This window comes from Lissotriton vulgaris, chromosome 5, assembly GCF_964263255.1.
Source record: "Lissotriton vulgaris chromosome 5, aLisVul1.2, whole genome shotgun sequence".
Taxonomy (NCBI): Eukaryota; Metazoa; Chordata; class Amphibia; order Caudata; family Salamandridae; genus Lissotriton; species Lissotriton vulgaris.
In genome coordinates, this window is record NC_141693.1 from 992,593,154 (window position 1) to 992,665,242 (window position 72,089).

Sequence of the window (72,089 nt, forward strand, 5' to 3'; positions counted from 1 at the left end):
GACGGGCGCAGACGGGCTTGCCTTAGGCGCGCCTTCTGCGCACCCGTGGCGCGCCCGCTGCGCTCGTCCGCTGCGCGTCCGGGGAGGCATCCGGTTTTTATGCCGGTGTTGGTGAGCAGCTAGACTGCTAACCTCGACGCTAACTGGAAGTTTAGTTTCACACTTCCTGGTGGGCGATCTATCCCTCCACACAACCTGAATGCTCAGTGGTGGACCGGAGAACACGCCAAGTACTGCACAAAAGTAAGTTATTCAGTCAAAATACATTTGTGACATCAAGCAGAGTAAATGTGACTATTAAAAAAATGCTAGGAGCACTTTTAACATTTGTTACCGTCGGTGATTTAAAAACAGTTAAAACGAGTACTAAACAGTTTTGATAGCGATAATGAGCTGGGCATTGGTAGTCAATGCTCCGTTCAGCGTGGTGGTGCCCCAGAAATAGTGTCTAAATATGGTTATGATTCTTATGCCTATATAAGGATATGATAAGTTATACCTATATAAGGGCATGAATCAGGGAAAATTACACTAGAGCCCTAGATACGTTACAACAAGACTGGTCACAGACGCCTCTCTCCAGGGTTGGAGGGCTCACATGGGCCCTTTGCAAGTACAAGGTCTTTGGTCCGACTCCGAGAGGGGTTACCACATCAATCTGCTAGAGTTAAGAGCTGTACACCTGGCTCTCAAGTCCCTGTTGCCGTCGTTCAAGTCTCGATACCTCCTGATTCAGACAGACAATACAACAACAATGTTTTATTTAAACAAACAGGGAGGTACCCAGTCAAGGACTCTCTCCATGGAGGCCCAAGCCATTTGGAACTGGCTTCTGGCAAGGGACTTGTCAATAGTAGCTGTTCATCTACTGGGCTCCCTCAATTCTCAGGCTGACTTTCTCAGTAGAGACTTCATCGAGGCCCACGATTGGTTTCTCAATGACGAGGTCGCAGACAACATCTTTCAGGCATGGGGAACTCTAGACATCGACCTGTTTGCAGACGCAGGAAACGCAAATGCCCTGTCTTCGCATCCAGGTTTCCCCAGAAAGGATCTCAAGGGAATGCTATTTTGATAGAATGGTGTCAGAACTTACTATACACTTTTCCACCGATCCCATTAATACCAGCAGTGATCACCAAGATGTACAGGGTCAACTCCAGGATGATTCTAATAGCCCCGGAGTAGCCTCGCCAGTGGTGGTTTCTGGACCTTCTTCAGTTATCGGAAGTGCCACAAAGGAGATTGCCATGTCGCCTGGATCTTCTGTCCAAGCAGGTGGGGAAAGTATTCCATCCCAACTTGTCCTCCCTTCGGTTGGCAGCATGGCTCCTGAAGTCATCCAATATGGCCACTTACAATTGAATGCAGACTGTATGGATATTCTGAGGCTAAACGTCCTTCCACAAGGAAGTCATATGCTTTTAAGTGGAAGCGATTCTTCTTATGGTGTGTGGACAATGGACATGATCCCATCCAAGCTCAAGAGCAGGTGATTTTACCTTATTTGCTGCATTTAGTGAAGTCTGGCCTTCAGTTTAACTCTATTAAAGTTCATCTGGCAGCTATCACCGCCTACAGAAAGTCACCTAACCAGACTTCTTTCTTTAGAATTTCGGTGGTGAGAGACTTTCTGGAAGGTTTAAGAAAGGTGTACCCTCCAATCAGAACTCCTTCTCCTCCATGGGAGCTTAACATTGTGTTGACTAAGTTGATGGGAGCTCCTTTTGAGCCTATTCATAAAGCTTCCTTACAACATTTAACTAAGAAAGTTGTGTTCCTGGTAGCATTTACCTCCGCTCGTAGGGTGAACAAAATCCAGGCTCTTTGTTGTAAGGAACCTTTCACTGTGTTCCATGCTAACAGGGTGGTTCTCAGAACGCATCCTGGTTTTCTGCCTAAAGTAATATCGGACTTTCACATTAATCAAACTATAACTTTACCGACTTTCTTTCCCAATCCTGCGAATCCTCCAGAAAGATCTCTCCATTCTTTAGATCTTAAGAGGGTCCTCAAGTTTTATTTGCACAGAACAAAGACATTGAGGAAGTCAGGCCGTTTGTTTGTTAACTATGGTCCTATTAATACGGGGTCTGCAGCTTCCAAAAGGTCCACTCCTAGATGGATTGTTTCTTGTATTCTACTGGCCTACCAGTTAGCCAACAGGTCTTTGTCGGGGAGGCCAAAGGCTCATTCTACTAGGGGTAAAGCTTCTACCACAGCTCTCCTAAGAAATGTTCCCATGGCGGAAATTTGTAAAGCAGCTACATGGCGTTCAGTGCATACCTTTACTCACCATTACTGTCTTGATTCAGGCACACAGGCTAATGCTCAGGTTGGGCAAGCCTCATTGAGAAACTTGTTTGCTAATACTAGCTGATATGTCCGTGTCAAAGTGATTTTATGTTTTCTTCTCGGCCGTTTGGAAGTGGGTATGAGCTTGCTACTCTATTCAGTGCTTATGACTATTGATGAGTATCCCCTGGAAGAGAAGGATAAGTTACTTACCGGTAATCCTAGTTCTCTTCCAGGGGTATACTCATCAAATTCATAAGCACCATCTTGCCTCCCCGGTCGAGCAGTAGCAGTTGTTGGATAAGTTACTGTTGCATTTGCTATGCAGGTTCCTACAGGTTTTTATACCGTACAAAAGAACGGACCTAACTGTCACCTATGGGGCATGATGGGAGATGGGTTCTCCTAGAGGCCTTAAAGGCAAAGTGTTTAGATTCTCTTAAGCCTTAAAGGCGAGGTGCCAGTTCCCTTTTCTGTACAGGGATGTTATTTGTTTATACAGCCTTATAGGCTAATAGCCTTTCATTACCTATTTTCTTTGATGAAAATAAAAGGTGTTTTCTGCAGAATGTAACTAATGTTCATGTCTTTTTCTTACTGTATATTTTATGAGTTATTTTCATACTACAGAAAGACATGTAATTGTGGCTTGCTTAGCCTATTGGTTATGTTTAGGGCTGCATATTATTTATTATACATGTATATGTGTATAATTTTTTAGTACTTTGTACTCTATATATTTTACACATATATATATATGTATTAGGCTATATGTTCCGGGTTCCCGCTTATGGGCGGAGATAATTCAGTGCTTATGACTTTGATGATTATACCCCTGGAAGAGAACTAGGATTACTGGTAAGTAACTTATCCTTCTTTTCAAAATTACATTGTCATTGTTCCATCTGTCCCACCTTGACCCAGTACTTTTCATACTTTTATCCATTCCCATGACCTACTTTCTTTCCTTTGTCCCATCTTTTTCCTTTCCTTTCTCTCTTCCTCAGAACCTCCAGCCATGCCGCCTTTCCTCTTTCCATTCTTGTTTCCTTACACCCTCATTCATTCCCCATCCTTCCTTCGTCCCTTGGTGCATTTCTTCCTTCTTCCTCCATCCGTTCCTTCCTTTCTTTTTTTCCTGCTCCTTCCTTCATCCCTTCCTTAATGCCTTCCTTTATTATCCTCAGCCCTTCCATCAGCTTTTCTTCCTCTTTTCCTTTCTTCTTTCGATTCATCCATTGCACATCGTTCAATTCCTTTCTCCCTCTATCCCTTCCTTTCTTCTTTTCACATTCTTTTCTTATTTCCTTCTTCTTTCATCCATTACTTACTTATTTCCTCATTGCAGTACTCCCTTTTCTGCCTGCATTTGTTGCTGCTTTCTGTAATATATTCCTTCTTTTATCCCTTCCTTTCTCTTTAGTTTGTAAAACTGCATCAAGTCCTCAAATGACCTTTCCTAAAGATGAATTTTGAGATTTATACACATTCTCTAATTTGAGTTCACTTTTAGGTTATTGTCACTGGCTTTTGATATTTTATATCATACTATGTTATATTGATTTGTATAGCTCACTAATGACCCAAGAGGGTATCCAGGCACTTGGGCAAATTTGTAGATGAGAGGCCCAGGTTGCTTATTTGTCTTGTGTGGAACTTAAGGAGTGAGGAAGTGGATCAGATGTGTTGAGGCTTGAGGATGTGGGTGGAGCGATAAAGGAAGTTGGTGCGGCCACAGAATGAAGTGGGCAAGGCCGGGGAAGTGGGTGTGTCCTCCCAAAAAATTAGAGCACCTGCAATTAATATTTTACAAATTAAGCCCTTGTCAGGTCGGGGGCAGGCAGCGGCTCAGTGACCGCGTCCAATGGTGTCGGTGATACCAGGACTGTGGTGCGAAGTGGTACGGTGCTCATCGCTGTGCTGGTAGGTCACAATGCAGGCAGCGGAGTAATTGAAGCACTGTCATGTGCAGACAAACTGGAGTCGATGATGTCAGTAGGCAAAGGCTGCTGTGTGGGACTGGACGATGTATTGTGTAACTTACTAGTGGTGCCCCCAAACTAGTGTGCAGGCAGCGGGGTCGATGCCAGCATGGAGGGGTGTTGCTGGGGATACCAGGGTGGTGGGGTGAGGTATGGCGGTGCAGAGTTCAATGCCTACAAGTCACAGTGCAAGCAGCAGCTCGGTGGTGGCATCAGACGGTGGTGGCGGTGAGACCAGAGATGCGGTGCGAAGTGTGCCAGTGCCCTCTCCCATGCTTTCAGGTCACAGAGCTGACAGCGTTGTCGTTGACGGTGTCAGGTTGCTTTTTCCCTCTGTGGTAACTGGAGCACACCGTCCCAGAGGCAGGTACCCAGAAGAAGGTGAAGTCTTTGCTGTTCCTGAGACTTCTTGAACAGGGGTCAAGCTCTTCTTCAAGCCCTTGCAGATAATCAGAAATAGAAGTTGTAGTTAATTCCAGTCCTTTCACTGCCCAAGACAGAAGCAGCCACTGCAGGCCAATACAGCAAAAGCACACAGCAAAGTGGTAGGCTCTCCTCACTGCTTTTCCAGCTATTCTTATTAGATGGTTCCTTAATCCTAAAGAGTTCCAAAGTTCTGGGGTCAGGACCCCAGTATGTATACCACATTTTCCTTTGAAGTTGGTACGAACAAAATTCCTCTGGCATACCTCAACCAGTTCTGCCTGCCTCCGGTCAGGTTCACTGCAAGAGGAGGAGACAGCTTTTTGGAAAGCTGTCACAGTCCCTTTAGGTTCTAGCAATAACTACTCCCATTACTCTAAATGCAGCCAGGTCTATTCAGCCTGGCTATGAGTTAATCAGGAAAAGCACGACACATCTCAACCCTGCTCCCCTTGGTGTCTGTCCAGTATGAATGCACATCCTCAGCTCCTGTCACTCTCAACCCAGATGGCGAATTCACAAATGCCAGAGGTACACAGGATGGTTAAAGCAGAAAAAGCATTTTCAAACATGCAATATGAAATTCATCTTCACTATTAGATGCATTTTTAAATTCTGAGTTCAAAAAACCTAAACTCCAGCTTTCTATCTTGTCCCAATGGAAAGTTGTGCTACTAAGGTGTCGCAAGGCAGCTCCCATATTAACCTATGAGACAGATAGCCTTGCAATAGTGAAAAACAAAATGCACAGTATGTCACTATCAGGACATGTGACACACTCCTGCCTTTCGCTCTGCCCTTTGCCCACAGGGGTACCTTGGGCCTACCTTAGTGGTGTCTTACATGTAAGGAAAGGGAAGGTTAGGGCTTGGCAAGTGGGTGTACTTGCCAGGTCATCATGGCAATAAAAACTGTATGCAGACACTGCAGTGGCAAGTCTGAGAACCCTTTGAAAGGCTACTTGTGTGGGTGGCACAATCAGTGCCACAGGCCCACTAGTAGCATTTGATTTACAGGGCCTGGGCACACCTGTGCTCATTACTAGCAACTTATTTGTAAATCTAGTATGCCAACCATGGAGAATCAATCATAACACCATTTACAGTAGGGGAACTAGCACTTTAGCACTGCATAGTAGTGAGAAAGTGTGCAAAGACACTAAACCAACAAAAACGAAGTCCAGCATACCATTAAAAACAGGAGGTTCGAAAGCAAAAAGACAGGGAAAACATACCAAAAGATGTGGGGCCTGATTCACAGAACTAACTTAAGACAAAATCCTAAACTTACTACCTTTGGTATTAACAGAAGGCATTTAGTAGTAGTAAAGTTAGGATTTTGTCTTAATCTTGACTTAAGACAAACTTAAGACAGACTTAAGTTAGGATGTTGTCTTAAATTTGTCTTAAGTCTGTCTTAAGTTTGTCATATTTACAATTTACACAGGGAGTACTTGCACCTTGAAACTGATCAGCAGTGGCTAAGTGCTCAAAGCATCGAAGCCAGCAAAAACGAATTCCAGCACACAGTTAAAAATGCAAAGGTAGATGGAAAAAGTCAAGGGAAACCCTGCCAAGTATGCAGATGCAGATGCAAATATTGTCACAATGGCTATTGTTTCCTACTCAGTTTCATTATTTTGTCTATGTTAACTGTGAGGTATGTTGAGAAAACCTTGAGGGTTCTACATAAATGGCCCTCATAGAATTCAGACTTTTGTGTACTTTTCAGAAAAGTATAGCTTTCCACGATTACCCATGGGTTTCGCACCTGTTTTCACCACAAACCACACCACAAGGAAGTTGAAGTCCCAGGGCTTAAGAAAAATGTACTACCTCTTGCAAAAATGCAAAAACAGTGATTAAAAATGTTTTTGATATGACTCTGCTTGTTCTCGAAAGGTGGGAAGATGGTGAACCTAGCACAGCAAACCTTTTGTTGAAGGTTACTTTTTTTACCCAAAAATCAAAATGTGGCTTATATTTTGGCTTTTTCTCAGCTCTTCCCTTCCCTAAGGGAATCTAAGAACCTTGGGTACCTCTGGAATCTGCAGGATGTTGGATTTCAAAGAGGCAAATTTGGTATGGATACCTTTTGTGAAAAAAATGAATGAAGGTTTAAGAGCAAACTACTCGAAACTTCCCTTAAAGGGCTAGCGCCAATGGGGCGAAAGCTCTAGCAGTCAAGTAGTTATAGGCTGACGAAAACGATTCGTAAGATTACAAGAGGGCATCAGATTTGATCATCAAGGGAGTGGTTGAGCCCAAGTAGAAGCAGAAAGGCAGTTAATCATGTAACCCTCTTCGAATTGATCTTGATTAACCTCTGCATGGCAAAATGGAAAATGAGAGAATCCTAAAATTCTTGTAACTTAACAGAGAAGCGTTGGTCACTTCATAAGACTATTGAGATATTGGAAGATTATGAAAGTACTTCAGCCCTAAATTTTCTCAGTGCAAATTGATGCATTTCTTGTATCTACTGAATCGTGGGTGTCACAGTGTGTTAAGGTCTGGACGCTATGATGAGTTCTTTTCCAAATTACCTTAGGAAAGGGCAACTCCTTTCCAGTATTCATGGTGCTACCCAACATAGAATAATGTACACAAACGGCGACTGGTGTCTCCTTCAGAGGGTCAGAGCAAGGATATAATCTCCACAAAAAAAACTTCCTTTGGAACTCTATATAGATCTGGATAGAGGATGTAGATTGTGTTAATGATTATCAGCAAGACCCCAAACTTCCCCTGATATCAAGAGGGAGAAAAGAGTCAAGTAGAATAATAATTCCAATCCAAAATGATGTACAAATAACTTGATGTAAGAGAGGAAAAATAACTACAAATGAACAAAGGCTGTACTACCCAACAGAAAAAGGAAAATTCATAAGGGATGATCCAAATCTGCTGTGAAAAATCAGGTACAAAATGTCAAGGAAAGGAAGGGGCTTTGAGTGTGATCATACAAAAAAAAATGTCTCAACCAGAAATTATTTTGCAGGGCAATTTAAACACAGATAATTCATCAAAAGGAAAGTTGGAAAAAAGGGAGACCCAAAAGAATTTGTAGGAAACAAAAAGGTCCTTATTTGCAGGTAGTTATGATGGCACTACAATGCATTGTTTGTATAAGTAACCATAAGTGAGTTTTTGCACTGAACGTGCTCGTGACTGTGAACGGCACAGTGACACAATAAGGTGAGAGAACAACGTGAGCTGCGCAAAAATAACAGAATTTGGGGTCAATAACAAAAAAGAAGATATATAGTATTCCATTTTAAATTATTTAAATTGACCACATTGGAGCCGAAGGTAACCCTGGGTGGTCAACGGCGTTTTGACCTGTCTGAGTTCAGGTCATCATCATGACCAGGTTACTTGAATTTGTAATAGTGCTGAATGGTGGGTGAAGGTGTCCCAAGCGGAGGGGAGAAGGCTGTTCAAGTGATATCGACAGGAGAATAAAGCAGGTAGGGCAACGTAGTGTATGACTATCTGCTTGAAGTACATACGATAATGCAGGCCGGTGCAGAAATTAATTAAGCACGGAGGAGCATGTGACGGAACAGCGGCTGATGGAGAACAAACAAGGTGTTAATGGCAGAAACGATCCTCTTAAAAGAAATCAATAAATGGAGGCAGTTGTGTGCGGGTGAAGAGGCACCACAGCAGCAAAATGCCACGGTCAATGGCGGTCTGATTGAGGAAGGAAAACAAAGCTGAGCCGCCGTGAGTAGGTGGCGGTCGGAGATAGGGGCGGTCACTCAGTAGAGGGTGGCGGGCGATATTAACCCTTTCGATGCTCATGACGAGCTCAGCTCGTCATGATGCACAGTTGAGCTGTGCTGATGACGAGCTGAGCTCGTCATGACACCAGCAAAATGGCAATTTCCAGCACAGGGGGGGGGAAACGCCTAGCAGCCAAGGTGTTAAACGACCTGACATGGTGCCCAAAATCCAATGGTGCATTATTGTGTCACTGCGCCATTCACTGTCACAAGCACGTTCAGTGCACAAACCAACTTATGGTTACTTATACATACAATATATTGTAGTGCTGTTATAACTACCTGCAAATAAGAACCTTTTGTCTTCCTATGAATTCTTTTGGGTGTCCCTTTTTTCCAACTCTCCTTTTAATTAATTCTCTGTGTTTAAATTGCCCTGCGAAATAATTACCCTTTGAGGCATTGTTTTTTGTATGCATACTCTACCCCGGTCTCGACTGGGTTAACAGGTATACTCCTGTTCTTCTGTGTCTATGAGTATGATCAGGCAGCGAAATCCATTGCAACATATACACCCACTTCAAGTGCTGCCTTTCGTATGCCATAAACAAGAACTGAACACAGAGGGAGGCACGTTGCCACATTTCAAATTAGGGAGTTCATGTAATTCCCTGTGGAGAAACCACCAACTTGCATTGGACACTATATGTTAGCATTTGTGAAGTGGCGGCCGGTAGGTTTTGGAGGGATGGGGCTGACAGGACACACACACATGCACACACATAACACTCAGCGCCATGCATTAACACGTGTGCACACACAAACACATCCATTCACAACACTCTTTACCAAACATTCATACATACATGCACCAAACATTAATTTAAAAGGAACACACACTTACCTGCAGCAGCCAGTTGGGACTGCTGCCTCCCATAATTGCCTGATGAGCTAAGGTCAGCCAATGAGGAAAGGCAAGAGTCCTTTTGTCGTCACAGAGTGAGATGGGTCCGTGAGACTGCTGACCCCACCCACCCCACTCGGTGATGAAGTGCCACTGATTGATACTCAACCCTGGGCACTTCAGGGCACTTCAGGGCTTAAAACTGAAGTCCCCCAGTGTGAGGTATTCAGTGACGCTACCCCTCATCACTGAGAGGAGGGCCTCAGGGACCTTTGCTGAGCTGAGGATGCACGCCCACAGGAGCTGTGACTTTCTCAGCTCAGCAAAGTTCAGGTCAGGCAGCCAGGCTGCCTGTCCTGTAAATGAACAGTGTCTATCAGGCTGACCTTTGTTCAGTCTGACAGACACTGGGGCATATTACTAACAACTAGCGATATTTATCGCTAAATGAGCTTAGCGATATTTTTTTTATCGCTGCGCATCGCCGAATTTTATCGCAGAGATAACGTGCTATTAGCAACGTTTATCTCAAATGCGATCAAATATACGGCGATACCGACTCAATGCGTGAATATCGCTGGAAATTCAGCGATATTCAGGCATTAACCCCAATTGGGTCTTAACCTGAATATCCAACTCCCATTGGATATACAGGTTAAGAAGTGGTCTGAGCAGGCGTTAGTTTTTAGCGATATTCGCGCTTAGAGCAAATTTTTTAATCGCTGTGCCTGCGTTGATTATAGGAGATAGCAATGTTAGCGACTGCTTTCACTCGCTAACAGGTTGGGTACGCCCACTTTGCATGTCATTAGTGATAAATATCGCTGACATGCAAAGCGGAGCCCAAACCGCTCGCTATCGCCTACAAACTGTCGCTAACTGCTGTTAGCGACAGCTTGCTAATAGGATAATGAAATTATCGCCGCTTTAGCAGGAAAAAGACCCTCTAAAGCGGCAATAAGGCCCTTGATAAATGCCCCACTGTTCGTGAGGGGCAAAAGGTGGAGGGGTGTGGCCCCTCAGCCACAGTGGATGCATTTGTGGCATCTATGATCCCACAAAGAAGACGAAGAACCCAAGGTTGACACTCATGCGGCATGCAGTACTTCAGAGCCTTGCCACTAGTGCCTGCTCTCTGCACCATCTGCTACCCTTGGGGAACCCGCTCCAGGCTCACCTAGGCATGGAGGCATCATAACAATTCATATGTAAAGAATTTCCTTCTCTGAACGTGTGCAGGAAAAAGCAATGCTCTAAACAGGAGTAAATCCAAAACTACATTTGTGAAAGTTGTACGAACTTCATTAAATTCTAGTTTTTGTTTACCTCCGAGCATGAACATGTCAAGCTGATGAATTTCAGCTACTTTTCAGTCTTAATTTGTAAGTATAACTGAACTTCAAATGTGTTTTGGGAGGTGTTTTAAAAATACGTTAAGATCTTCTAACAGAGTCTAACAATAACTTCAATTTACATGTGTATTTTCAGTGGTATACAACTGTTACAACGCATCTTTTACCACGCAATACCATTACCACGCATATTTTACAACGCAAAGACTTTTACCACGAATACTTTTAGAACGCATACTATTACAACGCAAGTACCTTTACAACGCATGTACATTTACAACGCATTTTATGTATTAAGTTATATTTGACTAGTAGTATGTCTATGCTTAATTATTAATACTAGGGTATTTTTTAAGTACTAATATTGTAATATTTTTAAAGAATATTAAGTATTTTAAAAATTAAAATTGGTAATGTAATAATATTTTAAAGGTATTTTATTTAGAAAAATTAATACTACAGTATTATTAGAAATATTATTATCATTAGTATAAATATTAATACTATAGTATTTTTATTAGTATTATTTTTTACATTTACATTAAAAAATAATTAAGTTGTTTTAAAAAATATTTATTTGTTAATCAAAATTATAAATATATTTAATTGTTTAATTTTTGGATAACTTGTATAATTAAAGAAAAATATTTATTTTAGTTTTTAATTTAAAAAAAATTATTTTAATTTATAATAAACTTTATTATTTAAAAAAACAATGTGTATTAAAATATTAACGTGTTTTTTACAACAGTTATTTAAAAAAATATTTTTACGATTTTAAATTAATATTCATATTAATGTTAATAAAATTATAAATATATTACCAAAAATATTTGTTGTTTTTTTAAATTTAATTCATGGTTCGTTTTAAAATTTTCATTTTCATATTTATGTATGTGAATGGATCATATAATTTAAAAAAATATATACTTCATTTTAAAAAAAATGTATGTTAAAGATTAAATTAATGAAAGTTTTGGCTCCCACGTTTTAACCTTGAATCCAATGGCAAATATTGTCCTTCTTTTATTTTCATGTTAATTGCTATGAGTCTTACGGAACAGAAAAATATTTTTTGAAAGAAGAAGATAGAAGATTTAAAGATGGGGAAAGGAAAGAGAAAACAGGTGAGACAAATATATAATTTTTCATAATATATAATAAGAAAATAAAGTAATGCATGATAAATTGAATACAATAAATGAACGATAAAAAAGTTTCATAATATTTTAATTTTTTATTAAACATATAGAAAATTTCTTTGTATTTTTACGATTTTAATACATATTTTTGCAAATTTTTATAATAAGGGAAACATTTTGAAAAGAAATAAATTCAATGTAATAAATATTAATAAATAAAGTAGTCCCTTTTTATCGTTGCAGCATTCAATTACGTAACGACATAAACGTCAGCGTAAGCGGCCATTTTGAAGAGTATCCAAGGTGGAAGCAGCTGGAAGCTGATCTGCGTCCAGGTAGGAAACTTTTTAAACTTCATTTTAAGTAGTTAAATTAAAAAGGTAAACATTTATTGTAAGGGAAGGATAAGGAGAGGTTGCTATATACGTAAATGATGTTATGTACGTAAAAAAGCATGTCGCTAATCGTATAGCTAAAGTATGCCTATGTCGGGTCTGGGGGGAAAAAGTAAGAAATGTTTATCCTGTTTTGAAAAAGTTGTCTTTATTTAAAAAAATAAGCAAAGATGTTCATGTATTACCATTTTTTTATCGGTATTGAAGAAATGTAAAAAATGCATTTTAGAATGTATCGATTGTTTTTGTTTATATTACGAAATAGAATAAAGAGGTTAGATAATTGTTGAAAAAAGCTTCTTAGAAAATAAACAGTTGTATTATAAAGGTTTTGGGTAAGGATACTTTTTTATTGGGATTGCTGTGTTGTATTTTAATGTTCAGAGAGATCACGTGCTTTCAAAGGGTCTTGTCGGTTTCTTCGACTTGAAGTTTACCAAAAAATGTACATGTTTTTTGTTTGGAATATTTTAGAGAGTTAGCATATTTGCCTATTGATGACCATTGTTTAAAAGTATAACGAGATTTCAGAGTGAAATGTAAATAATTTCTCATAATGTATAGAGTTGGATTATAAAGATGGTTTCATTTATAGTACTGTTATAATGTTGTATATTGAAAAATTATATCTTGAAGATACAAGTTCATTTATGTTTACACATGGAGTGCTTTTGTTAAAATTATAAATTTTACAAGTTAAAAATCAAGATGGTATGTGAATTTTTAGGAATTATTTTAACCAAATATATATGCTTCTTAGCATTTTAGTAAGATTTTTTTTTAAAGTTATGTCGTGGAGTGAACAAATATGCATAATGCATTGAGTTATAATAAAAATATTGCTTCTAAACAGAAATGGATTTTTGTACACTTTTTGGAGACAATTGGATGTTTTAGAAAGAAAAAAAGGATCACTATATTTTTGAATATATTTTTGTGGTTTTAAAATTATGTTGTGGCTTTCTAGAATATGCTAATGGAGATGGGTGATTTTAAAAAAAAATCCAATCTGAAAAATGATGGATTACTTTTTGGGGTTTTCAAATTCTATTATTTTTTGATACACATATTTTCATTTATGAACATTTTTTGGAAGGTAATGCTTACTCATTTGAAGAAGCTTTTGGAAACAATTGGATGTTTTAGAACAAAATTGCATGAAAATGCAAATGGAATGAGATTTATTGGTAAAAGTTAAGTGAAGAAAAAAAGGATCTCTCTTTTTTGGATAACATTTTGTGGATTCAAAATTATGTTGTGGATTTCTAGAATATGCTAAAGGAGATGGGTGAATTTGAACAAATCCAATCTGAAAAATGATGGATTAATTTTTTGCTTTTCAAATTAAATTATTTTTTGAAAAACATATTTTCTGTTCTGAGAAATTTTTTAGGAAAGTCATGCTTACTCATTTGAAGAAGCTTTTTTTGACAATTTTCATGAAAAAAAGAAGATTTTAGTATTTTCAACAAATGCATTTTTAATAATAAAACAATCACAAATATTTCAAGAAGAGTGGATTATTTTTTTTTCAAAAGGTAAAGAAGAAATAACTTGCAATATTTTGTTTTTGGGATTCATTTGCAACTATGGATTTTGTAAAGTTGCAAAAAGAAAAAAAGAAAAAAGAAGACAACTAAAGGTAAGGAGACCCCACTTAATAATTTTTTATTTAATAATTTTGGAAAAAGTTATAGCCAATTAAATTTAGGAAGGATATAAAGTTAGAGCAAAGCAGGAAAGTAATGTGTGACAGATATTTAAAAACTAAGAATGTTAGCTAGATTTTCCAGGTAGTCTAGAGCCACACACAACGTAAACTGTTGTAATAGTGCCAATAGTCTCTCGGACATTTCCTTTGTTTTTAGAGTTATTCGTGAGTTTAGGCTACCTGAAAGAGTTTGGGAAATTCTAATTTCCTGAAAACTTTGCTCCTTCTTCAAAGTTTCCAAAAAAGAGTAGAAATTAGGGTGGGGTTTACCAATTAGATGGTTGAAGGAGTTCTGCCATCCCTCAATGGCATTATTTGTTTTAGCCTCTCCCTGTAAGCAACTCGAATAACAGTTCCACCACTCCACATGGAAACATGGCTTCCTCCTGCGACCCGATCTGCTTAGGTGTCCAATCCATGTGTCTTCCATATAATTTAGAATGGGTGCCAATTTTTCCTCATTTGCAATGTAATAATCAGATTCTGTAATGGCAGTGTAGTACTCGTCTACACTTTCGGGAGGGACAAAACAAAGAGCAGTAAGTTTTTTTAATTCTACCTGTAGTTTGCTGTCTGAGGAGTATTCTGTAACTAGGGGTGTTTTTTGTAACTTACGCCAGAATGCCTGGGAAAAATGGAAAAAACACCCCTGAATTTGGGTATCCGTGTACGTTTTGGTGATCACATTGATCATGCTCAATTCAAAATCTATAATATTTCTCCTAGGGCTTTGGTTTGTTTTTGATTTTATTACTGATAAAGTTCAGTGTAGGTTGCAGAAGTCTTATCAGGCAGCAAACTATATACTAGGGGGGTCACACTATTGTTAATTTTAGCATGTATAGTATAAATTTGGGTGAATGGATGGGGCGTACTTTTAAACGTCCCATCCATCATCCAAATTTCACTAGATTCAAGTTTTAGAAGGTTTCGGGGTGTACTAAAAATTAATATACGTTTGTGAGGGTTTTCATTATCATGCAGAAGGAAAGGTTCATCAGCAAAAGAAATAGTGAGTTCGTGAGGAATAATTATGTCAGAAAAAGTATGAGGTGTATTTGTTTGTGTATTACTTGCCTGCTTTTGACGTTGAATAATTCTTCTCAAATTATGGATGTTAGGCATATTACTAGCTACATGACTAGGGACATACTGAGCAACCTCTCGTAAAATGGATCCTGTAGAATCATTGGAGGTGCTTGCAAGTACTTTCATTTCGTTTACGGTTTCTCTGACATCAACCTCCATTGCAGAGGCAGAGTGGTTATGGTCAGTTGTTTTTACAATGATATCATCAACCGTAACCGCTCTGCCGCTGCAACGGGTTGAAAAGTATTGCACGTACCTCCAATGATTTCTAGAGAAACTTATCCTTTCCTTACAATAAATGTAACCTGCATGATTTAAAAGTTTGTTTCCTTTCCTGGACTTGATGTATTTAGCAGTTTGTTGAGTAGACATTATCTGCAAGGAAAAAAAGTATTACATTTAGTCTGTGCATATGTGTACTTTAAGTTTATAAACATTAAATTACACTTTCCCTATTGCCACAATTTCCTGGAGTTACTATAGTATTAGATACCCCCACACTATCTAGCACTTTTCCTACTGCAGCACCTTCCAGGAGTTAGAATAGTAAATGATACCCCTATACTATCCAGCACTTTACCTACTACAGCAGTTACCTAGAGTTACTATAGTATTTCATACCCCCACACTATCTAGCACTTTTCCTACTGCAGCACCTTGCAGGAGTTAGAATAGTATTTGATACCCTCACAATATCCAGCACTTTCCCTACTGCAGCACTTATCTGGAGTTAGAGTAGTAATTGATACCCCCACACTATCCAGCACTTTCCGTACTGCAGCACTTACCTGGAGTTAGAATAGTAATTGATACCCCCACACTATCCAGCACTTTCCCTACTGCAGCACTTACCTGGAGTTAGAATAGTAATTGATACCCCCACACTATCCAGCACTTTCCCTACTGCAGCACTTACCTGGAGTTAAAATAGTAATTGATACCCCCACACTATCTAGCATTTTCCCTACTGCAGCTCTTACCTGGAGTTAGAATAGTAATTGATACTGCAGCAATTTATCAAGGACATTTGAAAATGTGTTTTTCGTGCAATGTTCTTTATTTACCTTTAAGATTGATGTTGTAATTTGTGGTCTTGTTTTTATTGCTGGTGTTTCCTTGGTCTTCTTCAAAGATTGTTTTGAGTTTCTAAAAGAAGGAAATAAGATATGTGAATGTTTAATTTGTTTTCTTTTGAATGTAGTTGGATTGTGATTAGAAAATTATTCATTATATTTCTTTATCACTTTCCTTACTGCAACACTTTCCAGCAGTTACAATAGTAATTGTTACCCCCACACTATACTGCACTTTCCCTACTGCAGCACTTACCTGGAGTTAGATTAGTTTTTGATACCACCACACTATCCAGCACTTTCCCTACTGCAGTACCTTACTGGAGTTAGATTAGTAATTGATACCCCCACACTATCCAGCACTTTCCCTACTGCAGCACTTACCTGGAGTTAGAATAGTAATTGATACCCCCACACTATCTAGCACTTTCCCTACTGCAGCACTTACCTGGAGATAGAACAGTAATTGATACCCCCACAGTATCCAGCACTTTCTCTACTGCAGCACTTACCTAGAGTAAGAATAGTAATTGCTACCCCCACACTATCCTTCACTGTCCCTACTGCACCACTTATCTGGAGTTAGAATAGTAATTGATACCCCCACACTATCCTGCACTGTCCCTACTGCACCACTTATCTGGAGTTAGAATAGTAATTGATACCCCCACACTATACCCCCACACTATCCAGCACTTATCCTACTGCAACACCTGGAGTTAGAATAGTAATTGATACACCCACACTATCCAGCACTTTCCCTACTGCAGCACTTACCTGGAGTTAGAATAGTAATTGATACCCCCACACTATCCAGCACTTTCCCTACTGCAGCTATTTATTAAGCACATTTTAAAATGTGTTTTTCGTGCAATGTTCTTTATTTACCTTTACGATTGATGTTTTTATTTGTGGTCGTGTTTTTATTGCTGGTGTTTGCTTGGTCTTCTTTAAAGATTGCTTTGAGTTTCTAAAAGAAGGAAATAAGAAATGTGAATGTTCAATTTGTTTTCTTTTGAATGTAGTTGGATTGTGATAAGAAAATTATTCATTATATTTCTTTTTCACTTTACGTACTGCAACACTTTCCAGCAGTTACAATAGTAATTGATACCCCCACATTTTCCAACACTTTCCCTAGTGCAGCACTTACCTGGAGTTAGATTAGTATTTGATACCTCCACACTATCCAGCACTTTCCCTACTGCAGTACCTTATTGGAGTTAGCTTAGTATTTCATACCCACACTATCCAGCACTTTCCCTACTGGAGCACTTACCTGGAGTTAGAATAGTAATTGATACCCCCACACTATCCAGCACTTTCCCTACTGCAGCACTTACCTGGAGTTATAATAGTAATTGATACCCCCACACTATCCAGCACTTTCCCTACTGCAGCACTTACCTGGAGTTAGAATAGTAATTGATACCCCCACACTATCCAGCACTTTCCCTACTGCAGCACTTACCTGGAGTTAGAATAGTAATTGATACCCCCACACTATCTAGCACTTTCCCTACTGCAGCAATTTATCAAGCACATTTGAGAATGTGTATTTCGTGCACTGTTCTTTATTTACCTTTAAGATTGATGTTTTCATTTGTGGTCTTGTTTTTATTGCTGGTGTTTGCTTGGTCTTCTTCAAAGATTGCTTTGAGATTCTAAAAGAAGGAAATAAGAAATGTGAATGTTCAATTTGTTTTCTTTTGAATGTAGTTGGATTGTGATAAGAAAATTATTCATTATATTTCTTTTTCACTTTACGTACTGCAACACTTTCCAGCAGTTACAATAGTAATTGATACCCCCACATTTTCCAACACTTTCCCTAGTGCAGCACTTACCTGGAGTTAGATTAGTATTTGATACCTCCACACTATCCAGCACTTTCCCTACTGCAGTACCTTATTGGAGTTAGCTTAGTATTTCATACCCACACTATCCAGCACTTTCCCTATTGGAGCACTTACCTGGAGTTAGAATAGTAATTGATACCCCCACACTATCCAGCACTTTCCCTACTGCAGCACTTACCTGGAGTTATAATAGTAATTGATACCCCCACACTATCCAGCACTTTCCCTACTGCAGCACTTACCTGGAGTTAGAATAGTAATAGATACCCCCACACTATCCAGCACTTTCCCTACTGCAGCACTTACCTGGAGTTAGAATAGTAATTGATATCCCCACACTATCTAGCACTTTCCCTACTGCAGCAATTTATCAAGCACATTTGAAAATGTGTATTTCGTGCACTGTTCTTTATTTACCTTTAAGATTGATGTTTTCATTTGTGGTCTTGTTTTTATTGCTGGTGTTTGCTTGGTCTTCTTCAAAGATTGCTTTGAGATTCTAAAAGAAAGAAATAAGAAATTTGAATGTTTAATTTGTTTACTTTTGAATGTAGTTGATTGTGATTAGAAAATTATTTATTATATTTCTTTATCACTTTACTTACTGCAACACTTTCCAGCAGTTACAATAGTAATTGATACTTCCACACTATCCAGCACTTTCCCTAGTGCAGCACTTTCCTGGAGTTAGATTAGTATTTGATACCTCCACACTATCCTGCACTTACCCTACTGCACTACTTACCTGGAGTTAGATTAGTATTTGATACTATCCAGCACTTTCCCTACTGCAGCACTTACCTGGAGTTAGAATAGTAATTGATACCCCCACACTATCCAGCACTTTCCCTACTGCAGCACTTACCTGGAGTTAGAATAGTAATTGATACCCCCACACTATCCAGCACTTTCCCTACTGCAGCACTTACCTGGAGTTAGAATAGTAATTGATACCCCCTCACTATCCTGCACTGTCCCTACCGCACCACTTATCTGGAGTTAGAATAGTAATTGATACCCCCCACACTATCCTGCACTTTCCCTACTGCAGCACTTACCTGGAGTTAGAATAGTAATTGACACCCCCACACTATCCAGCACTTTCCCTACTGCAGCATTTACCTGGAGTTAGAATAGTAATTGATACCCCCACACTATCCAGCACTTTCCCTACTGCAGCACTTACCTGGAGTTAGAATAGTAATTGATATCCCCACATTATTCAGTTCTTTCCCTACTGCAGCAATTTATCAAGGACATTTGAAAATGTGTTTTTCGTGCAATGTCCTTTATTTACCTTTAAGATTGAAGTTTTAATTTATGATCTTGTTTTTATTGCTGGTGTTTCCTTGGTCTTCAAAGATTGCTTTGAGTTTCTAAGAGAAGGAAATGAGAAATGTGATTTGATGGTGTGTTGGTTGGTAGGATGTTGGGTTGTTGATGATCTGGAGATTACTGAGATTTTTTTTTAAATGGAAACAGGAAATAGCAATGTTATTTTAATGTGAAATGTTTGTGCTGTAGATAATAATGTTAGCAAATCTGTTTTTATTAGCCTTTACATATGTTACAATTTCTATTTTGCTGTATACACAGTTGTTTTCAATTTAAATTGATAACTTTACATTATTCCACAGTTTCTCGTTTGCATCACTTATTTTGAGTACCAATATCTGGATTATGGATTGAAAATAATACTCTTTTACCATCCTACAATTTCCTTTCTGCTGCACTTAACTGGTGTAGATTATAAATTGATATTTCTACACTATCTTTCAGTATTTTTCCGGAGTAACAATAGAAAATAATACCCTTTTAACATCCTACACTTAATACATTGCTGCCACATTAGGAAATTTGTTTTGAAATTGTGATCACTACATTATTGTGCACTTTTCTCACAGCAGTTTTGTTAATAATAACATATTTACCTTTTTAATTAGTAGACGTTTCAATTTTCGAAGTAGAAAAAATTAAATAATTTTCTCAAAAATGATTTTCCCTGTAAAAAATAGAGTAAATATATGTGTATTAATAAATTTATTTACGTTTCGTGTGTTTTGAATTGTCGAATAAAATATTCAAAATTACCTTCAAATTATTATTGAAGAGCAGTGTTGGCTGTGTAACAAAATACAATTTTTTGATACTGGTCTTTAGCGGCATTGTTTTTAGTAGTTCGACTAATAAAAAAAACAACATTTTGACATGTTAGAAAAATAATTTATGTTTATTTATTAGATTTCATTTTAAAATATTAAACGAATTGTATTATATGTATTTCTCAGTTTTTAAAATGTTGGGTTTTGTATATATGTATATATGTATAAATAATTGTAGTAATATGTGTGTGGTTTAATATTGTCTTTAAATAGTAAACTTCAACATATTAGGTGCAGTGATATAAATGTTTAAGATTATTATATTGAAAAGAATTTCAGTAACTCACTTGTATTCCAAAAAATAATTCTCCTGAGAATCGATACGGATTTTGTTTAGGTGAAGAGGTCAGAGGGTCAGGTTTGGCGTCTGGTCACTCTGGTAGTTGAGAATCAACTGTTTTAAAAATGGTGTCTGACTCGTATTTATAAGTTTTGGTTAGTGTCACTGTTTTTTTTGTAAACATAGCGTTGGTCTGATTGTATTATATACCTTTTATTTCTGTGTAAAGATATAATTTAAAACTTTGTTAAAAGATATGTTATTTGCATTTTTCGTGCCGTTTTGGCATCCATTTTGATAGTAGTGTTGTGATATTATTTCATGGAAATAGTAGTAGGACTAACGTTTGAACTACATATTGAAAATGGCGACTGTGTGTGACTATGTGTATGTATGAATTTGTTGGTTATAAATAATTAATTTCAGTCATTCCTATATATGTTTAGTATATTTGTTTGTAAAATTGTTGCATGTGTAAAAATTACTACAATTTAGAATTCATGTGTATTATTTTTTAATACATGAGTATTCATTTTAATACTCGAGTATTAATTTTAATAAATGGAAGCATTTATATTTATTACGTTTTAGTTTATCTTATCATTTTTAATACACTTCCCCACCCAAAACCCGTAGTTTCCTCGCATCCCGTTCCAGGTTTTAGAGTACAAAAAAAAATATATATATATTATATTTGCGTTGTAATGGTATGTGTAGTAAATGTATTACTATTAATAGGACTTTATTGCGTTGTAATAGTATTCGTTGTGAAATCATGCATTGTAATAGTATTTGCGTTGTAAAAAATGCGTTGTAAAAGTATGCGTTGTAAAAGTATGCGTGGTAACTTCATATATCCATTCTCAGTGAATTTGTATTTTTCGATGATATACTCCATCCAAATTAGAATCTACACAGCTGGCTACCCCGTATGCACAAAGCCGTGCAAACGTGGTTGCTGCATGACCTAGCCTTCGACAACCCCTTTGCTTAACCAACTCCAGGCAGCCAACCATCAGTAAGCACAGCCTTCGACCATGTGTATCAAGGGTTTGCAGGAGGGCTTCACCCAACCTGACTGTCCTATGCACAGTTTCTGATTGTTGAGTTTGCAAATTGTCCTCAATAAAAAAAAAATTCCTTCTGGTATGATGTGACAAAAACTCCCATACTAAGTAGTCCTTAGATGATTTTTCTACCTTAAAAACACCTCCACTGCTAAGGACTTCTTCCTTTTCCATGATGTGCAGATGTTAACCCAAGAAACTCCTTATCACCTGCGACAGTCACAGGCTGTTTTGAAATGCTGTACTGGTTCTCTCTAGGATCTTCATGGGCATCTTGCTCTTCGCCAAAAGGTGGATGTGGCCCTTGTTGCTACAAAACAAGAATATATTTTTTGTTTTTGTGAAGTGATATACAGCTTTAAATCAATAAAAACCTCTGCATGCGTCCAATCTTTCCAGAAGATCTGCAGTCTCGGTCTAAGGTCCGCAAATTGTAAAAGTCCACCCCCATTGCTGAGCATACCAGGTCCACAGACCTGAGTTTGAACCAGCAGACATGTTGTATTTTTAATTTCTTTAATTTTTAATTCACACTAGCACAGCACTAGCTAAAATATAATCTGACCTTGCTCAACCCCTAGCGTGCTGCGCACATATTCGCCCTGTGCAGGCGATTTAAATAGTGGGCGAAATTTGGATGGCCCCCGGCCGCCCTCCACACACGCCCACCATGGTGCATGATGGCCGGGGGCCGTCCGAAGCACGCAAGGGGTTAATCTTCAAGAAGCAGTAGAACATGCCGATCCGTGACACACCGAAATGACAAGTGTAGTCTGTAGACTATGTTCCAACTTTGTGAACTCAGAGTGGATTCAACATCAGTCCACGAGTTCCTGAGCCCACAAATTTTGCTCACCATTCGCAAGCTTTGAGAGAACCAAACATCAGTCCACAATTAGTTGGTCCATGGACTTGGGACAGAGGTTGAGAACTCTGATAACGGGCCAATATCAGTACACCACCTTTGTAGCTTTGTAGCTCAAGTATTTAGTTTGCAAACGTAAAGCCATGTTTTGAGCATCAAATCCTGATGCCTGCCTTGATTTTACAAACACCATTCTGCACCACTGCATTGTAGACCACTCCACTGTGCAATATTCCATTGTATGTCGTGTCACTGTATGATACTCCAGTCTATGTCACTCCCCTCACTACATTGTACGCCAATCTATTTTACACTATTCCCCTGTATGAAACTCAACTGTACTTCTCTCCACTCTGACACACTCCAGTGTATGCCACTGCACTCTAAACCATTAAACTGTGTGCTAATCCGCTCTACCCTATTCCACTGTATACAACTCCTCTGTGTGGCACTCCACTCTATGCTATTCAACACTATGCAACTCAATTGTATGCCACTCCACTAGACGCTACTGTAGTATATGGTATTCCACAGTATACCACACCATTCTACTGCACTCTGTGCTCCTGTAGTCTACCCTACACCACTCTACTCTATGCCACTTTATTTTATGTCACTGCAGTCTATGCCACTCCACTCTATGCTACTCTCCTCTACCTTTTTCCACTGTACACAGTTCAACTCTCCACACTACACTTTACGTCAGTCCATTCCATTGTACGCCACTCCACTGTATGCTATTCCACTCAAAGCTAATGCACTCCACTCACTGCTTTTGTTCAGTATGCCACTCCACTTTACATCACTTCACTCTACGCCACTCCACTCTACTGCACTCCATTATGCAACACTCCACTTTATGCCACTCCACTCCACTGTGCCCTGTTCTAATTTATGCCACTCCACTGTACCACATTCCACTCTACTGTACTTTACTCTACAACAGTACACTTTACAACACTCTCCTCCATGCTACTGTACCACATTCAACTTAATGAATCTCCACTTGACTACAGAAAACTAAAAGATTTATTTTTAATGTTTTTTTCAAAATAAAAAATGTTTTCATTCAATTAAAAAAATAAAGGTTAAGCATCATATATATTTCGGAAAAAGTATTTATTCATTCTGTACATACCTAACTTAAACTAAAAAAACATTAGGAATTACAAAGTTGTAACTTAAAATTATAATTTATGCACTACCTTCAAACTACTATGTTGCTCACCTCCTTATCCAGTGTAGTCACCTCACCCGCCACACTATATTAACTGTAACTCAAAACTTCTCTATGCACTGTGTTCTCATAAATGATGTAATTTGAGATGTCATAAGTGTTGTTATGAATGCTATGATTTCACCAGTCGCGATTGGTATTTCCCTTGCAGGGGGGGGAGGGGCACAGGGTCGGTGGAGGTGGACGTTTAATTTAAAAAAAAGAAAAGTTCGCTTACCTATGCCGTCCCGTCCCGCGTTGTAGGTCTGCATTGTCCTCTCTACCAGCCACAGCCGGTAGTGGGAGTACCTGCCGGGCGGTGATGTGGGGAGGGGCAGGGTGGGGGGTAGTAATGTATGGATTACGGACCTTAACAACTAAGTAAACATATAAATAAATAAAACCAATTTTATTGCGTGCACTGCATCACAAAATTTTCTGACTGGTTTGGTCTGCCCTGGGGTCGCCCAATCAGTCAGCGCCCACAACAGTGGGGGTTATGGTTAGGAATTATACACTTTCTTTATATTGAGAGGGTAGTTAAGATCTGTGTATGTCAACTGCTTCCTTTTGTTTGTCTGGCTACCTCTTTGTTGAGTTTGTACCAGGGCACAAGGGGAAGAATCCTTCATTTAGGCCTCTAAGCAAAAAAGTTTTAAGGCAGTTATCCAGAAACTATGGGCATGAACAGCTACCTCTGGTGTCCCTTGTTTGGTTAACGAGGTTTATCACTGGCTAGTGGGCTAAATGTAGAGTGCACAACCCTGGCCCAGAGTTTCTGAGGCTGATCTTTGATTGGTTTCAATCAATCAATCATTTCTAAAGCACAGCACAATCACCCCTAGGGGTATCTGGGTGCTGAGGTTTCTGTGTACGCATTGAAAAGCCAGATCTTGAGTTGATTTCTGAAGACTTCCAAGGAGAGTGCTGTTTGGAGGTCATTCTAGGCTTTGGTGGTGATGCAAAAGAATTCACAGCCCCTGCTGTGGGTGTGATGGATGCAGGGGACATGTACATGTAGGGCAAGTGAAGTGGAGCACAGGTGTCTCGAGGGAAGATGGAAGTTCAGCCGGTGGTTGACGTAGGAAGGTCCTTGTTTGTGGAGGGCTTTGTAGGTGTGTGTGTGAGCATCTTGTACTGCCATCTTTTCTGGACAGGGATCCAGTGGAGTTTTCTGAGGTGAGGAGAAATGGGGTTACTCTTGGGTGGTTCCAGGATGTGTCTGCCTGCTGTGCTCTGTATTGGCTGTAGTCTTCTGAGGAGTTGGGTGGAGATAACCAGTGTAGAGCACGTTGCCATAGCCAAGGTGGCTGGGGATGAGGGCTTGTGTGACAATCTTTCTAATATTTACTGGGATCCATCTGAAAACAATTTTGCAGAGGTCGTGGAAGAAGGAAGAGGCAACTGTGTTGATTTGTTATTTCATGGTCAGTTGGTTGTCCAGGATTATACCGAGGTTGCGAGCATGGCCGGTCTGTGCGGGTCCGAGTTCATCCGGCCACCAGCTGTGGTCCCAGGCGGAGGTGTTCATTCCGAAGATCAGTACCTCATGGGTAAGAAGCGAGTAGACTCTTGTGTTCCTCTGAAGCCAAGAAAATGGTGCTCCCCAGATTCCGAAGGACAAACTCAGGAGGAAGAAGTTTCATTACAGGAACAACCAAGTTCTGGAATAACCTTCTCCATTATATCAGAACCTTGCCCTGTCTGACCTCCTTTAGGAAGAGCTGAAAACGTAGCTTTTTAAGAACTATGGTTCTTGTCTCGGTTGTGTTCGAGTGATATTAGCGCCAAGACTCCTCCGGGTATACGAGCGCTCTATACATCTTTTTAACATCATAACATTATGTCAGAAAGGTACACGGTTCTGAACACATTTATAAGTTGGTCCAGTTGGGTTGTACACCCCTCAGATCTGTATCTCGTTGAAGCTCGTTAACCATATAAAATATGTTGAGTTGCAGCTCAGTGAGTGTTGGTGTCATTCTGTAGTATCCTTGGCCCAACTAAGCAGTTTTGTCTATCCTCATACACTGAGGACTGTCTCAGGAAGAGGTGCAAAGGCGTAATGTGTAGAATTAGCACATCACACCTTGTGCTTGAATCTTGATGTGTTCTGAACTCCCTGATAAAACAGGGCAGTAATGGTTGGTATATTTACTACATGTCAAAATACCAACATAACATTATTCGATTCGTTGTTCGTGCTTTGTTTCATATTTTTCTAGAGCAGTTCATGTAGGTAAAACTGGAAGTGTGTACTTCGCTTGGCTTAAAATAGATACATATGCCTTCATACACTTAATTGGTAGATTTGGAATCCGGTATCCTAACTCCTATAAAAGAAAACACCAAACGCCAGTTGTTTTAATGAGTTGCTTTGGTTTACAAAATCGTGTTGGTCAAGGCATATTTTAATGACTCTTTTCCAGTGATACAAGGGGCCATACCAATTACTGGTTTTATCCCTCTGTAGTCTAAACTTGTACGTTTACTGTGGGATAGAGGAGAATTCCCCTGAAGGGAAAAGTTTCTACAGAAACTGTGTCTGTTGTTCCTGTTAGTGGCCTTAATGGGAAACAGTTCTGGGCAAGGGTATAAAGTTATGGCATTTTGCTGAAACATAATACATTTGTCAGCATATATGCGACATGTATAAGTTTGGAATATGAGCACAAGCGGTTTGTACGCTACATTGGTTAGATATGTATGGTTAGATATGTATGAAGTACTATGTATGAAGTACTATGAAGACATAACATTTTAAAATATAATATATAGGCATATGGATAATATTTCTATTGCAACTGAAAGGCACATGTTGAATACACTACCTGTATTGTGCAACTCCTCGAACAGAGATATCTAGTGTTCTCTATTCTAAGAGAAAGAACATTTGCCATGTTAGTGAAATGACAGGAATGTGCGTGTGCCTATGGAATATTTAAAAGACAAATTTAATTTTCCTTTGAAACCTCAATCTGTTTCAGGCAGGAGCGTTCTCGGCTGAGGTTTTATACGTTAATTCTCTGGGTTACATTATGTGGCTGGTATGTGTCATATTATTTCATCTAGTTGCAGTTTTCCCCTCTTTTTTTATATATCGTTTTTCGCTCCATTAGGTTGTAATAGTTTAAATAATACAAATAGAATAAAAAATATGATTCGTGTAATGTGATGTAAAATCGAATGTACGTGTTTCATAGTTTGCAGTTCAAGTTTATTTTACTTGATCTTTTAATGGACTTCCGTTTTCGTGTGTCCACATTAGGGTTTTAAAACCAGCGAACGGAGTGTAGTAGAAGTCCAATGGGCGAATAAACAAAAGTAAACGGAATATATTTAGCAAGGCTGGCTAATGTCAGTCACATTTGTTTTAGTAGCAGAGTATAGTCAACAGCATCGTAATCTCCTGCCGTTGTTAAATGTAAAAACAAGATTGTGTAACACAAACAGATGCTCGCAATGGGTTGCTCGTGTTAAAAAATGAGGTGAATAAATAAAGAATAGTATCTTACTGTTCTTCGGTTTCTCAAAACTGTGCTACTAATTACCAAAGCTTCTTCTTCGGCGAACAAACCACCACGTCATGCTATTGTAGAATTCCATTTTGCTCTCGATAAATTGAAATAAAATGCATTATTCTCGACGATTCTTTAATCCCGCATAAACACTGATGTATGTTAAGGTGAATTTTGAGAGGGAAGGTTGCATCGGCAAGAATCAGTGTCCATTCCTTTCGCTGCAGTGATTTTAGCGTACATTTGTTCTTGCAGGTAAAATAATTTGAATGAAAAATTTCGTAACTCTGTTTGTTTTAGTCCAAGAAAATATGTCTTAAATCGTTTCGGCTGTTTTTAAACAGGTTTATACGGAATATGAATGCTAATTTTCTTTTGCTGCAGTAGATAGCCTACTGCACTTACGAGACTGCGCTTCATTTACGATGTACGATTATCTGAAAGATTATTTTGATCTCATAGACTGTTGCACGAAATTGTTTTGCACAAGAGAGATAATTCGTTTTATTTAACTTCGAAAAATGTAAAGTATTTGTTGTTCCTAAAAAGAGTGTTCATTTGATTTTACGAAATATGTTGGTATACTTCCTTTTATTTTAGCAACGAGAATAATATAACATTTTCCAATATAACCGGTTTTTGAAGATCAGTCAGTACTGGAACGAGTTCCTTCAACTGATACACGAGAAGAGGTAGCAAAAAAAGACAACCATATCTGTTTTAAATTATGTTTGGTTACTTATTCCTGTAAAAAAATCAAACCATTGGTGATTTCCTTTTAATCGGGTTCAATCGACCGCAATAATGTTCGAAACTTAAATAAGAAAAAGGGACACTAAGTACACATCATAAAAATAAAAGAGGCGTCATCATTACATGTTACCTGGAACGAGGTGTGTGCATTGGAAACCCAGTTAGAGGACTTTTTCATTATTTTTTTTTCGGTCGTTTACAGTGCAGTTAATGAATATGGGTGCTTGCAAGGAATAAAAGGCTAAGGCTTTGCCCACAGTCAGTGAACTTGGATTCATTAGGGCTACCACACCCGGTGCTCCATTTACACCGTATAAAATAAACACATGACGTCTGCCAACTTTTTGTGCCTATATTCGTGTGTATGTATGTGTGTATATGTGTGTATGTATATATAGTTTTATTACACATTACCTTTCCTTTAGAGGTTTATGCAAATCAGCAGACATTCAACCACAGATCAGTATCCTTGAATGCTACCGGCAGGGCTCATTTAATTCATGCACATTGTATCCGCAGTCTTATTCAGACAAATTGTGACTTTAAAAGCTCGCTCTTTGATGCATGAATCTGCCTACAGTGGGTGCTTAAGAAGCGTGTTTTCTTCTTTCGGCAAATTAGCGAGCTGTCTTTTGAAATCGTTCCCTTGTGCGTTGTGGAAAAAGTAATTGCTCTAAACACCTTGGGGCAGATTTATGAAGGCCTTGCGCCGCCGGTGCGTCACTTTTTCCCATTTTAAAAGTGACGCATCGGCGGCGCAAGACCTTCATAAATGAGGCACCTTGAACGTTAGTATTGTAGAGGAGTTGAGGAGGGGGAAGACAGGTATTTTTAACAAACATACTTCCAGAACGAGTTTAATTGAGATGACTATTCCTTTCTCAAGGTGGAACAGAAATGGAACGGACATGCAGCAACGGATTAAATTACTTTCTGTTGAAGCGCCTATCGAGAACAAATTAGTTTATGTTCAACAGTTAAACATCTTCCGATGACCACATACGAAAGTATTTCGCTTTTACTTGGATGTGATTTCAAATTACTAGTACCAACTTCGTTTTATAGTGATGTGTGTTCACATTGCAATACAACGTTTGCTGTAAAACTACAGGAAATAGGTTCGATTTAGAAACAGTCCTAAGCAACAATCAACAATTTACGGGATGTCGATAAAACACTTTCTAGGCGACGAATTAATTCCCAAATATATATTCCCGAAGGTGCTGTGCAGAATTGTGTGTGTATTTGTTTTGTTTAAAAATGTTGTATTCCAGGATATGCAACATTTTAGATATTTTTAGCTTTTCGTCGTTTTCTCTGTCGTGGGGCGTGCCTGCGTGCGCGCGCACGTTTGTGTGATAGAGAGATGTGGAAAATAGTGAGATCGAAGGCACAGACAATAGATTCCAGAACAAAGTGAGTAAAATTACTTCTGTAGTCAGAGATGCTGTCTTTTTTAGATCAATACAGACAAACAATTGTGTCGTTTCTCGTTCTAAAAGAAAAGCACTGCGCCATAATACACCATGTGAAATCCAGGCATTTGTTTGTAATATCACAACATTTCGGATAAAGAGAAAAGACCTCAAAATAGCATCGATGGCCTATAGAGACTTTTAGAGGCCCTGCCCTTTTACAATATTCATTAGCCTATCCGTGAAAGTGACTGAAAAATAAACTCATCGTTATCAGTTGTGCGTATGCTGCTTGCTTACCTCATCACCAGATGGCACTCTACGACTGGTTCTAAACCGAGTTGCTGCTGCACCCTTTCAGGGTAGACAATAGCAGTCCAGGAAACACGTTGCATCGTTGAAAAGGAAATAAACTCGAAGCACCTTTGACTGATAGATACCATACGATTCATTCTACGGCCATGGCATCGTTACGCACTGTAACCGCGTGATACTGGTTTACGGCAATAATTCCAAAAGGATAAAATAAGCCACTTCTCACTTATTGCCCCGATATCAGCCTAACCGACAGTAATCGGTGAATGGCATCCGTATTAAAAAAATTAGCAGTTAAACAGAAACAAGCTTCTCCTTTGACATGTGTTTGTATTAAAGAATTTGTAAATATCAAATTCAATCTCGATAGTTTAAGTCGAACCGTGACTGCAGTTCAGTGACCTATATAGTTAAAAAGAATGCCTTGGGGGCGTTGGGGACGGGGGGCGTGGGGGGATAGTACTTCCTAACAAATTCTTTCAACAGCAATGCCGTGACTTGCAAAACTTGGATTTATAACAAACACCTCGTGTAATTTGTATCCAAATAACCTAACACATATTTGTTAAGTACGGTACGCCGGTGAGCGATTTCCAGTAAAAACTTTTTAAATCCAAGATCTCGGTGTCCAGTGGATCGGTAGTAAATGCTTCTCTCGGCGTGCGTCAAATTAGTTAACTCACTTCACCTTTACGTGTTTGTGTCACTTATTCCTTAATTAAGTACAGTATATAATTTTGTTTATTTGTGAAGAGGAAAACCTGCTGAACTGGTTCCCCAAATTGTTTAAATTATAGTAGCTCATCCCAGTGTACTTCACATGCTTTGAACTATGAACCCAGCCCTGGTGATCAAAGGTTTTACTTTTGTGATGTGCACATTACTTTAAAATCCTTATCCTTCCATTTTGGAGGCTCTGAGGTGCATCAATTGTACTACGGACAAGGATATTGTTCTGCGTTGGTGCTAATATAACATGTAGTACATATCCTTTAGTAATAAGCATATAAATGAGCACAGATACGATTCTTTGAATGCATCGTTTCCATAATGTATACGTCATTTTCTTTTTAAAACTTTTTTGTTCAGGTTTTGTGATCTCCGATTGCACATTAACTACCATATTTTGCTGTTCGCTGCGTGGTATTTTACAAAGTAATATAATATTTATGTCATATCTATGGCAGAATGTAAGTAAATGAATACAGCCTAAGCAGGACTTTCTACAGCGTCAAGCTGCACTTGTGAGTCATTTACGTTGAACTTTATTACTCTTACACTTTGAAATAACGGTACTACCGTTGTTTATTCACAAAATACAAGTGTAAAGTTACTCAAAAGTGTATAATTACAAGTCCCCACCACATAAAAAAGGAGTGGATCCTAAATTCTGAGCGAGTTACTATTAAAATAAAAATGTAAGTGTAACATCACAGATGCCCAACCCTTGGTATTGCAGAACCCTCCTATAGAAAATAATGGAGGCAGGGACTTAAATGTAAACCCCATAGGAAATTATGTTAATTCAAAATGAATTATTTAAAACTGGTAAAAGTAATTAGAATTTAACATAAACATAGTGCCTCTTATTTAATTTAATTATAAAATATTTGATTAATTTGTATTGCTTCTTAATTTTAATTCAACCATAAAGGTTAACAACACATAATTACAATTCTTGTAATCCATTCTATACATTACTTTTAATAATTGCTCAGGGATAATAAAATGTGTTTTTTTTTTACTTCAGTTGGAAATTTAGGCGGATATTCACAAGGAAGTGGCAGGGAGAGCAATTAGCCTTCTTGGTTTAACGCCTCGCTCCGCCACTTCGGAAATGCAAGGCTGCACTATATTCACAAGGATATGGTGCTGCCTTGCGTTTCCCCATGCGATGGCACAAAGTTTAACAACTTAGCGCCAATGCAGGCACCCTTGCACCAGAGTGCAAGGGTGTCTGTGAGCAGGGAAGGCTTGTTTATGTGTAGGAAGTTGTCCCTTCTTGCATATAAACAATCCTAAATGCTCTCACTTTCATGTGTGCTGTATTGTGCTGCCTTATGCAGCACACATGAAAGTGACCGAATGGCATTTAAAAAATAAAGTTTTGTTTATGTGCAGGAAGGGACACCTTCCTGTACATACACAAACCATTGCAATTTTCTTTTTCCATGTGTGCGACACAAGGCAGAACACATGGAAAAGGCAAAAATGGGGAGAAAGAAAGCATTTCTCCTCGTTTCATCTGTTTAAGACCAGGATTTCCCTGGTCTTAATTTTGGTGCAACCTCCTATTTACGCTGCCCTTGTGAATAGGGGGCAGCATCAAAATTATTGGATGTTGCGATGGAACACCCACCGCAACACCCATTACCCTCCCCTTTTATTCTAAATACAGCGTGAAAGGGTGCCTTATTCACAAGGCAAAATTAAGTGAATAAGGTGAGGCCTGCATTGCCATCACAACGTCACTGAAAGTGGCGTTGTGGTGGCTATAGGGGCTAGTGAATATGCTCCTTAGTTTTTAATTTAAACTTGAGAAAAATAATTGAATGCTATTCATTATATGTACATTAACTAAGAATTTATAAAAAAAATAGGTATTAATGCTATAGCATTTTTTCTCCAATTCTACATGTAAAATACATATATAAAATTAATTTGCATGAATATTTTACCAACTTTTTCCAACTTTAATAAACTTATTTTACTTTTCTCCTTACTTTACCAGGTGGCAGTTTCCACCACTGGGATGGAGATCTCCCTTTGTTAAACTATAGAGAACTTTTGCCTACTCTTTGCAATATGAAGATCTCTGCCCCAAATGCAGAGTTTTAACAAAATATGTAGAACCTTTCAGTTGTGATTATTAGAACTTTTAAAAAGTATTATTTAAAAAATAGGATTAAATGTCTTTCACCCAAATCATCAAAAGTAAAAAATTAAAGGTAAAAGTCAAATTTCAGCAGGTGGAAACAGTGATTGTATGGTATAGTCAGGGTCACTGGAAGTATTCTACAGAGGAGGACAAAATTATCCAGCAGGGTTTGCAAAAGTTTGTGTCAAGAAAAAAAAATGCAAATATGCTGCATAATGCAGCACATTTTATGATAGCATTATTTTGCATAGCTTTCCTCTCATTAGAATCAGCTTAACAATCAAATACAGCAATAAGGAACAGAAAAGTGACCATGCATCCTTTACAAAGCCCCTTTCACTTTGCAGGTCTTTTTTTCAATTTGCTTTTCTTAGTTTCAGATCGGTTTAATTTTTTTAAAAGTATTTTTCGATGACATCTTGGCCCTGAGATTCTTTGCTGTAGTCAGTCAGTCAGTCAGTCATTAAAACTTTATTTGAGTTATTACAACCATAAAAGTATACACTATACATTTATAAACTTTATAAAAACACGAGTTAAAATTTATAAAATTGCAATTCAGTCATTTCCCGGAGGATAACCCTGGCAACATTATTTCTAACAGTATCCTCCTGAGATGTTAAAAACACATGAGAAAACATATCTGACTAGACCTTCCAAACATAATACATACATTAGAGTTCAGTCTCGATAACATATGCCTATAACTCTGTATTCTGGAGGAGCTCCCTAACTCGAATCATGTATTTCCCCAAGGCACAGGCTATATCCAGGTTTCCCATCCCCACCAGGAGCTCTGCAGCCTGCTTCCTATTCGTAATCCTGTAATTTTTGAATAACGGGCCTAAAATCTCCTTACGTATATCAAGGGTCCTCCTGCAGTCTAATAAAACATGAGTAATGTCACAGGTGGAGCCTAATGTACATGTGCATTTACCATTACTATTAATCATGAGGTTTTTAACCCTGGTATTTACATAACAGGGGTTTACACCCATTCTCAGTTTTAAAACCTCTCTTCTTAATTTCTGATTCGGCAGCCTATCCAAGTACGGGTAAGGATGATCTTCTGAATTCCATACTTGGATCATATGGGACACTGATATTTTTTGCCGAAGGTACTCGTGATCACAAGTACGGGACACATCCGCTCCCAACGACCGTAGTTCTTTTTTGCCTATATTGGTGTGTCCTAACTGGGCATCTAGTTCTATTCCTAACTTCCCATAAGCTTCCTTTAATGAGAGTCTGAGTCTGTAGTCCTTGACAGTCACATAGCTGCAGCCATCTGGGTACACCCCCCTCCTCAAGTAACTCAGCAGGCCTGAAGACACTAAGCCAACTGTCAGCCTATATATAACCCTGCTATCCAATCTAGCAAAATACATGGAAAAGATGATAAACATGCCTAGCCATCAACTTCACTGACAACCACCTTCTTGACACTCAATCCAGATTCAAGCCCAACCACAGTACAGAGACCTCCCTCATTACTGCCACGGACGACATCTGAATAATCATGGACAGCGGTGACACCACGCTTCTTATCCTACTGGATCTTTCTTCAGCTTTCAACACTGTCTCCCACTCCATCCTTATCTAATGACTGCACAAAGGTTGCATCCAAGGTCCCTCCTTTTGCTGCCTTTGCTTCCTAGGTGGTCATCTTGGCCCTCTTCACTTTGGACACTGTGAACCTCATCTGTGGAGTTTCACACCAACCCTCACTCAGCCCCACTCTGTTCAAAGCATTGATGGCCCCACTCACCAGCATCATCCTCGCCCAGGGAATCAACATTATATCCTATGCTGAGGACACCTAGCTCATACTGACACCCAGCTCATACCCCCCCTCTCCAACAAGACGCTAAACAGTTGGGCTCATTTCACTGCATGCATGATATAAGTGGCCAGATGGATGAAAAACAACTGTCTCAAGCTCAACACAAATAAAACAGAAGTAGTAATCTTTGGCAAAGACACTTTGCTCTGGAAATCAACCTAGTGACTTGTCAAACGTGGACCCACACCCTCAGTTTAGTAATCGTCAACCAGATCATGACTGGCCAAGTGAATGCAGTCTGTCTCCTGCTTCTACACTCAAGATGCACAAAAAGGGTATTCCCACCTACACTTGCAGAATCATTAACCAAGCCCTCATCACCAACAAGTTGGACTATGGAATCCACTCTTAACTGACAAGAAGACTTCAGGCCATGCAGAACTGATCGGCTAGGCTCCCCCTCATCCTCCCACCCAACACACATCACCAAGCCCCTCAAAGAGCTCCACTGCCTCTCAATCCAGAAATTCCTTGTGCACACATTCAAAGCCTTTAACAACATTGATTCCACATTCCTCAACACTGCATAAGCTTCCACAAACCTTCCAGACACCTCTCCTCACCTCAGCCAGACCCCTACTCGCACACTTCCTTCAATACGCAGAATTAGATCCTGCGGTAGTTCCTTCTTCTACCTCAATCCTAAAGCCTGGAATGTCAGACCCCTGAACATCAGAGCCTCCTCCTTAGTTCTTGAATTCCGCAAAAGACTGGAGATATTGGCTCCACATACCTTAATACTGCATAAGCTTCCACAAACCTTCCAGACACCTCTCCTCACCTCCGCCAGACCCCTACTCACACACTCCCTTCAATAGGCAGAACCAGATCCTCCGGTAGTTTGTTCTTCTACCTCATTCCTAAGCCTGGAATGTCGGACCCTTGAACATCAGAGCCATTCCACAAAAGACTGGAGACCTGGATGTTCACCTAATCCTGACCTTGGCTAGGCCCATACAGCTCCAGCTTTAGTGCCAGAATGCCCTCCTGGGTGAGTTGTGAGCTATACAATGCACATAGTATAACACACCATCAATTTTGCTGCACCTAGTCTGCATACAGTCAGATTCAGATAGAACACTGCCTCTACTATAGAGCCGCCCTCAAGTGTTCTACCAACATTGAAGAGATGACAGTGGAGATGATGGGGATGACTTTCCCCTCATTGTGACATTGATGACAAATTCTGTATCGACTTACAGGAGCCAAGTAGGCAGGATAGTTCCTGTGATACTGGGGTGATTCCTCTCTAGTCCCCCAGAATGCTAATGGAGGAAAGGGCTTTTGTTGTTGTTGTGATTAGATGTGTAGCTGAGGTTTTGGATCTACAACTTCCTTCTGTGTAAGTAACATCTAAGGTACTCACAGAGGTGTTAAAGCCTAGCAAGAATTCTTTTGAGCTTTTTCTACCATTCAACAAACCCCTTACTGACACATTAATGGGCACATGGTTGAAGCCTTGTTCTTGCCCTCCTGTGCATAAGTAGGTTGCCAGGTGCCATAGGTGACTCTGATGTTCTGTCTCAACATTCCACTCTAGGAAGTCTGGTAGTTTAAGGTTAATCCCAATTAATTCCCCACAACCACACCCATACAGAGAATCAACATGAATTAAGGCGTTCTGAAAACTGGTGTTCTCTTTGGCCAGTCTAGACTTGAGGTCTGTTAATGCCAGGTGTCTACTTTGACAACATACGCATGCTTTCTCTGACATGTTGAGTGAGATCTTAGCTCGGGCCACTGAAGACTTCCATGCCTCCCCGGCTCAAACCACTCAGGATGATCATGAGTCGGCAAAATATATAATTAGGTCTGGCCTGGATACTTCTTATTGCTTGAGGCAGGCAGTCTGCACCAGTGTGGTGCTCTCTCACCACGCTTGGATGAGGCCTGCGTTCATCCCTGGGGATGTTAAGGAATTCATCATGGGTATGCCTTTTGACAGGTTTCTCCTGTTTGGTGAAAAGGCAGGTTTGGACCTGGAAAGCTTTAAGGAGAGCCGAGCCACAGTATGTTCCTTGGGCCTTTTCGAAACCTGCCAGGCAGTTTTCCCAGAAATGTTGTCCCTTTTACGTATATTACAGAAGTTTGCTGTACAGGCGGTCCCAGGTTCCCATACCCTGCAGCAAGTATCCCAGTCCTCTCCTGGATGGGTTTTGGGCAGACAATGTACAGGTTACCAGGGACAGTTATCATCCCAGTCTCCCAAATCTGCAGCATCAGCCTCCAAGTTTATTTTGCTTGCCTTTAGTGGTGCACGGCCACCCTGTCGAAAGGCAGATTGAACATTTTCTCCAAGAGCGGATAAGCATCACATCCACAGGTGTGTGGAATTAAATAAAATATCTACCTGTACATGTGACAGATTGCTTCATAAATCTACTTGTCCCTTTGGTGCGATATAGTGCAGCGACAAATGATGACAGCAGTCTCATTATATAGAACTCTGATAATAGCTTCTCTGATTATGCCAGAGTTAACACCATCCTACATTTTTAATACTAGAATTTCCCTTATTTTGACCTCTTTCCACAGATCTACATACTGGGGCTGGAGGTAGCATTAAATAATAGTTCCCCATGGTTAGAATGGCCACCTGGTTCTGTGCAAACCTACTACTTGCATATTTTATGGGTTTTCATCAGCTTGTCTCTAAAATGTTCCCATACAGAGAAAGGTTGAAATTTACTTGTGATGAGGGCAGAAGTAACATTTCTTCCAGGTTTGAAGGAATAAAAGTGTTTGGTGGAAAATTGAACTTGTTACTGCTCAACAGACTTTTCGCATGATTAAATCTACACATGCATATTTCCTCTAGCTAAAAAGCAGTTCACAAATGTTTTCCAGGAGTACGATTTCCTGACCTATGTCTGCAAATTCTTGTGAATTCATGAAAGCCGTATAACTGCACTAAAGCCAGGACATATGCCATGGGTGCACTTTGGTGACTTTCTTTAAGAATTGGGCCCCTATTTTGGTCTGGCATTAACCAAGACCTTTTATTTTTATTAAAATTCTATCTCTATCAACTGGCTTGCTTCACTGTGAGTGGCAGCATTCTGCTTTTTCACAAGGAGCATATCGGCATGCAAAGTAGTTTTATTCAGTGCCAGGAACAACTGTGGCAATGTGTGATTTTTTAGATCAAAAATATTTTTGCTTTTGCCAATGTTTGTTAGAGTGATGAGGGTCCTGCAGCACCCACAACAATGCAGTTTTACTAAAACCATGTCAAAACAAGACATTTATTGACAAAACCAAAAGGCTGCCCACAATGTCATACCTTTTGGCCTTTCCAATTCTTGTTTATTTTCATGTTTACCTATGCTTTTGTTGACACTGGTTACACTGATTTTCCATTATGAATATATTTGGGAAACACTAGCATGCATCAACACATTTTACTAAATGGTGCTTCAAAGAAATGGTACAAACATTTCACAGTAGTCTATCCAAACCTTTTTTCCTTAGTTGCATTTTGTGTGATGAACATTTTATTTTGAAAGCAAAGAATCATCAATCTTGCTTTCAAGCTTTTACATATATTTGCAACTAATCAGAGAGCATCCTGGAAGCCTTATATATACCCTCATATTGTTAAACTTTGAAAATGTGTGTACACATTTTTATACTAGACCCACTGTCAGTAGTGCAGTCTGAATTTACATTTCCTTAGAGTGCACACCCTAATAATACATTCTTTGTATTAATGAACCATAAATACGAATCCGAACAGCATTAACACATGGACACAAATATTACCTGAACTGCAGACAATGCCCTTTCCTAATCTATAAAGTGGTACTGTAATCTGGCAGCCAAAGGGTTTGTGCTGCATGGGCCTCCTTGTACCAAGGACAAAATAAACATGACAACTTGTTGGTCTTACCCCCTAACAATATGTCCTGGGCTTCAGGCTATAGGAATTCCACACCCCTGCATCCAAGAAATGGGCCTTCTAGATTGTTCAACGGGGCTATGCCCTTCCATTCCTTTGTGACTCACTGTATCTTCCTCTTGTCCAAAGGGTTCCAGCTTTGCAAATAGCAACTGGTTGTTACTCCCTCTGTTTCTTTGTGCTGAAGAAGGATGGAGTCCTATTTTAGCTTTACGCCCTCTGAATGACTTCCTGCTGATGGGCCGATTCAGTATGCGCACACTAGCAAAAGTTCTGTCTACCCTGGATCTGGGCAACTGTAGGATAGCCCTGAACCTGCAGAATGCTTAATTTCATATAACCATCCTGAAGTCCCAAAGATGTTATCAGCGTTGCAAGATAGGCCAGGAGCATTTTCGTTTGTCAAGCTCTCCTTCGGCCAAACCAGTGCCTCTTGAATGACCATGAAAAGGATGGAATTAATCTTGGCACCTTCGGAGGTTGGGATACCAGATTTCCACTACCTCGATGACTGTTTTTTGAAGATGGGCTTACCACAGTATTTTGAAGACCACTTCCAGAAGATGGTGAACCTCAAAACATCGTTGACACAATCTCTGTGTCAAAGTCACACCTCACTCCTTTGCAGAAGCTCCCTTTCATTGGAGGCATCTTGGTTACGATGCATATCAGGGCCTTCCCTCCATCATGAGGAGTCCAGGACATTTGACTGATAATCTCGGTGTATCTGACAGAGACATCTAGCTGCAGATTCCTTACCTTTGGATTCTCCAAGCATTAGACTTGATCCAGAAGATTTTTCTTTGAGCAATACCCTTGCTTACCGGGAGGTGGCGTTGGTCTGCTCCACGTGACATCACCATCGTCTCATCGTCTATTTAAGTGACATCTGTGTCACTTAAATAGGCGCCACCTCGGTGCGCTGACTTTAGTTTTTTTCTTTCTGTGCCAGTTAGCGCAGATCAGTGAAGAGAGTTAGAGAGCTACCCTCTGTCACTGTTTTACAGTCAATTTTTCAATGTTTTGTCGAGCATATTTTGATGTGTAGGATGTTCAAGACGACTTCTGGATTCAGGCTGTGTGGCTGCTGTGACTGCGCAATGTCAGTAACAGATTCTCACCTGGTTTGGCTTTGGTGTCAGGAGCACAACCACACCTCGAAGTCGTGCTCCAACTGCAGGGCCATGGCTCTCAAAGCTTTGAGGGAGCGATCCTGTGACGGGGCCTCCTTGGAGGACGGTTCTATGTGCCCGGAAGAGGGAGCAGATAAGATGCCAAAGTTGAAGGAGGAGAAAACGGGAGCGGAGAACGAGGAGGAGATGAACGATGGAGAAGATAAAACGGAGGTGGACAACAAAGCAGAGCGGGAGACGGTGGAAGGAGGACGAAGGAACAAGGACAGAGCAGAGGAGTACAGAGGACCCATGGAGGAGGACAGGAGCCTCGAGTACAGCTGAGGAGTGTCCCCGGAGGAAGGCTCTGAGGATGACTCGGCTGCGACCCTGTCAACGGTTCACAGCTTTATGCAAGTGCTGAGGGGGTCTGGACATTGGCTGGGAGGCTGGTGGTGGTCCCAGGGGATTCCTGCGGGGCTCGAAGGCGGGAGGGCGGGAGAAGGGAGGGAGCGGGAGCTTTCACCCTTCCCCTTCACCTCCTAAATACACTGTTGAAAGCCTGCAGGTTAGACACCAGCAGAAAGTCCCCACCAAGCTGAAGAAAAAGTGGCACGTCACAGCACTGTATATATGAGCAAAACAAAAACACCACAAAAGCAGAGAACCCCTTTTCTGAATCGGCGCTCCCCGAATGGTGTGAGAGAAACACCAATGACCCTCACTGGCTATGATGGAAGAGGCAGGGGAACCCAAGAAGGGAGGGATAACGCACATGTTGGAAGGGTAGGGATCAGGTCACTGACTACCTCTCCTTGCTCTTTTTCCCGAGGGGACTCGCAACGCCCAATGAGCCTGAAGCAGACCCAAGCCTGGGATCAGGCGAACACGCCAAAAAGAGAAGAAGAACACAGGGCCAATTACGACCAGGACTGTAGTGTACGGACCGCACCCGGCCCCACAAACACAATAAAACCTTTTTAACTACACTGCTGATGGTGTGTGGTATTTGGGCCGGTGACACGTTGTGTCAGAATTAGGATCTCTATACCCCAATTAGAAGAAGAAGTACAATGATGCAGACCATCCGCCTGGACGATATGATTAAGCAGCTGGCCGAAGGACAAAGGCACCTACAGCTGGTAGTGGAGGGACAGACTACAGAGGCCAAGAAGGACCGGGACACCCACAAGAGGGCTTGCAGGCTCAGGCCAGCCTCACAGCACAGAATCAGGCAGTGCATGACTCGGCCATCCAGTGCCTTACTTACAACATAGCCAACAGTTAGGTCCACCCTAATGTCCCCAACTCCGTACTGCAAAAGTACCAGACCGGGGAAGACCCAGACTTTTTTTTTAATCAACTTTGAGCGGGTGGCTAGCACAGCTCAGTGGCCAGTTGAAAGATGGGGACAGTACGTAGCACCCCTACTATTGGGGGAATTTGCAGTTGGCCTACCAGGCAGCCATTCCAGCAAGCACCACACCATATGATGTTATCAAGAAGACGATCCTAGAGAGGCTGGGTTGTGATCAGGAACACTACTGCGCTAAGTTCCGGAAAGAGAAGTGGCTACCACAGGACAATCCCCGTGCCTTCTACTATCGCATTCAGGACTTGGGGACACGGTGGTTACAACCCAACTCCTCCACTATGAAGGACATTATGGATCATATACTGCTAGACCAATTCCTGGAAGGACTTCCATCAGCTACCTGAGTATGGGTCAAACAACATCCGGGCTTAACGTTCTCCAGCGCCATTGACCTGGCTTGTGCCCATCAAAGTGTACCAGAACAGAGGGCCTTTACACTGTGCATACCAACCCAGCTAGTCCACAGATGGAGGTTCTCCACCCTGGCTACCTCAAGCCCCTCTCCCAGATCGCTCATCGGCCCCTAGCTGCTTCCTCGACCAGCAATCCGGGAGAGTGGACAGGGACCCCAGTGCTCCCACTGCGCTGACTGGTGTCACATAGCTCGTAACTGCCCCCAGAAGACTACTCCAACAGAGCTGATGGATATACCAGGGGACCAGTGCTCTGGGCAGGAGAGGGAAAGGAGACATAGCACCTGTACCTCCCAGTGAACGACATTGAGAATAAAGTCCTTATCGACTCCAGTTGCCGTCATTCTGTCCTTACACAGGAATGCATACTCAGCCACCAGTGGCAGAAGGGGGAGAAGGTTTCCATCATGTGTGTACACGGGGACAAGAACACCTACCCCATTGCTGTTGAATGCCTGGAGAATGAGAACGAGGAAAGACCTATCCGAGTTGGAGGCATACCCCGTCTGGTCAAAGACATGATCATCTGCACAGACTTCGCTGAGTTCCCCGCCCTCCTTTCCAGGGCGATCAGAGAAAAGGAGGGGCTGACGTGGTTGATGGAGGTCCCGTTTTCCACCGAGCACATAGAAGGGGGTACGTATAAGACCAAAAAAAACTGCAGGTAAAAAGGGCACATAATCGAACATTGGTATTGAATGGGCTAATTAACCCCCCTTCTTCCTTCTCAGCTACAGAGGAAGAGCCAAGAGAGCAGCATAGTTTCAGTGTATCCAAGTAGGGGGATCCCACCCTGTGGAACGCATGGTCCCACATGGTGACAGAGGAAGACAATCAGGTAAGCCCCTGTTTTTTTTTATCTCAAAGGGTTCATTATACAGGAGGGTAAAAAAGCCCTCCATCACCGTTAAGCAGCTCCTTCTTCCCCTTCCTTTCCATAGCCAGGTTCTTGTCCTCGCCCACAACCAGGCGGGTGGGGGACATTATGGACATGAAAAAACCGAGGAGTACCTCCTGTTGAGGTTTTATTGGCCAGGGGTCTTCGCAGTCATACAGAAGTTCTGTGCGGCCTGCTCCCGCTGCCAGCTACACAATCCATCACACACACCCAGGGCTCCGTTATATCCCCTCTCCATAATCGAGGTCCCTTTCTCCAGGGTAAGGATGGACCTAGTAGGCCCTCTAGTCATGTCAGCCAGGGGGTACCAGTACATCCTGGTACTGGTGAACTACACTACAAGATACACGGAAGCCATCCCGCTTACCAGTATGACCACTAGAAACGTAGCACAAGCCATGGTAGGCTTCTTCAGCAGGGTTGGGTTCCCTCAGGAGATATTAATTAAGCATGGGCGAATTTTACGAATTTGCGATCCGCGAATTTGCGGATTTGCGAATTCGCAATCCGCAAAATTTGCGAATTCATGCGAATTTGCGGATTTTTTTATTTTTGCGTGTTCGCGGGTGTTCGTGGGGCGCTTTGCGTGTTCGCGGGTTTTTTTTTGCCTGGTTAATCACTGCCACCCTCTCGTTTTTTATGCCCATCTGCCCTCTGTACCACTCGTTTCTGTGCCCTTCTGCCCTCTACCCCACTAATTTTTTGTCCCCTTCTGCCCTCTGTCCCACTTTTGTGCCCTTCTGCCCTCAGCCCCACTTAGAATGGCGCCGGCAAGCTGCCAGCGCCATTCTAAAATAGCTACAAATAGCTTCAACAGGAAGCGCTAATAGATAAAGTAAAGCAGGTGCTTGAGTTGAAGGTCAAATTAAGTTACACAATCATTAATCACCCCAAGTTTGGGGTGATTAATAATTGTGTAACTGAACTTGAGTTTCAAGTCAAGCACCTGCTTTACTTTATCAATTAGAGCTTCCTGTTGAAGCTGACTTTTGTAACTATTTTAGAATGGCTCTGGCAGCTTGCCGGCACCATTCTAAAAGAGTTACAAAAGTCAATTTGAACTTTTGACCCAATCCATTCCGCTCGCGGATTTGGGAGAAATTCGCAAATCTCGCGGATTGCAAATTTACCGAAAATCCGTGAGCGGAACGGATTTTCCGCCCATGCTTACTATTAATGGACCAGGGCACCCACTTTATGTCACGGTTCATGGCTCAGATCTGTAAGCTCCTGGGGGTGCGACAGATACGCACTTCAGTATACCACCCCTAGACAGATGGCCTGGTCGAGCGATACAACCAGACCATCAAAAACATCCTAAAGAAAACAGTGTCAGATACAGGGAGGGACTGAGATAGACAATAACCTCTTACCCTGTTCCCTATTAGGACACATGCCCTGTCTTCTATGGGTTACATCCCGTTTGAATTGATATTCAGGAGGAAACCACAAACCCTTCTTGATATGGCAGCGGAAAGGTGGGAGGGGGAAGAGGACGAATGGAAGTTCCTGCTTGACTATGCATCAACACTCAAAGATCGATTGACAAACCTGTGGAAGGAGGTCCGACAGAACCTAGACTCCGCCCAACAACGTAAAAAAAAGGGGTATGGGGGGGCGGAGCTTGCCGGTGCCAATGGCGGACGCCTAAAGGGAGAGCTCCGCGCCGACACCCGAATAATCCATCAAAATCCTGTCTTTGCTGGGAACTGAGGGCAGCGGAGCTGTCGCCTGACCCCCTGGAATGCCCGACTGCTGAAGGAGAGCCGCTGGGGGTAACCGGGCTGCCGGAGAGAGAGGCGACTGAGGTCCGATGAGTCGGAGCGTCGGGCCGCTGAGCCGCGGCCTTGCTTGGCGCCCACCCCGGGCGACGTAGCCTGACTCGCGGCACGCTGGCCTTCCTCCGCACCGGAGGTAAGACCTACCAACTTCGCCTGGAGGCGGCCGCGGACCTGTGGCGGTGCGATAGAACCCCCACCCCCCCAGGAGGGTATCGGAAGCTGCGGACGCCTTACTGCACCTGCCGCGGAAGCCTGTCGGGTGAAGAGAGGACGCCGGGCAATATACGGCTCCTCTCCGGTCCTCCCTCGTGTTGATAGGCGTGGGTGGGCACGGTGGGGAGTTGGTGCTCAGCGGCGGCCCCCGCGGGTGTGACAACGGGAGGCGACTGAGCCCTTCTGAAGTGGAGAGCGACCCCCACAATGAGAAACAGCTCATGATGGAGCTGGGGCTCCAAAAAGTGGCCTAGTGTGGTTCGGGGAGTCCAGAGCCTTTACATACACGTGGCCGGGAGCTCGGGTGGGCGCCCGACCACTGGAAACGGTTCCCCCCTTATTACCCACTACGCCACAGCTGAACTGCGAACCTGGACACCGGCAATAGCCATGGGGGAGTGCGCTGAGGAGCTGTGCTTGGCCGACCCTGGGGGCATCGCCTTCACTCGGAGCTCGCTGACGGGGCCACAAGGGACCGAGACCTGAAGATTGGCGAAGCTGAGGGGCGACTTCATGCTGAACTTCTAAAGGTGGGTGTGCAGACGAGCTGTGCGAAACGCGCAGAGGTGACAGTGCCCCTTCTTAATCCCGGATACTGGCTTTGGGCCCACCGCAGAAGCTGCGCACACTTTGCCACTTAGGGAGAGTACCAGCCTGCGCTTCGCCGACTGGTCCCACGATTTAGAGGTGCTGTGGGTGGATGTTGGAGCGAGAACCCGGATCTGCAGACGGAGGCGGCTAATGGCTAAGGCCCCACCGGTAGGGATAGAAGACTCGGCTGGTCGGGGAGAGACGGATCTTGTTTGTAGACGGAGAATCGCGCGTGCGAGGGACCGGTCGCGCAGAGCCCAAGCCAGGGAGGGCACCTAGAAGGCTTGTGGCGGGACTACGCCTCGCTGCCAAGCGATTAGCCACCATGGGCAAGGGAGATAAGACGCAGTCCAAGCTTGCTTTTGAACAGCGCCGAGCGAAACCCCCAGATACGCAGGACTCCTCGCCTACGCAACAGAACAAGATCCCGGAGAATTCTCTTTACGCAGACATCAAGAGGCTGCTGGTCACCATGGAAAAGGGCCTTCAGGACAGCATGGCAGCGATAGGCACGAAACTCAATGCCCTCACTTATCGCATGGACCGGATGTCTGAGAGAGTGGACAAGCACGCGGAGCGGTTATACATGTCAGAGAGGCGCTTGACAGAAGTCGAAGAGGCCCAAATGGACCTAGACAAAGATCGTAAGCAGATTGGAAATCTCCTCCAGGCCATACAGGACAAATCAGAGGCCCGCTCTCAGCGCTCTAATATTCGCATCACGGGAGTTTCGGAAACGACGCAGGTTGGCAGAATGGAACTGTTCGTAGAAAGATTGCTGGTCACTCTCATGGGGGATAATGTCTTCTCGCCCATGTTTATAGTAGAGAGGGCTCATTGCACGCTGGGCCCGCAGCCGCGCCCGGGTGCCCCCCCCGAGACCAATTATAGCAAAGCTTCTGAATTACAGAGACAGAGACACTGCGCTGCGACTGGCCAGAGAAAAGGGCAATCTACAATTTGAAGGATCTTCAATTTCATTATACCTGGACTTCACGGTGAAGGTGCAGGCGGAACGACGACACTTCACCCCTTATAAACAGCAAATCCGAGACTTGGGATTAGACTATGCTATGTTGTACCCTGCGAAGGTGCGCATCAACCGGCAGGGGCACTCTCACTTTTTCACAGATCCGAATGAGCTGCAGAAACCTCCTAAAACGTGGACTAAGGAACGGAGGGACAATTCCAAACGCCAGGATGGAGAACAGGACCCAACCAGTGGCTTGGAAGAGCAGGAATAGAAGCTTTGAAACGCTGTTAAAGCCCAGCGGATTTTCGAGATCAGCCGGAAAACTTCTGATAGAGAACTGATATGTGACTGAGTGGGCTCTCCGCGGACTGGGTCAATGGCGGAGACGGCTCCCCGGGGCAGGGCCAGAGCAGCGATGCCCCCGAGGCTTGGTGAGATCTTTCCAAGTTATTATTTTTTTTCATGTTAATGCAAATCAGGCACTGAAGTATGTGGGTGTTGCTTTGACTCAAAGTTTCTTGTTGTTAGCGGCTAATATGTGCTGAGTCCGGGGTGGCAGGGGGGGGTCGGGGGGGGGGTGACCACACTGTTAATGGTGGGGGTTTCCTGGTCTTTTTGGGCGATGGCTCGCTGTCTGGGGCCATAGCGTAAAGTTGCAAATGGGGTGGCGGCGCCGGGAGTTTCCGAGTGCCAAGATGTAATATGCAATTGCTACCTGTACTGATTTTGGCGACCTCTGCCCTCGCGCTGATCGCACACATGGGTCCCGCGAGGGACTACTTGGGACTGTTGAGGGGGAGGGGGGGGCAGTTTCTCCATGCTAGGCCGTGTTGGGGTTGGTCTGCTGTGGGAGGGGGGATGGGGAATCTTGAGCGATGGGGAATGTTATGGTCTTGCTCTTGCTACACGGTGTTTTTTCCCAACATGGTTTCAGAATGTTTGCCTTAGGAGTCCGCTTGTCCAGGACTCATCTTACTTGCGGATGGGTCACACTACTTCAGCTACCCTTAGTGCGCCCAGCCATACCTCCACACTGCACGACATGCTCCCATGGCTGACGACATGAGAGAACAGGCAAATACACAGCCAGCCTCAATCAGCGCCCTTACAAGGAATGTTAGGGGGTTGAACGACTTCAGGAAGCTAAGGAAGGTGTTAAGCTGCCTCAAACGACATAATACAGATATAGCCTTGTTGCAGGAAACACACTTGCCACTCACGAGTAGAATGTTTCACAGTAGAGGCCTAGAAGGACACGTGGCAGCAGCTGCGTTCACCACTCATGGCAGGGGGGTTATTACATGGGCTAACCCGAAATCGAACATAAATACAGACGCTTAGTGCGGACACGGAAGGCAGATACGTGATAGCGACTTGAAGGGGCCTGGGGCTGGATCTGCTAGTTGTAAATACTTACGGCCCTAACTATGACTCCCCCGAATTCTACGACACACTGGCTAATGAGATTGGAAAATATGGTAATCAGCACGTAATATGGGGAGGGGATTTTAATTTGACACTCAACCCGGATATGGATAGATCCTCGGGCCCGCCTCGAAGGCCTTCGGCATTTGCACAAACGCTCATAGCAAAGCTTCTAATGTTGAGCATGGATGATGTATGGAGAAGCCGAAACACGACACGGGGAGGCTTTACACACTACTCAGCATACCATGAGATACACACTAGGATTGATTATTGGTTCGCCACAGCAGGGGTTAATCGAAACATTAAACAATGTAAAGTGTTCCCACGCACACTATCAGATCATTCCCCCATACTACTGGTTATAGAGGCCCCGGTGAGGAGAATCCCTCCTTTTACATGGCGTTTCCCACCATATTCGCTCCTCGACCCGATCTTTCGTGGGGAGCTGGCGTAAGCGATGGACGTACTTTTTAAAAAAAAATGTAGGCTCATTGGAGGACTTTTAGACGGTTTGGGAGGCATTTAAAGTCTATATAGGGGGCATAGTGATGTCTAAACACTCAAGTGTACTGAAAATGATAAGGAGCAAGCTGGCCTAACTAGAGAGTCGGTTACAAGCCCTTGAAGAGCAGAGGCGAATGAGACCGGACGGTGCCTCAGAGGAGGAGATCAAACTCCTTCTAACTGAGTTCCATGAGGTAGCAGATAGAGAGGTGCAATATTTGGGCAAGTATGCCACGCCCCCCCACGTACGGTGAGGGGGAGAGGCCTGGCTCGGCATTGGCCAATGTCCTACGGGGACGAAGGGGGAAACCACTGACATCGGAGCTGAAGGATGTAGACGGGAACAGAGTCACAGATGAGGCAGACATAGCTACTGTCTTTAAACACTATTACTCAGAGCTTTATTCTTCAAAGTGTGGTGACATGTCTGCCGAAATACTATACAACCTAGAGCATATTAAGCTTCCGTTCCTTCCCAACTCACAAAGGGAATTTCTCATGTGCCCTATACAGCTAGACGAAATCAGAGAGGCCCTAGCCTCAATGCGTTCGAGTAGTGCGCCGGGTATCGACGGACTGACGGTCGACTTCTACAAAACCTTTCAGGAACAGCTACTGCCGCACATCCACACGCTGTTGGAAGACATCTGCGTCCAGGGCAGCATGCCTGGTTCTATGAGAGAAGCTATGATTGTCACCATACTAAAGCCAGGTAAAACGCAGGACGAATGCGGATCATACCGACCGCTGTCGCTGCTAAATGTTGACACCAAGATCTATGCTAAAGTCCTAGCGACCAGGCTAGCTCTGCTTTCCCCTGAACTAGTGGCCCCAGAACAAGCAGGATTCATACCAAGCAGAAACCTGACATATAATATCAGAATGGTGTTGGGGACCATTCAGCACGTTAAGCAGGATGTGCCGGCCGCGGCGCTTTTTCTTGATATGGAGAAGGCGTTCGACCCTGTGGAGTGGCCGTTCCTCCTCCAGGTGCTTCGACGAATGGGACTTGGAGAGCCCTTCCTACAAATGTTGGGTGCCCTCTATGAGGGTCCTTCGGGCAGGGTGCGAGTGGGTAACGTGATCTCGAAACCCCTCTACATAGGCAGGGGCACCCGGCAAGGATGCCCCTTATCTCCCTTGTTATATGCTGTAGCTGCGGAGCCCCTGGCTTGCGCAATGAGAGAATATAACAGCCACGAGGGCATACGCTTTCCGACCTACAAAATAGTGGTGTCTATGTATGCTGATGATACGTTGCTGTATGCGCACGACCCTGCAACAACACTTCCCCACTACTGAGGGAAGTTGTGCGATTTGGCGCGCTATCTGGACTCAAAGTCAACTGGGCGAAATCTGTGGTGCTGCCACTGACGCCAGTGACCAAACAGATTGAGACGGAGTTCCCTCTACAATGGACCGATGACCCGATTAGGTACTTGGGGATACAAATTCACGTGAATCCGGACCTGCTTATCAGCGAAAACTACGACAGAGTGGTCAGCAAGTTGGAGGATGACATAGAGCTCTGGAATAAACTGCCGCTTACGCTAATGGGTCGCATAGCCATTATGAAGATGGTGGTGCTCCCGAGGTTTCTGTTCCTTTTTAACGCTCTCCCAATTGTGCACTCTAAGGCCTTCTTCCAGAGACTGACGAGTCTCATGATAAACCTGGCTTGGGCAAGGAAGCAGCCGAGAGTTAAATGGAGTCCGCTTACCCTACCCTACAATATGGGAGGCTTAGCGGCTCCAGACCTTGAACTGTACTACAGAGCTGCTTAAGCGTCACATCTTCACACCTGGATACATGGGGACAAGTTGATCCCACATGTCCGCATGGAGTGACTATTTGCGCACCCACTCCCGCTGCCGCTCCCGGCAACGATATGGAAACTGCAGGACCGCCGAACGGGAATACTGGACTCTATCACCCCTACCAACCATGCTTGGCATTCACTTTTGCGGCGGCAGGGAGGTGCGTTACTGTACTCGCCGGAGATGCCACTGGAATGGATGCTTTGGCTTCTGCCCATGACAGAAAAGGGAGTCCTAAGAGAACTGGCGAAGCTCGGTCTGGGTAAAGCAGGCGACCTATTTCATGACGGAGTAGCCAAAAACTGGGAACAGGTGCGGGGTGACGACTGCGAGTCTTCAATGCTGCAACGCTTCCACTTTCATAGAACTCGGAGCGCTCTCTTGGAGCTCCTGGGGTCGGATATAGCGGAGCCACTGGACGTCCCTGAATTGACATATGTTATTAAACATAAGGAGCCTCGGAAGCTCCTCACAAACCTGTACAGAGTAGCTGGGGCGCACGGGGAGCATCAGCTCATGAAAGCTAGGGTGGCCTGGCAGAGAGACGACGCAACATGGCGATATTGCTGTGAGAACACGAAGCAAATCTCACTAAATGATAGGCACAGGCTGATCCACTTCAAGATCCTACAAAGGGTATACTATACCCCGGAGAGGCTACATAGATATGGTCTGCGGACCACGGCGCAATGCAAGCGCTGTCATGAGACTGATGCTGACTTCCTACACTTAAATTGGAATTGCCCAGGGGTACAGTCATTCTGGTGCAAAATCTTCACGGAAATAAGCAAAATCCTGGATGTGGATGTTGCCCCGAACCCGGGCTTGGCACTCATTGGCAATTCCAGGAGGCTCCCAGTTGCGCTTCGCAGACTCGTGGGCATAGGGATGTTAATGGCCAGAAGAATTGTGGCCCAATATTGGATGAGAGGCCCGCTGCCTACCAAGACCAGATGGGCGCGAGACATGTTGTACTGCAGCACACAGGCGGAGAATTACAGCGAACTGTTACCCCCAAAAAGCCGCCCAAAAAATTTCTGGGCGCTATACCAAACTTACCTAAATGGACTGCAGAAAGCGTCCCCCAGCTGCCCAGACAGTGAGTCCCCGAGATAGGGAATGAATGGAGACTTGAACCTGCGCCATGGAGAATGGAAGAGATAACCGTGTGTGGGACTAAGCGAGAGTGTTTCTGTGTGGGGTAAGTTGCAGAGTGGAGCGGGGAGAGTGGAGAGCAGAGGCGCGGGATGATAACAAGGAAAACATAACCCACGCCCAGCTAGGCCGGGACACTTTCACTCGGATGGTCAATTAGGCTGGTATCTCTTGGGATAGGCACAGACACACAGTGGATACTCGGATAGTCGGAGTAATAGTGAGATGGGACAGTATAACACGTTGAGGCAGTTAAAGGTGTAGCACAGTAGGACCACTTAGGGGGATTAGGCGGGGGGAGGGAGAGGTTATTAGCTACGTTGAGGGTTGTAGCAGGTTTGGTTTAGACACGAACACTTAGGCCCAGCTGCTTAACTGCTTAGACACTAATTAGGGAGATGTCGGGAGGGCGTAGATGGAGAAAAGCCAGAAAATGCATGTGAAGAATGCATCCAGTTACACCGGGGAAAGCATCTGAATGCTGACCAACTGCAACCAAGATAACGCCGCCAGACCCCCGGGTTGTCGGCAGACAGGCTGTGTAAAATATTGACTGAGCTTTATCTGGTATATCTATGACGCGGCCGGCCCGAGAGGTTGTAGGCCTGATGCTGTGTGATTTGAGTTCGTGAAATAAAAAAATAAATAAATAAAAAAAAGGGTTATGACCAAAAAACAAAGCTGAGACAGTTCACGGTTGGGGACCGGGTTCTCCTTCTCCTCCTCTCCCTTTCATGGTAAAGGACCAGATAACGCCTGTCACCTACCAGCTAGCGGTCCCTCATACAGGGAGTAAAGGGCAGATATACCATGTAAACCTGTTCAAGAGATGGGTTGACACCCCAAGAATACCAACCTGCTCATCTCTGACAGTCAACCCCTGTCCATACCGTTGCCGCAGGGAGATGCAGTACACTATTCCGGCTCCATCTCTAGGGGCTCACAGTTACTGTCCGAGCAGAAGGAGGACCTCCTCTCCCTGGTACATGACTTCTGAGACGTCTTTTCACCCAAACTAGGGAGGACCCCCTAGTACAACATGATATCATCATGGATGAGGACATGCCCCATAATAACATCATAGAGCCCTCCCAAAGCCCGTGGTGTTCTCCGATCGTGCTAGTACCCAAACCCATTGGCTCGGTGAGGTTCTGTGTGGACTATAGGAGGCTAAACTAATGTTCCCGCTTTGACTTCTACCCAATCCGAGGGTGGACGAAATGATTGAGAGACTGGGCACCGCCAAATATCTGACAGTGCTCGATTTGACGAAGAGGTACTGGCAAATAACACTAACCCCTCAGGTCCGGGAGATAACAGCGTTTGCCACGCCTTCAGGTTTATACCACTTCAAAGTTTTGCCCTTTGGCCTCCACGGAGCCCCAGCCATGTTCCAATGCCTCATGGACGTGGTGTTAAGACCCCACCAGTCCTACGCCGCCGCCGATGTGGATGACATTGTCATTTACAGCCGCTCATGGAGCCAAAACCTCACACACCTAAGGGCCACACTAACTAGCCTTCGACAAACAGGACTGATGGCAAACTCCGACAAATGTATGTTGGCCACCAATGCCATACGTTATCTGGGGTATCACATCCAAGATGGCCAGATACGACCACAGGCAGACAAAGTAGACGCCATCAGGTCCTTCACATCTTCAACCACCAAAAACGGCATCAGGGCTTTATTGGGTTTGGTTGGCTATTACCGGCGGTTCATTCCCCGGTTTTCGGAAGAAGCTGCCCCACTAACTGACCTGCTTAGAAAAACCTGCCCCAATACCACGGAAGAATGGACCCCCTCACAGCTACAGAGCTTTCATCGACTCAAGGAACTGTTATGTTGCAACCCTGTCCTTGTCTTCCCTGACTTTGAGAAGGACTTTACTCTGCAGACGGACACTTCTGACTGGGGTCTCGGGCGGTGTTGTCCCAGGATGATGGCTTGGTGGGCTACACCCCGTGGTCTATCTCAGTCATAAACTGCTACCCCGGGAGGCCAGGTATTCCACCATTGAAAAGGAGTGTTTGGCCATTAAATGGGCCATCCAGACCCATCAGAATTTCTTGTTGGGGCTCCCTTTCCGCCTCTTGACTGACCATGCTCCCTTAGTTTGGCTGGCTTGGCCCAAAGACACAAACGCCAGGGTTCTGCGTTCGTTCTTGGCCTTACAACCCTTCTCGTTTCAGGTGGCGCATCGTCCCAGACCTCTCCAGACCAACATGGATTACCTGTCCCACTCTGCCACGTCTGCATGGCCCAATCGGCCATGCCTGGTGAGGAGGCTCTGTGACGGGGCCTCCTAAGAGTACGCCCCTATGTGTCCCGGGGGCACCGGATGCCTCCCACTTCAGCTAACGCTGGACATGTCGGGGTGGAGCCCTGCGACGCGGCTAGACCCAGAAGAGGGAGGAGAGAGGAGGCTGAGGTCGAAGGAGGAGAAATCGGGAGCGGAGAGCGAGGAGGAGACGAACGACTGAGAAAAAAGAACAGAGGTGGATAATGAAGCAGAGCTGGAGACGTTAAGGGGAAGCAACCGAAGGAGGACGAAGGAAAAAGGATGGAGCAGAGGAGTACCGAGGACCCGTAGAGGAGGACAGGAGCCTCGAGGACAGCCAAGGGTGTCCCCAGAGGAAGTCTCTAAGGACAACTCAGCCGTGACACTGTCAACGGGTCACGGCTCCAGGCAAGTGCTGAGGGGGCTGGACATTGGCGGGGAGGTTGTGATGGTCCTAGGGGATTCCCTCAGGGTTCGAAGGTGGGAGAGCGGGAGAAGGGAGGGAGCAGGGGCCTTTCCCCTTCCCCTTCCCCTTCTCCTGAATGCACTGTTGAGAGCCTGCAGGGCAGACACCAGCACAAAGACCCCACCAAGTTGAAGAAAAGCGGCATGTCACAGCACTGTATATATGTGAAAAAACGAAAACACCACATGGGCAGAGAAACCCTTTTCTGAATCGCACGCCCCGAATGATGTGAGAGAAACACAAAGATTATAAGGGAGGAACAGGGGACCCTAAGAAGAGAGGGATAGCGCACACGTAGGAAGGGTAGGAATCAGGTCACTGACTACCTCTCCTTGCTCTTTTTACCGAGGGGATGCGCGACGCACAAAGAGCCCAACGCAGACCCAAGCCCGGGACCAGGCGAACACGCCAAAAAGAGAAGAAGAACACTGGGACAATCATGACTGAGATTCTAGTGTACAGAATGCACCCGGCCCTACATACACAGTAAAACCTTTCCAACTACACTGCTGGTGGTGTGTAGTATTTGGGCTGGTGACAGGTACCTAAAGCTACTTGCAGTCTGGTGCTTGGCACCACCTTGTTCACTCCAGAGGTCTTGTTCTCAGTCCCAGTGGAGAGGAAGGTCTGGGCACTGCACCAGGAGTTCCAAGTCCTCGTCCTCCCACCCGAAGTCGTCGGGTAGGTCAGGTAAGAGGCAAAAGAAAGGCAAGAAGTCGATGTGTGCTTTGATTTCTCCACTGAAATCCACTGGCACGCCAGGAGATGATTCATGCCGACTAACCCGGTATCCTGGCAAGCCGACGGACCTTAATTTTCCGCGGTTGTCGCGACCCGATTCTGGGTGATTGCGCGGTATCCTAATGCCCGAGGAGTCAGCCCCCACCCTATGAGGCTACCCGGCATTTTGAGGCTTAATTAATCTAAGGCTTTTCAATGTATTTGTCCTGATGATGGTCCCTGATATTTTATAGGGGTCCGAAACGCCGTCAACCTTTTATGCACTTGAACCTAACTGTGAATACTACTAAAATGTCCAGTGCATGTTTGGTATACTCTGTATAATTGTACTGTTTATAGAGTAACGTTTGTCTGCCTTACTAAGCCCTTCTCTGCTGTCTACATCACCTCTTGTACTTGTTCTGTTAGTACTGGACACAGGGTTGTGGTCCACCCTTGGTGATTGTTGGATGATTTTTATGTGATTTCAATACATAATTCTCGAGTAAAGTCTCTGGAAGACCCCTGTCCGGCTGGACATGTCTTTCTTGAAAGTATAGATTGACTCTGTCTATATTTTATTCATGTGATATCCTTCAATGTTTGGGACCACTGTTGTTGTTCAAAAAGATTTCTCCACGTCCATCGACTGAAATGATGGAGGAGCATTTTAGTCCTCATTCGGCTTAACCTGTGCCTGGGTCAGCTCCGCGCTCCCTGCCTTACTGGGAGCGGAGCGACCTCCACCCAACTTAAGGCATTCTATGCTGCCATGAGCCCCATATTTGTGCAGCTTGCTCCTGCTTGCAAACCTTAGTGACCCGCAAGCTCAGAGAGGGCTCCATCGCAGTGGCGCCAATGGCCCCCATAGATCCAGTAATGGATCCGGACCGATGCTGGTCATGCCACTGCGACCTTCCCAGGGGTCTGGCCCCATACCAAGACTCCAGATGCTGCCGGTGCCCACCGGAGCGCCAGCCCCATTCTCATCCCCGACAAACTGGAGCCGGATTGGTGCACACCGACACCGATTCCGGCGCAGGCAGACCCCTTTGGTCCTAGGTAGGTTTCTCAGCCTTATTCTGAAGGGCTAAGTGTGGAGGACGATTGGAAGGGGTCGCTGGAGCCTTTACAAAACCAGCCAGAGCAAGACATGGACTGGTATGAGGAATTGGATGAGGGCAATGAACTGGACACTTCTCCAGATTCTGCTCTGCTTCCTTCCCCCCACCGTGGCTAAGGAGGAGAGAGTGTTATATGCTGTGGTGGTGTGAAGGGCTGCTGAGGTCCTGGACCTTTAGCCCCCTCCGGTGGTAGTCAAGACAAACAGCTTGACATTGACAGAGGTCTTGCAGCCAAGTGTCTCTTTCTTGGAACCCCTCCTGCCTTTTAATGAGGTCTTGACCAATGTCTTTCTAGGGACCTGGTCCAAACCCAGCACAGGGGCTCCTGTGAATAGAACAGCCGCCCGCCACCATCGCCCTGCACCAGTTGACCCAAATTTCTTCACCACCCACCCTAACCCTGAGAGTTTGTTGGTCCAAGCCTCTACATCACAGAGTGCATTCCCTTTCCCACCCCTGGACAGGGATTTCAAGAGACTGGATCATACGTGTTAGAAATAGGCGTCTATAGTTGGTAATGGTTTGCACCTTTGTCCAAATACGAACCCTTCCTTCTAGTCAGGATAAAGGGGATACACCACTAAAATAACCTCTGCTCACTCCCATGACAGCTTGGCACGAGCAGTCAGGCTTATCTCAGAGACAGTTTGTAAAGCATTTGAAATACCCAACAGTAATACAATGAGAACACTACAAAAGGACACCATACCATTTTTAGAAAAATAACCAATATTTTATCTGTGCAAACAAGACCAAAAATGATTAAAATCCACCATACAGTTCTCAGAAATCTCAATGCTCAAAAATATACTTGAAATACAGTTCCTTGAAGTTGATAGCTTCATCGGGGGCTATCAAAGCGTCGTGAACAACAAATCCCTACAATTCTGGCTGACCGCTTCGTGCGGTCCATGTACGATGTCGGGAAGACCCGCAAAACAGTACCTTTGTAAATGCAGAGTGTTGGCAACCTCGTTTAGCTCAGAAGAGCCAGCATCCGCAGGCTTCGGTTCCGGAGGTCGGTGCAGGAGTGCATTGGTGCAGCGTGCGGTGCGCTCATGTCTTGGTGCAGGCAGCGGCTTGGTGACAGTCATCTAGCGGCCTTGGTGAGACCAGGGCTGCAGTGCGAAGTGATGCAGTGCTCATCACGGTGCTGGCAGTTCATGGTGCAAGCAGTGGCGTCATCGTTGCGGAAGTGCTGTCGTTGGCTGATGAACTGCAGTCGATGGTGCTTGTGTCAGTTGGCCCAGGCTCTGGTGCAGGATGAGGGGGGTGTGTCTTGTAACTTATAAGCAATGCCCTCGAACCACGGTGCAAGCATTGGCGTTGATGTCAACATGGAGCATTGTCGTCTGTGAGCGGCGGCATGAATCTAGGCGCTGTGAATTGTGGTGTCCATAGGTCATGGTGCAAGCAGTGGCTCAGTGGTGGCGTCGGGTGGCATCTTTGGTGAGACTAGGGTTGCTATGCGAGGTCCAGCAGTGCCATCTGTGGTGCCTTCAGGACACAGAGAGGCAGCGACATCGGAGAAGGCGTTAGGTTGCCTTTTCTTCTATTACACCACAGAACACACATTTCCCAGTGCTAATAGCAGATGAACTTGAAGTCTTTGCTGTACCTGAGACTTCTTGAACAGGGGGCAAAGCTCTACCTCAATCCCCTACAATACCTCACAAAAGAGAAGTTGCAGAAAACCCAAGAGAGAAGTAACTACTGCAGGCCAACACAGCAAAGCACACAGCAAAGTGGTAGTTCCTCCACACAGCTTCTCCAGCTCTTCTTCTTGGCAGGTTCCTTGATCCGAGAGAATTCTAAAGGTCTGGGCGCCAATATTAATACTGCTTTTGTGTGTCCAGCCCAAAACAGTTCGGTCCTCTCTGGCCCAGCTTCTCGTCAGTTAGTGGAGACAGCATTGTCCAAGGCAGACCGGGCCCATTCAGGTGCAAGGAAATCTCCTCCCATTACTCTAAATGCAGCCCAGGTCTATGCAGCCCAACCCTGACTCACCCAGGAAAAGGCAGGACACAACTCAAACCCCCCAGTAGCTGGCTTAAGAGAATGCACATCCCCTGCCCCTGTCACTCCAAATCCAGATTGTCAATCCACAACCCAGCAAAGGCACACAGGATGGCTAAGCAAGACATTTTTAAAAGTGGTATTTTCAAAAACAGAACATAAAAATCATCTTTACTAAAAGATGCATTTCTACATTCTGAGTTCAGGCATATTAAAACCCATTCTCTATCTTGTCCCAGTGGGCAGGTATACTGCTATAAGTAGACTCCCATTCTATCCCATGGGACAGATAGCCTTTCCATAGTAAAAAACAAAATACACTGCATTTCCCTATCTAGATGTGTCTCAAGCAACAGGACATGTCATATCTTTCACATACACTGCACCCTGCCCATAGAGGTACTTTGGGCCTACCTTAGGGGTGACATGTGCAATGAAATGGAAGGTTAGGGCTTGGCAAGTGGGTGCATTTGCCAAGTCGACATGGAAGTAAAAACTGCATGCAGACACTGCACTGGCAGGTGTAAGAACCCTTTGAAAGGCTGCTCGTGTTGGTGGCACAATCATTGCCTCAGGCCCACTAGTAGCATTTGACGTACAGGCCCTGGGCACACCTGTGCACATTACTAGGGGCTTATATGTAAATCTAATATGCCAATCATGGAGAACCAATCATAACACAATTTACAGTAGGAGAACTTGCACTTTACCACTGAATAGCAGTGAGAATGTGCGCAGAGACACTAAACCAACAAAAACTAAGTCCAGCCTACCATTAAAAACAGGAGGTCAGAAAGCAAGAAAACAGAGAAAACACACCAAAATATTAACCCTGGGCAAAGCACTACGCTACGCTCACGTAGTTTGCGAAGTTTGCTCTACTTTGCACTACACAAATTGCACATAGCACAGTGCACACACGCGTAGAGTAGTGCATCAGTCATTTTTTGCTTGCTCGCGGTCCTCAACGTCAAGTTGGCGACCGCGAGCAAGCAAAATGACATCCCAGCAAGACTTTTCCTCGTTTGCGATCAACAGCATCAAGTTGCTGATCGCGAGCGTGGAAAATAAACCTCTAGGCGAGATTCTCAACGCGCGGGAGGTCAGGTTTCACATTGCGAGTGGTCGCATATGCTCGCGACCGCTTGCGATGAGAAACTACCAGTCCGCGTTGAGAAATCAGCCGCTCGAGTAGAAATCTACTTGAGCGGCAGAAAATGACCGCTTGAACTGTGCAAGATGTAGTTTGCACTGCTTGCACAGTGCGGACAAGCATCGGGCACTATGCAATCAGTGCGAACAGCATTTCATTTTTCACAGTGCACTATGTAGTTCGCATAGCTAAGCATAGTTCGCGTAGTGCGGAGTGCACTTCGTGTAGCTACGCGTAGCGCTACTTTGCAAACTATGCCCAGTGTTAAAAAATATTCCAGGTCTAACAGCTCACTTTCTAAAAGGAACATTTTCAAACTCACAATTTAAAAACCACCTTTACTAAAAGGTGGGTATTTTAAATTCTGAGTTCAGAGAGCCTAAACTCCAAATTTCTAGCTGTTCTCAATTGAAAGTTACACATTTAAAATGTTACAAGGCAGCTCCAATGATAGCCTACGGGAGAGCTAGTCCTTTCAGTGGTGAAAAACGAAATGCATAGTATTTCGCTATCAGAACATGTAACACACAACAGTACATGTCCTACCTTTCACACACACTGCACCCCGCCCATGGGGGTACCTTGGGCCTACCTTATGGGCAGCTAACATATAGTAAAAGGGAAGGGTTAGTCTAAGTCAACATGGAAGTTAGAACTCCGCGAAGTGCAAAAAAATCTCAGCCGTGCTACATGGACCTCTGCAAGCGGTGGAGTGGTTAGATAAATGCAACTGGCGGTGATTTTCAGTGCCGGGTGCTTGTCTGCACTGAACAGTCATCGCGATCAGCACCATGCACAGCGGTTGCTTTTTCCTTTCTCCTGCTCAAATAGATTTTTACTTGAGCACCAGCTTTCTCAACACGAACGGACATTTTCTCAATGCGAGCGGTCGCGAGCATACACGACCACTCTCAATGAGAAATCTGACCCCCGCATTGAGAAATCGTGCTGGGAGGTGGATTTTCCTGGCTGGATTTTCCTCGCTTGCCAACTTGATGTTGATGAACGTGAGTGAGGTAAAAAACTCTGCTCCGCTATGCGGAGCGAAGTTTTTGGGAACTACGCGAGCTCCACAAACTCTAGGAGTGGAGCGGAGTTCACCGCCCAGACTTAGTTAAAACTGGGCGCAGATACTGCAGTGACAGGTCTGATTCACATTTGAAGGAGGCTACTTGGGTGGGTGCTACAGGCCCACTAGTAGCATTTGAGTTACAGGCCCTGGCACCCTCAGTGCACTTTACTAGGGACTTACCAGTAAATCAAATATGCCAATCATTGATAACCAATCATAATTACTATTTACACAGCGAGCACCTTCACTTTGAAACTGATCAGCAGTGGCAAAGTGCTCAAAGAATCGAAGCCAGAAAAAAACAAATTCCAGAACAGTTAAAAATTCAGAAGGTAGATGGGAAAGTCAAGGGACACCACGCCAAGGATGCTAAGTGTAACAGCCACCATGACAAAAAATTGCAGATGCAAATATTGTCACAATGGCTATAGTTTCCTACTCATTTTTATTATTTTGCCTATGATAACTTTGAGTTTATTTGAGAAAACCTTGGGGGTTATACATAAATGACCCCTTGTAGAATTCAGACATTTGTGTACTTTTTAGAAATATATAGCTTTCTGAGATCACCCAGGGGTTTCACACCTGTTTTCACCTCAAACTGTCAAAGTAAGTTTTAAGTCCTACAGCAGAGTTCTTCAATCTGTGAGGGGGGGGGGGGGGCGTGACGCCCTCTCAGGGGGGGGGCGCACACTCCATCTTAAGATCTCGCATTTCATTGTGTCCCAACTAATGGGGCATGACATGCCCTTTATTAATTTTGAAAGAAAGCTAATTCAGAGAGCTGAAATGCTTTCAGCTGTAGTGGAAGGGAGGGGGCCTCCTCTGCTATGAAACCAAAAGTGAAAGAACAGACTGTTCGCTTTTGGTTTAATAGCTGAGGAGACTCCGGGAATTAACCCTCCCAGGATAGTTAGCTTTTCGAATAAAGGAGCCTAAGTTTCTCTGAAATTACGCGTAGCTGCTAAGGTTTCAGAGTGCTATGAGTCACATTTTAAGGCCAATGAGTGAATTTTTCTCATGATTAAAATCAAGTAATGAAGATGAGAGAAACATTTAATTATTCATAAATTAAACTTATTTGAGCATCGAGAAACAGTGTCATTTTAGAGTAACTGTCGTAATGTGTCACACACTGTACGACCAGCACTCACTTACTGCAGGCAGTGGCCTGATTGTGTTTTGCCAATGAATTTAATTGAGACGGACACTCAGCTGCAGGTGTCTTAGTGCACTGTACACAGTCTCATTACTTACATCACCTTTTGAAAAAGCCATATAGCTCTATGCTTTGAGGTGTCTGGCTTCAAGATTTTCTATAAGGCTAGGGGCCAGCATTTCGTTTAAACAAAATGGAATCCACTCAGAAGGTGGTAGTGATCCCTAAAGTGATGGGGAGCACACAGTGTTGTTTAAATGCCCCTCACACACCAACAGGCCCCTTGGTGTCATGCTTCATCATCTGGGCCTTCGCACCCCTCTACGGGATGCGGCGTGCTGCGACTCACGGACAATGATTTCCAGTTATGTGAGGGTAAAAAATGTCAGAGTATGCCAGAGCCATCCGTGTAGAAAACACTTTTGTAGACTTCAATGGGTAAAATATTAGAAGATTGTGATATATTTTGTGTGTATTGCAAAAAATCTTGTGTGGAAATAGTGGGATCGTACTCAAATTGTACCTCATTCACACTTAATGCATTGGCCCACTGCACTCAACACAGGTATTGGTGACATGTACTCTTTCAAAATAGTCTTCAGCCCCATAGTAAGAATTTTTCTAAGGAAGTGAAACGTGCTTCGACTGTAGAATACAAATGTGATTTGTAAGCAAGAGGAACTGTCTGCCCCTTATTGTAAACTACATATGTGTAGCCTGAGGAACTAGAAACACTTCTATTACCTAGGTTTAAATATTTTGTTTCTAACATGTCTGCTTGAAGTCCAATGAAGAAAGATGTGTGTTTTTCCATCCAGTATTTTTCTGAACACTTGGGAGAAATCAAGATGTACAAGGGCTTCGCTTACTCAGCATAATGTGGCAAGTCCAATCAGGGCCTTTAGGTGTTTGGAGGATCCAAGGTAGCACACTTCTATAGGATGTTTGCTGCTAAATCCTTACTCTCACTGGTGAGTTTCTATCCGAGGAAAATCACACCCCAAGTAAGTGCTTTTAGAGTTCTTTTGATTAATTTTGTAACCATGTGTGGTCAGTATCATCACTATCTGGTCCACCCTAGTCCGGTGTTGTATTAAGTCATTGTATTTAAGCATGGGCGTAAAATCCGTTCCGCTCGCGGATTTCGCGGATTTTCGGTAAATTCGCAATCTGCGAACTCTCGCAAATTTGCTGAAAATCCGCAAATTCGCTTGCGGACGTTTTTTTTGCTTGGTGATACAATATTACGGCGCGCGGCATTCACTTACTGTCATTCAGCGTTTGCCGAGTTGTTTTTCTCGATATTTTGCGAGTGCTGCGCCATTTTGGATCTTGCTGCTGGATCCCGCTGGAGTTTGGCGACCGCGATTACGTAATCGCGGCTTGCCACCTTGCACATCACGCATCGCGAGAGTTCGCAATTGCGAACACGTAGATGCGGCGGGCAGCAACAATCTCGCACTCGCGAAATTACAGAATTTGCAATTCTGCACAAGAAATCCAACAGCAAGCAGCATAAACCTTCTGAAAATGATGATTTTTATCAGAATAACTACTCAGGTTGACATTTGCCTGCACTTTTTTTTGCAAGGAGTCCATTTTGAGGGGGGGGGGGTGTGGGAGGAAGGAAGTGCTCCACAGTCTCCCACTTCCTGTTCCTGTCCAGCAGGCTCCTCCCAGTGCTTTCTTCATGTGCTGGTCACTTTCATTCGGATCTTGACCTGAAAGGATTACTTTTTGTGGATGCTACTGGATATTTGGATTTGAGGCCTTTTTAACTTTCTTTGGATCCCTTTTGGATTAGAAATTTCACAAGTAAGTTTGTTTGGGGCATTACAGTTGCTGCAACTACAATTTTGGAATTTTCGATTTTTGGGCTGTTGTTGGGGCCTTTTGCCCAGGGGTAGTGAGTGGTGCATGTCCTGAGTCTTTCTGTGGGGTCTCTTTAATGTAAACATCATGGAGGGCATAGATGGCATGGGATTGTGCTGATTTTTGGGTGTTTTTCGATTCCTTTGGCTGCTGTTGGGTTCTTTTGCCCAGGGCTAGTGAGTGGTGCATGGGCCTAGTCTTTCTGTGGGGTGTCTTGAATTTAAACATCATTGAGGGCATGGATGGCATGGGATTGTGGTGATTTTTGTGTGTTTTTTTGATTTTTTGGGGGTGTTCATGGGCCTGTCCATGTGGGTGGGGGCCATTTTGAGAACAGGTGCAGGCCGGGCCTGTCCATGTGGTGGGGGTCTAGGGGCCATTTTGAAGCCAGGCAGTGTGCTTTGTTGTGCCATAGGCCTGCACCCAGTCTGCCATGCTTTCATCCATTATGCCCAGGGGTACTCAGGGGTGCATGGGCCTAGTCTTTCTGTGGGGTGTCTTGAATTTGAACATGATTGAAGGCATGGATGGCATGGGATTGTTGTGATGTTTGTGTGTTTTTCGATTTATGGGCTGTTGTTGGGGCCTTTTGCCCAGGGCTAGTGAGTGGTGCATGGGCCTAGTATTTCTGTGGGGTGTTTTGAATTTAACCATCATTGAGGGCATGGATGGCATGGGATTGTGGTGATTTTTGTGTGTTTTTTCGATTTTTTGGGGTGTTCATGGGCCTGTCCATGTGGGTGGGGGCCATTTTGAGGACTGTTGCAGGCCGGGCCTGTCCATGCGGTGGGGGTCTAGGGGCCATTTTGAAACCAGGCAGTGTGCTTTGTTGTGCCATAGGCCTGCACCCAGTCTGCCATGCTTTCATCCATTATGCCCAGGGGTACTCAGAGGAGCATGGGCCTAGTCTTTCTGTGGGGTGTCTTGAATTTGAACATGATTGAGGGCATGGATGGCATGGAATTGTGGTGATTTTTGTGTGTTTTTCGATTTTTGGGCTGTTGTTGGGGCCTTTTGCCCAGGGCTAGTGAGTGGTGCATGGGCCTAGTCTTTCTGTGAGGTGTCTTGAATTTAAACATCATTGAGGGCAGGATGGCATGGGATTGTGGTGATTTTTGTGTGTTTTTTCGATTTTTTGGGGTGTTCATGGGCCTGTCCATGTGGGTGGGGGCCATTTTGAGGACTGGTGCAGGCCGAGCCTGTCCATGTGGTGGGGGTCTAGGGGCCATTTTGATGCCAGGCAGTGTGCTTTGTTGTGCCATAGGCCTGCGCCCAGTCTGCCATGCTTTCATCCATTATGCCCAGGTGTACTCAGGGGTGCATGGGCCTAGTCTTTCTGTGGGGTGTCTTGAATTTGAACATGATTGAGGGCAGGGATGGCATGGGATTGTGGTGATTTTTGTGTGTTTTTCGATTTTTGGGCTGTTGTGGGGGCCTTTTGCCCAGGGCTAGTGAGTGGTGCATGGGCCTAGTCTTTCTGTGGGGTGTCTTGAATTTAAACATCATGGAGGGCATGGATGGCATGGGATTGTGCTGATTTATGTGTGTTTTTCAATTTTTTGGGGTGTTCATGGGGACAGGCCATGTGGGTGGGGGGCATTTTGAGTGCTGGTGCAGGCAGGCCCTGGCCATGTGCTGGGAGGCAAGGGGCCATTTTGAATGCAGGCAGTGTTCTCAGGCCTGCACCCATTTTGCCTAGCTTTCATCCATTATGCCCACGGGTAGTGAGTGGTGCATGGACCTAGTCTTTCTGTGGGGTGTCTTGAATTTAAACATCATGGAGGGCATGGATGGCATGGGATTGTACTGATTTTTCTGTGTTTTTCGATTTTTTGGGGTGTTCATGGGGACTGGCCATGTGGGTGGGGGGCATTTTGAGTGCTGGTACAGGCAGGCCCTGGCCATGTACTGGGAGGCAAGGGGACATTTTGAATGCAGGCAGTGTTCTCAGGCCTGCACCCATTTTGCCTAGCTTTCATCCATTATGCCCAGGGGTAGTGAGTGGTGCATGGGCCTAGTCTTTCTGTGGGGTGTCTTGAATTTAAACATCATGGAGGGCATGGATGGCATGGGATTGTGCTGATTTTTGTGTGTTTTTCGATTTTCTGGGGTGTTCATGGGGACAGGCCATGTGGGTGGGGGCCATTTTGAGTGCTGGTACAGGCAGGCCCTGGCCATGTGCTGGGAGGCATGGGGTCATTTTGAATGCAGGCAGTGTTCTCAGGCCTGCACCCATTTTGCCTAGCTTTCATCCATTATGCCCAGGGGTAGTGAGTGGTGCATGGGCCTAGTCTTTCTGTGGGGTGTATTGAATTTAAACATCATGGAGGGCATGGATGGCATGGGATTGTGCTGATTTTTCTGTGTTTTTCAATTTTTTGGGGTGTTCATGGGGACTGGCCATGTGGGTGGGGGCCATTTTGAGTGCTGGTGCAGGCAGGCCCTGGCCATGTGCTGGAAGGCAAGGGGCCATTTTGAATGCAGGCAGTGTTCTCAGGCCTGCACCCATTTTGCCTAGCTTTCATCCATTATGCCCAGGGCAGTGAGTGGTGCATGGGCCTAGTCTTTCTGTGGGGTGTCTTGAATTTAAACATCATTGAGGGCCTGGATGGCATGGGATTGTGCTGATTTGTTTGTGGTTTTCGAGTTTTTGGGGTGTATAACTGAACTGATGTTCCTCTGTCTTCCATTGCTTTTAGGTGCACAAGTCTCAAGAGAACCACCAGTGCCAGGAAGAAGTCCTGCAGCGGTGTGTGTGTGCAGCATAACGTCACGCAACGTCACGTCTGGCCACAGACAACTCTGCAACTCGTGCAACTGCGGCCTGCTGTTCTGACCTCTAAAGAAGATGGCCCCAAAATAAGTTCCCCGTAGCTCCTCTAGCAAGAAAGTTGCCAGTAAGGAGCAGAAGAAGCAAGTTACCAAGGAGACTGGTGTGCCGCCCGCCACATTTTTTGGGAATAAAAAAATAGTACGCCTGCAGCAGCAGCGGGATCTGCTGGGGACCAAGCTGGGAGCAGCACCCCCGCTCCATTGGGCTCAGTGCCACCACCACCACGGCAACTTAAGTCCAAGCCCTTGAGTGCTTTAGAGGCAGCCAGTCTAGTTGTTCAATCACCATCGACCAGTGATGTTGGCTCATCGCAAGAAAGTAACAGCATCCCTCAATCAACACAGGTTATTGTAACTCATCTGACGAGTGTTGAACAACCACAGCCGCAACAACAACCACATGTGCAAGTACAAGCTCAAGTACATGTGGAAGGAGAGGCAGCGCAAGGAGATGCGCAAGCAGAGGTGCATGGAGGGGCACAAGTGCCCACAATAGTTGTTCCTCCCGAAGTAGGGGCACATCAGGAAATCGACATTCAAGCCGAGCTATCATTTGAGGAAGCCACTCCTCCTGATGATCATGCATTGTCTTCCACATCCCTAGCAAGGAATAGATCAAGGATGGTGTCTACATCTTCTTCAAGCCCACCTCCTTCAGATGATATGGATCAAACTTGGGAACCACCACTGCCCTCTGAGAGTGAGGCACACCATGATCTGACAAAGGTAGCTAAGCGTAAAAGGAAGGTCCCCGAAACTGTCATAGTTATGGAGTGTGATGACCCTCAACAAGAAGTGGCGTATACTCCTGCTGATGAAGACTCTCACGACGACGACGCAGTCATCATAGGCTTCACTCCAGCCTCAGCGGGCATGCAGCAAACAGACATTTTGACCCTAGCCCGAAAAGCTGCTGAGCGTGATGATGTTGTCGACGAGGAGGCAATGGGATCACCACCATCATTGGAGTTAACTAGTACACCACCTACCGCTTCCATATTTCTTCCTCACCAGAAGGGACCTCCATCCACCTCGACCTCAATTAGTGGTGGTGCAAGTGCACAACGTAGTAAAGTTCGGCAACACACATCCTCCACTTCATCTGGCATTAGCAGCATGACCACCACCAGTATCGCCTCCTCCGGCCCCCAGAGACATTTCAAGTCTGCAGTTTGGGACTTCTTTAGTGTTTGCCCAAAAAAGGAAAACATAGCCATTTGTAGCATTTGTAAGTTTGCAGTTAGTCGTGGTAAGTTTGGCACCAACTATGGTACCGGAGGCCAGAGAGGTCATCTTGAGAGACAGCACGCTGTCCAATGGTTTGCGCACCTAAAGGAGATCAAGGAAGCCCGAATTGCAAGTCAACAAAACGTTGATGTTTCATCTGATGATGACGAGGAGGAAGAAGCGTCAAACACTTCACTTACACCCAGTACCCCTGTCAGCACACCCCCTGTGAGCCACACTAAGAGTGTGGGAGAGAGTGAGACACCAATGCAAAAAAGTTCATCAGCGAGCGTAACTGGGTCGAAGAAGTCATCATCATCATCCCGTAAAATGGTCCAGGCCAACATTAGAACCATGTTGTTTTCCGAAGTGCCATATGAAAGCAACCACCCACTGGCGCGTCAGTATAACACTAAGCTGGCTAAAATGCTAGCTCTGGATCTTCTCCCTTTTTCTTTTGTAGAAGGGGTTGGTTTTCTAGAATTAGTGGCAGCGCTCAGCCCTAAATGGAAGGTTCCTAGCCGGTTCTATTTTGCCAGAGTTGCGGTTCCAGCACTACATGAAGATGTGCTGGAGGTGATTGGGGCAGCTTTGCAGAAGAGTGCTGTTCATACTATACATCTGACAACAGACATGTGGACAAGTGGTGCAGGCACTGATTACATGTACATCACTGCACACTGGGTCTCTTTTTCAGGGGTTAAAGCAAATCTAAACGCAGGTGTTGACACGGACCAAGTTTTTAAAGCTGCTCGGAAACATGCAACACTAGCCATGTTTGGCTTGGGGAAACGTCATACAGCAGAAAACATTTTGAATGAGTTTAACACAAAGGTCTTTAACTGGCTGTCCCCAAAAAACGCAAGATTGGTTATTTTTCCACGGATAATGGCGCCAATGTAGTTAAGGCCATGGATCTGGGTAACTATTTCAGAGTGCCGTGTTTGGCGCACTGTATAAACCTGGTTGTTAAAATATTCTTGAGTGAAGACAGTCCAGTGTGTGAGTTAGTGACCACCTGCCGAAGAATGTGCAACCATTTCAGCATTCTTTTAAGGCCCGGAAGCATCTGAGGGGCCTGCTACATGAACGTCGAATGACCAGTGAAAGCACTCATCCAGGAGGTGCCAACACGTTGGAACTCAACCTTATACATGCTTGAGCGTCTGTTTGAGCAGTTTACGGTACTCAATCAGTATTTCTTAACACTGGGTACAGCTCAGAAGGACCTGAGGCTAGATGCGGCGCAATGGAAGCTAGTTAAAAGCCTGACAGACATGCTTCGTCCTTTTGAGGTCTTCACGCGTGCAGTCAGCAGGGAGGACTGTAATTTGGGAAAAGCTATCCCATTGTTGCGCATGCTGGAGCACCAACTGAAGGCCGTCTTCTATGTTTCAAAAAGAGGAAGAAAAGCAAGAAGCTTTTGTTTTGGCGGAGAAATTATTAGAGCGCCTACTTGGTGATGAACGTCTTCAAATGATCCACTCAGAACAGCATTACATTTGTGCTACTATTCTGGATCCACACTACAAAAAGGTGCTGGCAGGCAGAGCATTCTTTCCTTTTGTGACGAAGATGTTACAAAGTACAAACGTTGGCTAGCCTTGTCAGCCTTGAGATTTGAAAGAGAACGGCAGAAAATTGAAGGAAAAGGCAGTACATCAGCATCAGCAGGCCATCCCCAGTCAAAAGAATCCACTTCTGCACCTGTGGCTGTGGCAGATGTGACCTCTCAGCCGTTAAAGACACCGGCAACCGGATCATCTGCACCAGACACAACAGTAACATTGGGTGAAGAAGAGGATTGGCTAACTCAGCTTGGGTTTGGTTCTCAAAAGGCCCCAGCAAAAAGTAAGCAAAGTGGAGGAATCGTGGAGAACCTTGAGTCGATGGTGCAGGACTATCTGAATGACTCAACAGAGGTCTATGTTAATGCTGACCCATTGGCGTATTGGCATGGGAAAAAAGAATTGTGGGCACAGATCTCCAACCTGGCTATAAACTACTTGTCTTGCCCACTCACAAGTGTGTCTTCTGAACGTGTTTTCAGTGCTGCTGGTGTCATTGTAACTTGCAAACGGACCCGCCTCTCGCCCAAAAATGTGGAGAGGTTAACAATGATCAAGATGAATCAGCACCTCATACCACCAGATTACAAAGTACGAGAACACACGCCGGATGAAGACGAGGAGGACAGCAACTTAGATGAGGGAATTTCTTCTCTGTTAGGTGACACTGACCTACTCCTGCCTGAATTCGCAGAGTATGAGGACGAACTCTTATTCCCTGACACCGAGCCCTGAAAATGAGCCAATGAATCAATAACTTTCTTTTTCGTCCTTATTCACTTTTATTCCCGTGTGTCTGTCTTGCTTTGTTTTGCACAGTTAATATAATTTAAGCTTTAATCACCTAATCTAAAAAACAAGCCCATCAGCAGAACTGTCTTCACTTATTTGCTTATTGATTTGAAGGTGATGCAGTCTGCATTCCTCAGGTTCATAAGTTCACAAGAACATGCCTCTCTAATCCTCCTCCTCCAGACTCCTATTTCCCTCAAAGCAGAGGGCTGGATTACGCCCAATGAAGAAAGACTCTGCACTTGTGGGGGTGTTCTACTTCTTTGTGGGTGAGTTGGCGGGTCTTGGGGCATTGCTGGGAAGGTCTAATACCGGATAAAACTGTTTTTGACCAAATCAGACTTGAAAACGTTTTTGACTTTTTGCTCACTATCATGTTCTCGGGGGCCTGTTTGGGGGGCTTCCTGGTGTTTGTGGGTGGGTTTCGAGGTCTGGGAGCACTGCTGGGTATGGATACTTTTGATTGCAAAAGGTTTGAAGCAAATCCATGGTGGCAGAGGGGAGTAAATATGAGATTCTCCATTTTGGCTTTTTGGCTGTTTGGGGTGTTGTGCTTTTTTGCGGGTGGGTTGGCGGGTCTTGGGGCATTGCTGGGAAGGTCTAATACCGGATAGAAGTGGTTTGGACAAAATCCATGAGGAAAAAGTTTTTGCTATTTCTGACATTTCGCTCAATGTAGTATTTTCAGGGGGCCTGTTTTGGGGGCTTCCTGGTGTTTGTGGGGGGGTTTTGGGGTCTGGGAGCACTGCTGGGTATGCATACTTTTGATTGCAAGAGGATTGAAGCAAATCCATGGTGGCAGAGGGGAGTTAGGGCCTAGCTGCAGAGCACGCGCGGAGTGATTTTGGAAATTGCCATGAAAATGACTAAGTCCCCATTTTTGTACTTTTGCTTTTTGGCTGTTTGGGGGTCTTCTACTAGTTTTCGCCTGGGTTGACGGCTCTGGGGCCATTGCTGGGAAGCTCTAATACCGGATAAAAGTGGTTTGGACCAAATCGTTTTTGCTGACTTGCTTGTCTTTGAGGTGCTCTTTGGGGGGGTTCTGGGTGTTTGTGGGTGGGTTTTGGGGTCTGGGAGCACTGTTGGCACAGTCTAATTTTGATTGCATTTGCTTTTCAGGAAATCCATGTTGGAAAATGGGAGTTATGACCTAGCTGCACAGCGCGTTTGGACAGAAAGCCGAAAAATATTGTAAGTATGAGATTTTCCATTTTGGCTTTTTGGCTGTTTGGGGGTGTTGTGCTTTTTTGCGGGTGGGTTGGCGGGTCTTGGGGCATTGATGGGAAGGTCAAATACCGGCTAAAACTGGTTTGGAGAAAATCCATGCGGAAAAGCCTTTTGGCACTTTTTGTAACTTCGGGTTCGTTAGAGTTAGCCCTAGCAGCAGGATTGCATGTGTTTCGGGGTGTTCTAGATTTTTGCCACTGAGTTCTAAAGTCTTAGAGCACTTGTGGGAATGTGTAATTTTGGTTGCAAGTGATTTGAAGAAAATCCATGGTGGGAAAGGGGGGATTTGGCATAGTTAAAAAAAGCGTTTGCCACTATTCTTAACTTAGGGCTCGTTAGGGTTAGCAGTATTTGCATTGCATGTGTTTGGGTGGGGGGCTGTTTGTGGAGGGGTTTGCGAGTCTTGGAGCGATGCTGGGTATGGATACTTTTGCTTGCTTGCAAGTGGTTTGAATATAATCTACGGTGGGTAAGGGGGGATTTGGGCCTACTTTTACTTTCAAAGTACGTTTTGTCACCAGTTTTCTACTAGGCCTCGTTTTTTGAGATCTGATTGGGGGTCTTCTACATTTTTGCGACTGGCTTTAGTAAGGGTCTGGGTGGGAGCACTGCTGGGAAGGTCTAATTTTGTTCTAAAACACAGTTTACAGTACACCTAGCTTGAAGGGAAAGATCCGCTAAATTAATTTGCCCATACTTATTTATCCTTCAAAAGGAGACTCAGACAGAGTACGCACTTTCAAAAATATTGTACTGTCTATTAGGAAACTCAAAGTGTGACTTTTTGCACTACACAGCGCACATACCTTATATTTATTTGTCAGTGGTGTTCAAATATCAATTCCTGTTTTTCCATCAATAATTACAGGCCGGGTTTCAGTCTGTGCAATGAGAAAAAAAGGATGAAGTCAGGCTTCACATTAGCGAGCCGCAATTCAGCATCCGCCAGGCAGGCAGTGGACAGGGTGTCTTCTGGTCACCAACATTGATGGACGGAGCGTCAGCTGGAATGGAGGAGTGCCGCTAATAAGAGGAATGGTTTGATGCGTGCAACTTACTTACCAAATTCAACATGACAACTACAACAACATACAGATACAGTATCCGTTCTTTTCTAATTATCTTTTAAGTAATGTTATTGCTGTGAACTTCTATGAGTGTGACTCTGCATTTCTTGGATCTCTCTCTGCTTCTAAATTGATCCATACAGCCATTCCATAGGTTTTACTTCGGCTATTTTTTAAACCTAATTTAATGTAAGAAGTGTTTCTCTGAGTGCAGAGATAGGCAAGTGAAAACGCTGCAGCCCTGTACTGTCGCATTCGGTCATTCACGGTTGTCGAAAGTACTACTTACTTTTCAGTAACCATGCATGCAGTAGTGCATGCACTTCCTTTATGTCACTTAAAAGATTTATGGTTAGCTTTGTACCCAAAGATTTCTTTAACTTCAATTATTGTTTGTCCATGCTGTGCTTTTTTTTTCTTCTCTCAAAAAAACTTTCCCAAAATCCCCATTCCCATCCATTTTACAAACCCTCACCCTCTTCCCCCGGGCTGTGTGGTTTTGATTGATGTGTGACTAAATGACAGCAATAATTCCACACACTTGCTGGGGAGGATAAGGTCATAGCAACAGGCTGGTGAAGGAATCCGAGGATATATTCTATTCTTACTCAGCTTCACACTCAGTCACTATTGGCAAATGAAAGCAGATTTTCATGTGCGCCATCAACTTGATAGGTCATCAAGAACATCCTCCTCCTAGAAGTGGCAAATTATTACGCTGCTGTGTCCTTCACCTTCAGTACTATTTCTTGTAGTAGTAGCCAATGTCAAAGAAATTCAATGCAAGTACTAGTAATACTTTCAATACTTTACCATTTGTTAGGCTACATTGTGGCACTGTTCTAGTGTACTGTCACCTGCTATATTCTCTATCGTACCGTTCTAATGCTACGGTAAGGACAAACAAGGTTTCATTTTCTTTTTTTTCAGATGCTGCAACTGCCACTGTGTAACACCACTAGTACCAACGCAATGATGACATTTCATCCGCCCAGGATTGCCAACCTTAATCGCCATTTGCAGTGCAGCCAGCCCTGTGCCTAGCCCTATTTCCAAACACAAATTACAGGTAAGATAAGCGTTTGGGGGG